Source organism: Chlorocebus sabaeus, chromosome 5 (genome assembly GCF_047675955.1).
Source record: "Chlorocebus sabaeus isolate Y175 chromosome 5, mChlSab1.0.hap1, whole genome shotgun sequence".
Classification (NCBI taxonomy): Eukaryota; Metazoa; Chordata; class Mammalia; order Primates; family Cercopithecidae; genus Chlorocebus; species Chlorocebus sabaeus.
In genome coordinates this window covers 28,642,680-28,714,768 of record NC_132908.1, presented here as the reverse complement: position 1 = coordinate 28,714,768, position 72,089 = coordinate 28,642,680, and the positions used below count along the sequence as shown (strand labels likewise).

The following is a 72,089-nucleotide window of genomic DNA, read 5'->3' as shown; positions in this document are numbered from 1 at the left end:
CCCCTCTCCTGTTCCTGACAGAGCCCTGCGCAGTGCATGAGGCCTGCGGTGACGAGTGCCACATCTGAGACCGCTCAGGAGCCTGGACCCAGGTGATGCAGCTCCTTGTCCTTCCTGAGCGTCTTCACTGACAGTGGCCTGGGAGGTGCGGAGGCATTGGGGCCAGAGATTGGACGGGGGCAGAGGGGCAGGAGCAAGGAGGTCAGAGGCTGACGAAGGGGGCTCAAGGCCAGACCTTTCCACCTGGAGGAGCCTGGGCCTGAGGAACCCAGACCAGGGCCACAGTTAGAGGCAGCTGGCCCTGGGTGCTTGTGTGCCGACCACCAGCCTCGGGTCCCACAGGCAGCAGGAGCAGAAAGGCTTGGAGATGGACCCCACCGACTGCACATTACCCAAGCACATCCTGCTCGGAAACCTGGAACAGCCACTGTGTCTCCTGTAGCCCCAGAACAGTAACTAAAAGGTGGGACTCCAGGGAGGAGCAAGGAAGAGGATCCCCGGGTGGGTGGAGGGCCACACACCAGGAGGCTTGGCCCATTCATGCTTGGCCATTCCTGTAGCCCCTGAAAGTGCTCACCTTGAGCGGCTGGCACCTGTCTCCTGGGAATTGCAAAAGATTCCAAGTCTCCCTCTAGGGAGCTGTGAGCCAGCTCTGGCGAGAGCAGCCCTGGGAGCGGCGCCCATGTGCTTCTGACTCACCTTTCAGGGCAGCATCTCAGGGCCAGGAAAACCCGGAGCAGGTGAGGGCCTTGATGAAGAAGGCGCCTGTGGCAGGGACCTGAGATTGGTGGGCGGCCCCATCTGCCTTTCCCCTGCCTGCCATGGGGTCCAGTACCACCCATTCGAGAGAGGCCACCTCATTCCAGGTGTGCAGCTGGATGGCCCCTGTGACGGAGCACACTGTGGACTGGATGTGTGGAGAGGCGCCTGCACCTCGGGCCTGGGCTGTGAGGAGCACATTCCTGCACAGGGGCCTGTGACCTGGCCCGGTCCTCACTGGGAACCCCCTTCCTTCCTGGGTGCCAGGTGGGGTTCTCTGCACTTCCCTGAGGCTCCCCGCGGTTCTGTTCATTGGGAAGTCTGGGACTGTGTCTGGGGAGAGAGGAGAAGGGACTTCCCAGGGCAGGTTGCAGTGCATAGGCTGAGCCCATGTCTCCGTCCCTGGTCCCTCTGCAGCCCCAGTACTGGAACGAGGAGCTGCAGATGATGAGGGACCTGCCCTACAGGAACCAACCTGAGCAGCTGCTTCAAGAAAAAGCCATGTTCAAGGTTCCGAAGCCCCTGGTGAGTTAGTGACAGCCTCACAGCCTCAGGCCCACCTGTCTCCTGCTGGAACGTTTTCTTCTGTACAGGAGGGAAGTGAGGGAAGCCGGCAGTCCCAGCCCTGTCAGGTGCCCTGAAGGCCCATCAGGTTTGCCCTGCAAGGCCTTCTAGCCTTCTGCTTCCTGGGAGACCATCCCAGCACCTTTCCCTGACTTCTTTGAGACTTTGAGTCCCTGGGAGGAGAAGGTCCTCCCTGCTATCTGGGCTGAGTGGCCAGGGCCATCCAGCTTCCCACCCTCAACTGACTGCCATGGGGCCCTCCCCTGAGCACGTGGTGCCCAGCCATGGCCCTTCTAGGGCAGGGGCTCACTGACATAGCACTTGCAGCTTGCTGGGGCTTAAAAGTCATTAGTGTTGTTACTGAGAGAAATGAGGAAAGAATAATTGTTTAAAAAGAAAATCTCTCCTAAACTTACTGCCTAGAGGTGATCATGGAAGAAGTAACAGCCATAATTTCCTGGGTACTAACTTTACCAGGATAATTCCAAGTGCTTTATAAGCATTATTTCCTACAATCTTTTGGACCCCTTGTAAATGTCAATACTTTTTGTCATCATTGTATAGACAAGAAACTGGGACTGAAGTTACTGCCCAGGTTTGCCTGGCACACAACTGGTGGATCTTGAACCTGCCCCAGCCCTCAGGCTCCTTGTTGACCACTAAACTCTGAGCCTCCTTAAGCATAAGTGTTTCATTTTTTCAAAAAATGATTTTCTTGCCCTTCTGTAAATATAAGGAAACTGAGGCAAGGGTCTCTGGCTCCCAAGGCAGGCCTGGTTGCCTCCCCCATCTTGGTGAGCTGGGCCAGGTGGATTTAGCCTGAGGCTTTTGTGGGCGTGGCCTCTCACCCTCCCAGCCTTGGTCCCTCCCAGGTACACAGCAACTTCAGAGTGGCAGCCACATGGGGCGTTGGTCAGGGAGGCATCGTCATGGCCATCAGCCCCAGTGAGGAGACCAAGCTGCAGATGTTCACGTGGAGCTGCGTCATCTTCAGCCTGGGCTTTGTTGTTAGTGGCCACTACAAGGACTTTGCTGGGGACGTGGCAGCCTCCACAGCATTCACCAGTGACCTGAACGGTTAGCACTGGCACAATGCAGTGGACATGGAGGGTCTGTACACGCTGGACACGGCAGAGGTGGATGACCGCGGCCACTGGGTCAGGTTCCAGTCCTCGTCCCTGGCATCCTGGAGTGGGACCAGGAGCAGAGTGTCATCTGTGGCTCCACTGACTTTGCAAGACAATGGTGTGGCCCCTGTGTTGCCTGGATCTGCTGGAGCACGAGTTGGCTGCTCAAGACCCTGCGCCACTGCACGCTCAACCACTGCGACGCGGAGGCGGAGCTCTTCTCGGTTGAGGGCATGGGCATCACTGGCAACGACAGGTGCTGCTATGTTCTCTACCTGCTGAGCCCACTGCCCCGACCTCAGCTCCCTGCCTGTGCCCCACAAGGAGCTGCCAGAGGAGTGCTCCCATGCCAGCTTCCCCTGCACCCATAGGCATAGGTTCTGTCGCCTGTGCCAGGAGCTGGTGGACGCCTTCGTGGAGCACAGTTGAGGAGCAGCCCTTTGAGGCTGGGGCTACAGCCAGCTGCACCCTGCTGCGGGCATGGGGCACCTGGGTTGTTCTGGGGCTGGATCATTGAAGAAAGAAGCTCTGGACAGTGAAGAAGAGCTTGTTCTGGCCACACTCACTAGAGCCCCTTTCCCATCCCCCACCCACCTGCTATCAGGCTCCCAGATGCAGAATCTGGAGCTTTGTATTGGTTGTAAGCCAGTGAGCAGTGAAACCAGTGACCCAGCTGAGCTGTGCTGTTCTCCTAAGGAGGGTTTGGAAGTTGCTGGGTGGTTTGTGAAGGTCACAGTCCCTGAGTGTTAGTGCTGCTGGTTTTTAGTGCTTAGGAGTTGGCCATGTTACATTTCCCATACCATGAGTAACTCTTTTCCAGAAGCCAGTGGCATTCCTGTCTCTGTTGAGAGTCCTGGTCTGAATGTGGACCCCTTCTCCTCCACCTCCATACTCTGGCTGTCTTCCTCCTGTCTGGGGAGATCTGGCAGCCACCACCTTGTTGCTTGGGTCTGTGAGAGCAAAGCTGAGTTCTGGTCAGCCTTGCCGCAGGAGAAGGATGCCAACACCCAGGTGGGCTGTGGCAGGGCTGGCAGGCTGAGCTGCGCCTGTAGGCTGTGGGCGGCTGATCATTTCCTGCCTCTGCTCTCTCCCGTTTTTGGGTGAGAACCATGAGAAGGAAAGCTCCAAGAACCTCAAGTGCCCGGCCCAGCAGCGCTCTGTGAACGGTTGATACCGGTCGGCTGCAGCGCCAGCATCCTGTCCTCCACATGTGTGCCTGGGTGGAGCCAGGCCCCGACCCGGCCCGGGTAGGATGAGTCTCACTCACAGCTCATCCTCCCCACGGCCCCTCAGTTCACAGCCCCCAGCCTGGCCAGCGTCTTGGAGCAGCTCCAGGTCATCAGTGATGTCCTCTTCATTCTTCTTAGCTGAGGCCCCTCCATGGCTCCCTACTTAGAAGTTGGCCTTTAGTTTTTTAAGATATGTAATAGGCTGACATGGCTCAAAATTGAAAAGTGTAGCCAGTGATGAGAAGTTCTTTGTGAATCCTTCCAGAAATACTCCATGTGATCTTTTTCCCCCTCTTTTCTTTCTTTGGAATTGTGGCATGCCACGGATGAAGGTTATTATTGTTTACTTCATTTAACAATATATCTTGGTGATCTTGCATTTCAGTTCCTAAGGAGTGGCTTTATTCCTTCCCCGGCTGCCTCTGGTTCCAGTGCTAAGTGTGCCTTAGGAGCAGGCCCTAAGGACTCCCTCAGCGCTGTCACAAGCAGTGCTGCCTTCAGGAGCCCCTAACCTCCTGCCTTTTCTCCCCTCAGTGTGGGAAAGGGGTTTGGTCAGCCAGGGGTGTCAGCAACCCTGTCCCATGCCCATTGTCTACACCTAATCTGGTGGCAGGGAGGCCACAGAGTACAGCGACTGGAACCGGGTGTGAGGGTGAGAGGCAGCTGGGCCCTAGGCCAAGTCAAGTGCATGGAATCCTGACTGTCAGCAATCAGGGATCTTTCTGCTTTTGGGAGGGAAGTACTTGTTCCACGCGTCTCACTGAATATGGCACGGAGCTTGATCTGTCCCAAGTGGGAGTTTAACCAGCCTAGAGGGGGCCCGGTGTCCTGGCCCAGTCTGACACCTACCTCTTCTCCCACCTTCTACTCCCCCAGAAGACTAGGAGAATCTGAAAGCAGAGGTGGTGCAGTGCCACTAGCTGTAGGAGTCCAGAAAAACAGGGATAGGGCATTCTGGAAGGTCAACGCAGGCAGATCCCATGAGCTCAAGAGTTGGAGACCAGCCTAGGAAACATGACGAAACCCCATCTACAAAAAAATGCAAAAATTAGCCTGGTGTGGTGGCGCAACCTATAGTCCCAGCTACTCGGCAGGCTGAGGTGGGGGGATTGCTTGAGCCTGAGAGGTCCAGGCTGCAGTGAGCCATGATTGTACCACTGCACTCCAGTCTGGGTGATAGAGTGAGACCCTGCCTCAAAAAACAAACAACAGGAAAAAAAAAAAAAAAACAGAGCTAGGGCTGAGGAGCCTATGGCCACTGAGCCTGAGCCACTGGGGCCAGAGGCACTGAGCTCCCGGCCCTGTGGCTGCCAAGGATCCTTATTCCTCGAGCTTGTAGGGATCAAAAGGGAGAGTCAGACAGTCAGTGGCCCTGTTATCCATGTTGCAGATTCCAGGAGAAGGGGGCATGCTCACAGATTAGAGGAAGTGAGCCCCTCTTCCATGTTCCACCCCCACCATCCTCCTGGGTCTCCAGCCTACATGCCCCTCTAGAAGATGCTTTTGCACTGGTTCAGTGAATATATGATGCAAAGGCCTAATTGAAGACCTGTGAATGGCATGTACGGTCCTCAGTTCCCAGCTGTGGGGCCCCTCAGGCTCCCATATTCCCCTCAGCCTCCCCATCTTACATTAGGGGTGTGGAGTGCGTCCATGGCCACCAGTATTGATCTCTCCCTCCCAGCCTGTACATCGCCCTGAGGCAGTTCTGAGTGGATGACATGCAGATGGGATTCCTCAGCTCATTTGCATGGCTGACGTTATGGCTGCTGCTTTTACTGCCACAATTCCCAGGCCCAACCTGCCTTAATGTCTAAGTTTTAAGCCAAAAAAGATGGGGAGCCAGAGCTTTGTGGCAGGGCTGGGGGTTGGGGTGCACTTTAGTTTTGTGGCAGGATGAAGGCTGCAGTGGTTTTATTAGTCATGATTGGCCTGGCCATAGCTCCAGGCTGAGAGGGACAGGTTTGTCAGTGGTGGTCCCCCAGATGTCCCTGTGCCCAGCCCTGGCCTGTCTGCCCTCAGGCCCAGCAGGAGGTGCTGCCACAGGCTCTGACTGGCCTCCCTACTCCCTGTACCCCAGATGGACAGAACCTTGGGATCTACAGTTGGAATGTATCATTCTCCCCATTTTTACCCGAGCTGCCTGACACAGGGAGGGTGGGGTTGGTAAAGAGCGTGGGGAACCAGGGTTGACATGGATCCTGGGGAAAGGTTACAGACACAGGAGGGCTTGTCACCTCTCTGTGGAGCCCCGCTGCTTATCACACAGCACCTTCTGCGGAGACTAGCTCTGAGGGTGGCAGGGGACCCCACGGGCCATGGCTGCCGCCTCTCTGCCCCTGTCTGTGCCTGCTGTGGGAGCCTGGACTGGGGGAGAACATTGCTGCCCTGTGAGCCTGAGGGAGCCTGTCTGGCTGTGACCACTACGTGGGGCTTTGCAGAGAGCCGCTTATGGATATGGTGTCACCAGACACCTTGTTTCAGAGGGAGTGGGCATGAGCTAGCAAGTGAAGCACCCCCACAGCTTCTCAGGAACTTTTTCTCATTTTTAAACCATCATGTCTTCATTTCACATTGGAATAAAGTGAGGTTTTGAAACCCGCTGCCCCAGTCTCTGGATTGTGAGGGCTGTTGTCAGGTTACTAGGAGAGGATAATGTATAAATTAGGTCAAATTCAAGGTTATGCTTACAATGTCGTCTGAGTGGATGGTAAGAGGGTGGAGTCACAGGCACTCAGCTGGGATTTACCTGGCCCAGTCACTAGACTCATGGGATTGTGGCACAGGTGAACATCCCCTGTCATTGGAGACAGAAGAAAAAAGGCTGGAGTGCAGGGCGGGTGGGGGAGGGGTGCCAGGATGTGGGGTCAGACCCTGGGCATGCTGGACCTGTTAGGTCACTGAGCATCTGGGCACCTGCTCCTGTCCCCTTCAGTTGAAGTGAGGTTGGCAGCACTCCCCAGAAGGCATGCAGTGCTGGGAGAGTGGAGGAGGGTCTGACGTTTGCCATCCTGTGGTAGTTTTTAGAGCTCACTAGACGCTTGTGGAGAGCTAATGACATGAGAAGAAGGCAGCCTGCCTTGATGGGCCGTAGGGATAGAGCCTGCGATGTGAGAAGCGGGTGTGTGGAGGTGGCCTGTCTACAAGAGGGAAGTTTGAGGCTCATTGTAGTGGCACCATCTCAGCTCACTGCAGCTGGTGGCTGATGCCAGGCCATCCCTCTCCAGAGCACGGAGGCCCTCGGCCTCAGGTATAATTGAATGCCTTTTGGGATGCTTGGATAGTCCTTTATCTCTGGAAATTCAGAAAAGAAAAAAAAAATCCAATCCTCATTTCTGTTAGTTTCCTTGAGCCAACTGGAAAAAAAGATGTCCCAGACCTCGAGATTTTAAGTGACACCCAAGGAAAGCCACCAGTGCATTGGCCATTGAAGCCTCCTGTGTGCTCCCCAAAACCCCCAGCAGTTCCCTCTGCAGTCCCACAGTTATGTCCTGAGCAGTGGGGTATGGAGTCGTGAGAGAGGTGCTAAGGGATAGGTTGAGGGTCTTTATTGTTAAAAAGTTGTTTTAAAGGTGTCCAAATGTCCTCCTTCTTAAACTTAATTAGCTAATTAGTTGCCTTATACAAGCAGAACCAGGTAAGGGAAAGCAAGTGCATTTCAAGCCCCAGCTCACCCCTTAAATTAGCTGTAATACCCGCAGCAGGTGGCCCCACCTCAATGAGCCCCTCTCCCATTTAAGAAAAAATAAGAACTAATGTGGGGACGGGGCCTGGAGCTTTACCCAGTCAGGGGCGTCGGAGTGGAAATCGTCCAATCGGGAGCAGCTGGAGAGCAGGGGCTGCTTCCGGGATGGGGGCGGGGGGCCTTTGTTGACTGCAGTGAGAGCTGGGTCTCTTCACCAGCGCTGCCAGTCCTTCCATCTGGGAGGCGAAGGCGGCTTCGCGTTCTGGGAATAGACAGAACCTTTGTTGATCTGTGACCTGCAGGCACTGGGAGATCCGTAGCTAAGACGCCAGGACATCCCTGAAGCTGGGAAATGGTGAATGTGCCGGGTCTGGGGTCCCCAGAGGAGGGAGAGGGGCGTTCGGAAGCGGCGGGAACCCGCTTTGGGGACACCCAGGCCTGCCCGCGGTCAGCCCTCGGGTCTGGGCCCCAAGTCCCTGCGGGCACAACTCGGCCCTCGATCCCCTCCGCCACAAGGTGGTGACCGGGTCGGCCGCCAGGCTCCCGCGCCCTGTCCCGATCCCCCGGGGCCACCTCGGCCCTGACCCGAGCCGTCTCTAGGCAGCTCCGCGCCACATCCCGGAGTCTCCCCAGATTGTGCGGTGAGAACGGGAGTATATCAGGGGAAACCCCGGCTCCGCGTGTGATTCTTATGTGGGAAGAAACTGTGCCCTGTGGGATCCCCAGTCTCCTTTTTCCTCCTACAAATTAAAGGGGCTCACCCTTAAAGCTTAGAAGGGCTTATTTGGGCAAACAGCGATTGGTGAAATGGGAAGCCTGCCGCCGTGGTTTGTGGTTTAGGGTCCTCTGGAGCGGCGATTTCAAAATCCCAGGGCTTAACTTGGAAATGCTGTTGGGGAAAAGAAATAGGGACAATCTGTCTTCCACTATGGCTGTAGAAGACGAATACATTTCCACAGAAAGTGTGCTAGATTAAATTGGTCAATTACAAACATTCATTAAAACGTCAGGGCCTCTCTTTTGCAGTGGAGGATTTGTGACAGTGGATATCTCTGTTCCATATTCTACTGCTATCTGGATGTCCGAGTTTAATGCCAAATTTTATGAGACAGAACTTGGCACCTCCTAGAAGTGTTCACATATACTAAATTATCTGCTGTTATGGAAATAATTAAATGACATGTTTCTTGCCCGAAAGAGGTATTGTGGCCTGACCTGTTGAAGTATAAAGTGTAAGTGCCTTGCCGTTTCCTTCCTTTCTATAAAAACGGTGTTTGAGTGATTTTGCTGTTTTCCTGAAACCTGTTAGGTCACTGAACATCTGACTGGCTGGGCACCTGCCCCTGTCCCTTCAGTTGAAGTAGGATTGGCAGCACTCCCCAGAAGGTGTGCAGTGCCAGGAGAGTGGAGGAGAGTCTGACGTTTGCTATCCTGGGGTAGGTTTTAGAGCTCGCTCCATGCTTGTGGAGAGCTGATGGGATGAGAAGAAGGCATCCCACCTTGATGGACCTAAGGGGCAGAGCCTGCGAAGTGAGAAGCAGGTGTGTGGAATAACCCTGACTGAGCAGTAGAAGACCTCAGCCTTCTTTGAGTCTGCAAAAGGAGGTCATTGAAGGCCCAGATAGTTCTTCCTGGGGAGCGCCCCCTTCAGCTGTCCCTGAGGTTCACAGCAGCCATGGAGGGAGCCCTTTGTACTGGGAGAAGCTGCAGAGTTCTGGAAAGCAGGGGATTCACAGGCAGATGTGGTCGAGGTTAGGCTGGAAGGGAGGTTAAGAGGCTCTTTCTGAGGGTAGAATTGTTAGTGTCCTGGGACTGTTTCTTGACGTTGTCAAATAAGACATCTGGATATAGGTAAGAAGTTCCTTAATTTTAAAGGAATATTGCAAGAGGAGGAAAACACCAACTGTAAGATTTTTGTGGATCTCACAGTTGAGGCAGAAAAGGCCTTTATTTCATAGGAGCAAATGTGATTCAAGGTGGGAGAGGAAGGGCACGACTCTGGGGCAAAATCAGATCCCTGATCAGAGAATGTTTCACCCTGAAGTCAGCCTGTTCTTGGGAGGGGCATGAAGAGGGGTTGAACATTGGCTCAGGCTATGGGTGGGACAAAGCCCAGGGACCTGGAGAAGGGGAGTAACTTCAGCAAGTTTGGTTAACACATATTTTGTTCTGACCACCAAAGACAGAATTCTTTATTTAATTGCTTATTTTGGGGGAAAAATGAAACAGGAGAGTCTGTGGCTTTGTGATGCCTAAAACAGGGAGCATCATCTAAGTCATAACAGGAAGAGGATTCTTTGCAGTAAGCTGCTCTTGGAGAACACAAAGGAAGGGTGATTTCTTTCATCACAGCTGCTTCCCAGGGTTAACTACCTACTTTATCTTTCCCTGACTCCTTTCTCTTGCCCTACACATCTCTTCCATTAGGCTGAGTTGTATCTTTTATAATATGGTCAATGCAATTACAGTCTTTGCTGAGTTCTCTGAGTTTTTGTATAAAATTAATGAACTTGAGTAGCGTATTATGGGAGACCCCAATTTATAGACAATAGCTCAGAAGTGTAGATGGACCCTGGGGAATTGTGACTGGCATCTGTAGAGGGGGCAGTGTTGTGGCACTGAACTCTGAACTTGTGGGGTCTGTGCTGCCTCTGGGTGGTGTCAGAACTGAGTTGTTGGACAACCAGTTGGTGTTGGAGAATTGACTGGTGTTCAGCAAACTCCACATATTTATTGTCGGAAAAAAGGCAGCACAGGGACCTGGGCTGGAGAGAGACTCTGGGTGTCTCCAGGAAGAGAGGCTGTATTCTCCTACACACAAGCTGTCACCCTATACATTGTCCTGTTATTGACATCTCCTCCCAGGGAGAGAAGCGACTGAGGATAGAAAGGGAAGAAGTTCTGAGAACAGACCCCTGCCCCCACTGTGCTGCCACCACATAATTCCCACCCACTCTGAACACACCCACTAGGCACTGACGTGGCCACGCCCCTTTCAGGACAAGACATGACCCTCAGGAATTGTGCCCGTAGCACCTTTGCTCCCAGAGTTTCCTGCCAAAATTCCCATACAAGTGCCTAAAGGACTCCTGGCTCATCCCTGTCCCCAGACCCTGAAACTGCAGCAGCAACCCAGTCCCTCCATCAACCTAGGCTTGTGGACTACCCGATCATAGTCTCATCTGCCTGCATGGACACAGGAATAAGTCAGAACCCTGTCTAGGCCAGTATCTGTAGCACAAACCAGTCCTTCCACCAATTCTGCACTGCCCCCCATGCGAGAGTTCTTAGTAGCACCTTCCCTTCTGCCTTTTACTTCCCCACAGACCCTGACAGGGTCTCACTCTGTCGCCCAGGCTGGAGTGCAGTGGCATGATCATGCAGCGGCATGATCATGCAGCCTCGACCTCCTTGGGTTCAGGTGATCCTCCCACCTCAGCCTCCCGAATCACTGGGACTAGAGGCATGTGCCCCCCACATCTGGCTAATTTTTGTAGAGACAGGGTCTTACTATGTTGCCCAGCTCATCACGAACTCCTGGGCTCAAGTGATCCACCTGCCCCTGCCTCCCAAAGTGCTGGGATTACAAGCCCACAAACCCCTTTTTACATGCACGTAGCGTGTCCCAGGCCAATCCTCAGGTGCCTGAATCCAGCACCTGCTGGAATTCAGATGTCCATGAATTCAAGATTGTGGCCCTAGATCTCACAGTTGTGAGAACAAATACAAATTAGAAATAGCCCTTCTTGAAAATAAGGGAGGACATGTTTCTCCTTCCTTTTCTTGTAGAGAATTAGAGAATATATGTAAATTTTTTTCCTACCTTTTGCAAATATGTTTAAATCATTCTAACAGCTAAACAGACCTTTTGTCTTCTGTCAGTCTTTTTTTTTTTTTTTTCTTTTTCTGAGTCTTGCTGTGTTGCCCAGCCTGGAGTGCTGTGGTGCAATCTCAGCTCACAGCAACCTCCGCCTCCCAGGTTCTAGCGGTTCTCCTACCTCAGCCTCCCAAATAGCTGCAATTATAGGTGCCCACCACTATGCCGGGCTAATTTTTGTATTTTTAGTAGAGATGGGGTTTCACCATGTTGTCCAGGCTGGGGTCAAACTCCTGACCTCAGGTGATCTGCCTGCCGTGGCCTCCCAAAATGCTGGGATTATAGGCAGGAACCACTGTGCCTGGCCGTCAGTCTTTTTGATTCGGGGCATTCTTTCTCTAGGAACTGGGAATCACTGATTTGAAATGTAAATAGCAAAGAAGAGAGAGCCATATCTCACAGTTTCTCTAGGAGAGCAGGCATCTTCCTTCAGGCATCTGGCTCTAAGTTGCAAATCTACGTGTCACGAAGACATGAAGTTTATTTTTCCTTTGACTGTAGCCAATTAAAAAACACAGATGACCTCCCAGTTCCCAGGTGAATTTAGGATGAACTCTATCTGACGAATGGTGCTATCAGGTCTTCTGTTGAGGACTAATTATGGTGACTTTTTCATGAGTGAGTGTTTTCCATTCTCTTAGCAGATTGCCTGTAATGTCCTTCACATTCTGGTCTGATTGTGTCATAAAACAGTTTGCTTTCTTTTCTACCATTGTGGATCATTTTTCTCATGATTCTGTTTTTAATTATATTTCCCAAACACTGAGAAATGTAAGGTTCCACAGGCCTCACTCTAGAGGGGATGTTCCCTCGAAGACTTCCCATCACAACCCACAGTTGTGCAGCAAAGTGCCCATTGCCCCAAAAATCTGCAGGCAGAATGGTCTCTCTGCTTATCTGGAATCTTTAATCCCTGCTAGAACAGTTGGCCAGATTTCTACAAAAGTAAGTTCACAGGGCATCAGTTAGCCATTCCGGCTCTGTCATGCCCCTGGCATCTTCAGACCTGAAACTGATTCAGAAACCATGGGGGCTGGAAACCAACCAGGCACACACACATGCATGGAGTAGGCCTGAGAATCTCAACATTCCCTTCATCCTCTTGCCCAAATGCCCATGAATGTGCAGAAGGCGCATGCCACTTCCCTGCCCCTCCCACACCTAAATCTGCAGCTGTGAATTCTGAACCCAGGTCCTGGGGTTCTCCAGGATGTGTGAGAGCAGCCTTCCTGAAGGGCTGTCTCCTCTAGTTTTCCTCTCCACAGCCACACCCAAGAATGCAGAGCCAGGTTGATTCCATCTGGGGTCTGCACATAAAGGCTGGTCTCCACCTGGGATCCACAAGACAGGGCCAGACTTTGGACTGAGGATGTATAGAAAATCCAGGGGACAGTTTCTGCATTACGAGAGACTGATGTAGACCTTGTAAAGCCCGACTTTTTGTGTGGGGTCCTTCAAGTTTTCCAGATCTTGTCCAGTGAGCTGCTGTAGTTCTGTGAGGGCCTTCTGGTCTAAGCAGAATATGGTGGCAGAATCTGTTAGTGTAAAGCAGCATCTTAGCAGAGGGAGGGCAGGGTCACCACTGTCCAGAGCCATGAATAAAACTACAGCTACCTGTGAGCTGCGTTACTGGAGTAGGGTAATCTTGTTCTTTCTTGTACCCAAGAGTTGGCTGATCAGGTATAGGTAATATTACACCTGGCTCCAGAATCTGTGGCTCCACTGGGGCAGTTCCACTTTGTGTCCTGGCCCCACAGAGTCAGCCTGAGTCTGTCCTGCCCAAATCACTACCGGGGCATCAGCACAGGATCACCAGGGACTCCCTCACCAGCACCTGGGGGTCCTTGAGACATCTGGTGATGTCCTGTGCAGACTGAGGTCAGGCTGACAACAGGGTCTAATTTCTTTCCATCTCAGAGGGAAAGGAATGCATTATCCAGGATTTGTTCCTCCACTCTCAGAAGGAATCTGTTTATTTGGTATCCAAATGGGAGTTGCTCCAGTTTTCTACTACGTGGACGAAGAACGAAGAGGAGTTCTGGAGACTCATACTGATAGGTAAACCAATTGCTTCCATTTCATGTGGCCATTAGATCAACACTTGTAGCAGCCATAGTCCCTACCATCCAGGAACTTTCAGTCTAGAGCAAATGGATAATGGCCAAATTCAGCATCATGTGGTCCTGTGCAAGCACAGAGGTATACAGGGAACTTGGACTTGATTTGGGACACTGCTCTTATGTTGACATTGTGAGTTCTGATGTCACCACCTGAAGGACCACCCATGGACAGAAGAGTTGTTATTTCTATTGATTTTCTCTTGATTCGGTTTTTAATATTTTCCCAGTGTTGGGAAAAAGCCGAGTGTTGGGAGGGAAACTGAGGCAGGGCTTACATAATGTCCTGTGGAATGTGTCTAGACTTGCTGGCTCCTTGCTTCTAGCCCTCTTAGGCTCCTCGATCGATTGTATTCCCATTATCTCAAGTAGCAGAACATGTTCCATATAAATGCTAAACCATCACAACTATAAATCATGTGCCTAATGCAATGTATCCTTTTGACCGCCACATTCTCACCACCTGTTTCTTTGTTGGATTACCAATAAATAGCGTGTGCTGTCAGAGCTCGGGGCCTTTGCAGGTTCTATACAATAGCGATGGCCCCCTGGTGTCCCAATCTTTTCTCTTCCACTGTCTTTTTCTCAATCCTTTGACTCCGCCAGGCTTTGTCACCCCCACAACCTGGTGTTGGGTCTGATCACCCCAACACCCAGAAAGCCCTACATATTTTGATTGCATTGCTTGTTAATAGATTTATAAAATAGTTAAAGATGAAACAAAATTAGAAAAACTCCGGGAGTCAAGTTCTTGTGGTCAGGCTTAGGAAACACAGGACTGAAAATAAATCAGCAACACAGAGATGAGAAGCCTAGGGCCTGCCCCCTGCCCCTAGCCTTGCTCTGCCCCAACCCTGTCCAAATCCACCCTCTTCTGAGCTTGGTTCCGGTCTGGCCCCACCTGGGAGCCTACCTTCACAGAACTGTTTGTTGGAGATCAGACTCCTGAGTGGTTGCTCTTGCTGGTTCTCCAGAGCCAGTGCTCACAATTTCCCCAAACCCAAAAGCAGTTAAATGGGAGCAAAGGACAATATGGGGGCCTGAATTTTTTTCTTCATTGAAACAGTGCTTCTAGAGACATCCCACCTGGCAACCTTTTTTCCATTCCTGCAGGTCCAGTAGTTGCTCCGCAAGTAGTAACAAAGTCAATGTAAAGACTACAGTGAGAAATCCTTATGAACTAAACTTCAGCCTCCTTTTCCGTATCCCTCCCATCTGTCTATAGTTAGCTTTTATAGTGACAGGGAAACAGAAGAAGAGAGAGAAAGGCTGGGCCATCCTCTAAATCTTGCAGGGAATTATGGGATACTCAGGACCCACATCCCAGGGGTTTATGTGGCTTAACTCTCACTATGTGATGTTGCCAGCACAGTGCGTACTGTGAGCACATAGTACAAGCTCAGTAAACACTGCTTTCATGCATGTATCCATGCTGTTTTCCAAATGCTGACTTAGATGTTACTGTCCTCACCAGCCTCTGTAGACTTTAAACGGCTGGCAAAGGATGTGATTTTTCAGGACAGTGGTTGGTAGTCCTCGCTGTGAATGAAAAGTATTTGTGTTGTGATTAGAGTATTGAGTGTAAGGGACTCTGTGTGCTGTGCCCGCTTCCTCTAGCTGTGTGCTAATGATAATGGGTCTTAAGCCGATTCATGGAACTTTTCCAAACCTGCAGAATCACAGTACTTAGCACAGGCCCCAGAATACCAAATGATGTGTATGCATATTGAAGCTTGAGAGGAATGCTTAGCTAAGTGGTTCTCAGCCCAGGCTTCTAAGTAGGGTCACATGGCCAGTTTGAAGAAATATGGCCACCTGTATGTTCCTCCACAGATTTTATTATTATACTCAGATCATGATTTACTTTTTTCTGTCACTGATATCACAGTAATGATTATGGGTCCATCTGTGCGTCAGCACGGATACCAGTTCGTCTCATTACAGCCGATGCTAACTTCATTCCCCTGGTTCGGGTGCTCTCTGCCGGATTCCTTCACTAGTTATTTTTCTCTTTGTTGTTAATGAATATCTAGGAGGGAGGATTTACTGAGTGATGTGTATAAACCATCTCGTTTAATTCAGAGACTCCCATTGCTTTCTAGTTTCCTTTTGCTTGTGGGTTGCTTTGGAGAGTGAAGGCTCTCACGTTTGTTGACTGTAAATACTGGTTTTTGAAACTGGAAGTTCTGAAACAAGCCTCACTTCTGTAGGTTTCTACTTCAATTTATTCATGTCACAAGCATACACTCCTTTATTCTCTGTATTTTCAGAGAAAGATAACAATTTACATATAGTTTATATACCCATTGTCTTAAAATTCTAAAATATAACACAGCACTTAGAATAAATAAAACAAAAAGTTGGGGGAAAAAAGGAGACTCAGAAGCACAAGCTCTTATTTTAATTTATATCATTGTATATATTAGTCTCCATAGTTTGTTTAAAAAACAGAAAAAGGCATTATCCACAAAGAGTTTTATAGTTTTAACACAACTTAAAATATTTCTTAATTTTCTTAAGAAATGTTCTGTCACTTTTCATGTACGTATAGTTACCATTTCTATGTATGTGTGTGTGTGTGACATAAGCATCATTTGATCAGTTTTGTGTTGCTGCCTTCCTGTTTTCATCATCTTCTCAGTTGTGACACCTGCTCTGAACATTCTTTTATGGTTATCTCTGCATATTGGCCTGTATGTCCCTTTAAAATGAATTCTAAGTTAGATACTGGAGTAAAATACAAGCTCTACTGTATACTAGATATTTGGCAAAAAAAAAATTTTCAGGCTTGAGACAGATGGGGAGGGTTGACAAAATATTTTTATTAAAGAGGAAGAATAGTATTATTTCTCACATAGATTATTTTTATGGTTTTATCAATACATGAAAAACTGCTAGGATGGCATCTAGGAAATAGTAGATGTTCAAAAAGGATTCTTCTATTCTTGCTATTATGTTATAACCTGTAAATTTCATAAAACTCTCAATTCGACATCATCCCTGCATTCTTCCCTCAGTGTTCTACCTCTCTGCTATTCAAAAGTGTGGCCTGTGACCTGAGGCATTGGCATCACTGATGAGCTTGTTAAAAATGCAAAAACTCAGCCCCAACCCCAGATCTCCTGAATCAGAATCTGCATTTGAACCAGTTCTGCAGTTTATTGTTGAATACAATACAATTTGAAAAGTATGCCTCTAAGTCACCATGACTTTTCCACCTGACAATTATACACAACTAATTGTAGATGATGTAAATATAGACTCAAAAATGTATATTCCTATGTTGACGCCTTCGTTTTTTGGTTTTTTGGTTTTTTGTTTGTTTTTGTTTTTTGAGACGGAATTTCGCTCTTGTTGCTCAGACTAGAGTGCAATGGCGCAATCTTTTCTCACTGCAACCTCCACCTCCCGGTTCAAGCAATTCTCCTGCCTTAGGTTCCTGAGTAGCTGGGATTACAGGCAAGCACCACCATGTCCGGCTAATTTTTTGTATTTTTAGTACAGATGGGGTTTCCTCATTTTGGACAGGCTGGTCTTGAACTCCTGATGTCAGGTGATCCACCCACCTTGGCATCCCAAAGTTCTGAGATTACAGGCATGAGCCACCGCACCCGGCCTTTATGCCTTCGTTTTATATTTTATATTCTATATAGGCATAGTACCTACACTGGTTTTGTGGATCTTATGTCATTCTCTTTCCACGGAGTTAGAGAATACATTAGAAAATATTATTGTGTTTAAAAGTATCTTATTGAATATTTCAGGTCACTCATATAAGTCAGAGTCAGTTTTCTTAACTTTCTTATTTCATCTTGGTTTGTCAAATGATGAACTCTGCCTATGGCCACATGGTCAATGTGCTATTTATTTTTATTTCAGGGATTGTTGACATTCAGGGATGTGGCCATAGAATTCTCTTGGGAGGAGTGGACACCTGGACTCAGATCAGAAACTTTTATATGGGGATGTGATGTTAGAGAACTACAGAAACCTGGTCTGTCTGGGTGAGGATAACTTGCCTTCAGATTATCTAATATCTAATAACTAAGGGTTTTATTTCTATCCTTTGTAGAATGTCACTTGGGAGCTTATGCTTTATATGAATGAATTCAGGTTCCTGCTTCCAGGAAAAAAAAATTGTGGGTTCATTGCAGAAAAAACTTCCTGATGTTTGATCTTGACATTTGCCTTCTTTCTTGAGGTGATGTAGAAGGTTCACTGTAGTTTAGTGGTGATTCTAGAAATGGAGTGACATAAACGATCATTGCCTACACTTTAAAATCCAGTTCCTTTTCCTTATTTTTGACTCAGTCATACTTGGAAGTGAAGCTCAGGATTCCTGTGTTTAAAATGCTTCCTAAATATTGTAAAGAAGCTGACAGGAAACAGTGTTTGGGGAAGTAATTTTCTAGGATCCTCTATAATGTTCCCTCTTTACTGAGTATCCTACTGAGCTGGCAATTAAAGAACTCCCAGCAAGAGTCATGTGACTTTTTCTAATAAAACAGGTCACGCTGTCTCTAAGCCAGACCTGATCACCTTTTTGGAGCAAAGGAAAGAGCCCTGGAATGTGAAGAGTGAGGAGACAGTAGCCATCCAGCCAGGTAGGTGGGAGCAGATGAAGTAGATGACATGGGTGAGAGGTCCAGCGGTCAAGAAAGAACCAGACCTTGGAGTGTGGATTGGGAAGTTCTCCAAGGGAAATGATTTTTGAGACACTTGGGTTTATTTCTTTCTCTTGCTGTCACAGAGGGACATCTTCTGTCTCATTCCCTTAAATTATCTGATGATTCTCCTTCCCCTTCTGTGATCTGCCATCATATTCAAAGTGACAGCCAAAGTGCTCCCCTTGGCCTGTGAGGGCCTGTGTGATCTGACTGTTCTTCCATTGATTTGGGGGCTCTGGGAAAGTCTGGGCATGTTTCTACCTCTATGTGGAACCCCTTTTAAAGTTCTGGTTTTGCCTCATGTCAGAAATGTATGAGGGGAGTGATGGACAGTGGAATTTTTTTCAGAAGTCCCAGGAATTCTGTGGATAGATGCCACATATTTTCTGGTATGTTAATTTCTAATCCTATGGTGGTTTCCAAGATGATCCTACAAAAATTGAGACTCAGTAATTTCATCAGAGCACAAAGTATCTTCCTAAATGTAAAAAAAAAAAAAAATCTGATTCCGTATTTTCACTTCAACTTTTCATCTTTCCTAGCCTAAACTAAAATATAAGCTCTATGCACAAATTCCACAGATTTAAAATCATTTAATATATTACTTACTACATAGAATTCTTAACTAAATGATTGTCTATGGGGAGTTTAGAACATTGCCCATTATATGGCTAAACTCTCAACTTTTACCTTATATGTTAATACGATTTTATAATTTTGTCTGGATAATTGTGAAGTTTAATGTGGTCTTTATGTTCATTTTCTTTCTTTTCCTTTTCTTTTTTCTTTTCCTTCCTTCTTTCATATGGATTTTTTTCCCACACTTGTAAATTGTATATATTTAAGGCATACATCCTGATAATTTGATTTTACATATGTATACATTGTATAATGATTAATACAATGAAATTAATTAGCATATTAATCATCTCACATAGTTGCCAGGATTTGTGGAGAGAGCATTTAAGATCTACTGTGTTAGCAAATCTCAAGTATACAAGCGTGTTGTAAACTATATTCACAGTGCTGTACATTAGATCCCCAGAATTTATCTTTTCAATGGAAGTATGTACTCTGACCGGTATCTCCCCATTTTTACCACTTCTCAGCTGTTGAGACCCATTGTTCTACACTTTACTTCTATGAGCTCAACTATTTTAGATTCCACAAATAACCGATATTATACAGTATTTGTATTTCTCTGTCTTATTCAGTTACCATAATATCCACCTGGTTTATTCATCCACGTTGTCTGAAATGGCAGGATTACCTTCTTCATTATGCTGAATAATATTCCACTATATAATGTGAATAATCAGCTATGAACATAGGGGTGCAGATATCTCTTTAACATACTGATATTGATTAATTGATTGATTGATTGATTTTTAAGACGGAGTCTCACTTTGTCGCCCAGGCTGGAGTGCAGTGGCGCCATCTTGGCTCACTACAACCTCTGCTTCCCAGGTTCAAGCGATTCTCCCGCCTCAGCCTCCCAAGTAGCTGCGATTACATGCTTGTGCCACCCTGCCTGGCTAATTTTTTTGTATTTTTAGTAGAGACAGGGTTTCGCCATGTTGGCCAGGCTGGTCTTGAATTCCTGTCCTCAAGTGATCCACCTGCCTCAGCCTCCCAAAGTGCTGGGATTACAGGCATGAGCCATTGCGCTCACCAGATTGTATTTCTTTTAGGTATATACTTAGAATTGGGATTGAGGTTCATATGGTACTTCTATTTTTAATTTTTTGAGGAGCCTCCATGCTTTTTCCCATAATGGCTGGATCAATTTACATTTCCACCAATGGTGTACAATGTTCCCTTTTCTCTACACTGTCACTATTTGTGGTCTCTTTTCTCTTTGATAATAGCTATTCTAACAGTATGAGGTGATATCTCATGATTTGATAATCTCATTGTGGTATCTCTCTGTGAATGTGAGGTGATGGCTCATTGAGGTTTGATGTGCATTTCCCTGATGATTAATTATGTTGAGCACCTTTTCTTAAACCTGTTTGCTACTTTTATGTCATCCCTGGAAAAATTTCTAGTCAAGTCCTTTGCATGTTTTTAAATCAGATTTACTTTTATTGGCAGTTGAGTTGTGTGAGATTCTTCAATCTTTTGGATATGAAACTCTTATCAGATATATTTTCTCCCAGTCCTTAGGTCAGTCCTTAGGTTGCCTTTTCATGTTGTTCTTTGTTTCCTTTGCTGTGCAGACACTTTTTAGTTTGATGTAGGCCCACTTGTTTTTGTTTTTTGATTTTGTTGATTGTGCTTTTTTGGTGCGAAATCTAAAAAATCAGTACCAAGGCTGATGTCGAAGAGTTTGTTCCCTGTGTTTCTTCTAAAAGTTACACAATTTCTGGTTTTATATTTAAGTGTTAATTCTTTTTGAGTTCATTTTTGTATATGGTATAAATGTTCAATTTCATCCTTTTGCTCATAAATATCCACCTTTTCCAGCATCATTTATTGAAGAGAACATCCTTTACCCTTTGTGTATCTTGGTGCCCTTGTCAGTGATTGCTAACTGTATACACATGGGGTTATTTTTGCTTTCCTCATTCTGTCCCATTGGTCTATGTGTCTTTGTAGGTCAGTGTAATACTATTAGTATAGCTTTGTAATAGTTTGGAATGAAGAAGTGTGATGCCTTCAGCTTTATTCTTTCTTAAGATTGTGTTGGCTATTTGTGGTCATTTGTGGTTTTATAGAAATTTGGAGGTCAGATGCAGTGGCTCACACCTGTAATCCCAGCACTTTGGGAGACCTGAAGCAGGCGGATCACTTGAGGCCGGGAGTTCAAGACCAGCCTGGCCAACATGGCGAAACCCCGTCTCTACTAAAAATACAAAAATTAGGCAAGTGTGGTGGCGCATACCTGTAATCCCAGCTACTGGAAAGGCTGAGGCAAGAGAATTGCTTGAACCCAGGAGGCCAAGGTTGCAGTGAGCCAAGATCATGCCACTGCACTCCAGCCTGAGCAACCGTGACACTCTGTCTCAAAAAATATATATATAATAAAATAAAATAAATTTTAGAATTTATTTTTATTTCTGTGAAAACTGACATTGGAATTTTAATAGGGATTACTTTGTATCTGTATATCACTTTGTGGAGTGTGGACATTTTATCAGTATTAATTTTTCCAGTCAATGAACAAGGGCTATCTTTCCATTTATTTGTGTCTTTTTCAATTACATTCATCAGTGTCTTATGGATTTTAATAAGCAGATCTTTTACCTCCTTTATTAAATGGAGTCATAATAATTTTACACTTTTTGATGCTATTATAAATTGGATTGTTTGCTTAACTTTTTTTCTCAGATCGTTTATTGTTAGTATATAGAAATGCAACTAATTTTTGTATGTTAATTTTGTGACCTCAGCTTTACTGAATGAGTTTATTAGCTCTAACTCTTTTTGTATACTCTTCAGGATTTTCTATATATAAAATCACCTAATCTGCAAGCAGAGAGAATTATAATTCTTTGTTGCTGATGTGAGTGCTTTTTATTTCTTTTTCTTACCTAATTGCTCTTGTTGCAGGGCAGGTGAGCCCCCAGATTGGGGCTTATCCTGGGAAGGTTCATAGCTTCACTCAGGAAGAATTCAAATGCAGGGTAGTGGTAGAAGAAAACAGCTTTATTGAGCTGGCAGTGTTGCAGCTCTATGACTGCTCCTGTGGAGTGAGGCTCCCCTGTAGGCAGTGTGCTGAGAGGAGCAGTTCTGCAGTCACTTACTTACATACCCACTTTTCATTACATGCAAACTAAGGGGCAGTGTTTTTTCCCTTCAATTGTTTGGAAGAATTTGAGAAGGATGGACATTCATTCATCCTTAAATGTGTAATACAATTTATATATGAAGTCATTTAGTCATGGGATTTTTCTCATTGGATTTTTTTTATTACGCTTCAATCTCCTTTCTTATTATTCATCTGCTTGGTATTTCTGTTTCTTCATGATTTAATCTTGGTGAGTCATTCATTTCTAAGAGCCTATTTCTAAGTTATCCAATTTGTTGTCATATGATTGTTCATAGTAGTCTCTTATTATTCTTTGTATTTTTTTTTTTTAATCTTTTTACATCTTTATACTAATGTTCTCTGGTGGTTTCTCTTTTTTTTCCTTTTTTTTTTTTTTTTAATTTATTTATTATTATTAAACTTCAAGTTGTAGGGTACATGTGCACAACGTGCAGGTTTGCTACATATGTATACTTGTGCCATGTTGGTGTGCTGCACCCATCAACTCGTCATTTACATCAGGTATAACTCCCAATGCAATCCCTCCCCCCTCCCCCCTCCCCATGATAGGCCCTGGTGTGTGATGTTCCCCTTCCCGAGTCCAAGTGATCTCATTGTTCAGTTCCCGCCTATGAGTGAGAACATGCGGTGTTTGGTTTTCTGTTCTTGTGATAGTTTGCTGAGAATGATGGTTTCCAGCTGCATCCATGTCCCTACAAGGGACACAAACTCATCCTTTTTTATGGCTGCATAGTATTCCATGGTGTATATGTGCCACATTTTCTTAATCCAATCTGTCACTGATGGACATTTGGGTTGATTCCAAGTCTTTGCTATTGTGAATAGTGCTGCAATAAACATACGTGTGCATGTGTCTTTATAGCAGCATAATTTATAATCCTTTGGGTATATACCTAGTAATGGGATGGCTGGGTCATACGGTACATCTAGTTCTAGATCCTTGAGGAATCGCCATACTGTTTTCCATAATGGTTGAACTAGTTTACAATCCCACCAACAGTGTAAAAGTGTTCCTATTTCTCCACATCCTCTCCAGCACCTGTTGTTTCCTGACTTTTTAATGATCGCCATTCTAACTGGTGTGAGATGGTATCTCATTGTGGTTTTGATTTGCATTTCTCTGATGGCCAGTGATGATGAGCATTTTTTCATGTGTCTGTTGGCTGTATGAATGTCTTCTTTTGAGAAATGTCTGTTCATATCCTTTGCCCACTTTTTGATGGGGTTGTTTGTTTTTTTCTTGTAAATTTGTTTGAGTTCTTTGTAGGTTCTGGATATTAGCCCTTTGTCAGATGAGTAGATTGCAAAAATTTTCTCCCATTCTGTAGGTTGCCTGTTCACTCTGATGGTAGTTTCTTTTGCTGTGCAGAAGCTCTTTAGTTTAATGAGATCCCATTTGTCAATTTTGGCTTTTGCTGCTGTTGCTTTTGGTGTTTTAGACATGAAGTCTTTGCCCATGCCTATGTCCTGAATGGTACTACCTAGGTTTTGCTATAGGATTTTTATGGTATTAGGTCTAACATTTAAGTCTCTAATCCATCTTGAATTAATTTTCATATAAGGAGTAAGGAAAGGATCCAGTTTCAGCTTTCTACTTATGGCTAGCCAATTTTCCCAGCACCATTTATTAAATAGGGAATCCTTTCCCCATTTCTTGTTTCTCTCAGGTTTGTCAAAGACCAGATGGCTGTAGATGTGTGGTATTATTTCTGAGGACTCTGTTCTGTTCCATTGGTCTATATCTCTGTTTTGGTACCAGTACCATGCTGTTTTGGTTACTGTAGCCTTGTAGTATAGTTTGAAGTCAGGTAGCGTGATGCCTCCAGCTTTGTTCTTTTGACTTAGGATTGTCTTGGAGATGCGGGCTCTTTTTTGGTTCCATATGAACTTTAAAGCAGTTTTTTCCAATTCTGTGAAGAAGCTCATTGGTAGCTTGATGGGGATGGCATTGAATCTATAAATTACCTTGTGCAGTATGGCCATTTTCACGATATTGATTCTTCCTATCCATGAGCATGGTATGTTCTTCCATTTGTTTGTGTCCTCTTTTATTTCACTGAGCAGCTGTGGGTTTGTCATAAATAGCTCTTATTATTTTGAGGTACGTTCCATCAATACCGAATTTATTGAGCGTTTTTAGCATGAAGGGCTGTTGAATTTTGTCAAAAGCCTTTTCTGCATCTATTGAGATAATGATGTGGTTCTTGTCTTTGGTTCTGTTTATATGCTGGATTATGTTTATTGATTTGCGAATGTTGAACCAGCCTTGCATCCCAGGGATGAAGCCCACTTGATCATGGTGGATAAGCTTTTTGATGTGCTGCTGAATCCGGTTTGCCAGTATTTTATTGAGGATTTTTGCATCGATGTTCATCAGGGATATTGGTCTAAAATTCTCTTTTTTTGTTGTGTCTCTGCCAGGCTTTGGTATCAGGATGATGTTGGCCTCATAAAATGAGTTAGGGAGGATTCCCTCTTTTTCTATTGATTGGAATAGTTTCAGAAGGAATGGTACCAGCTCCTCCTTGTACCTCTGGTAGAATTCAGCTGTGAATCCATCTGGTCCTGGACTTTTTTTGGTTGGTAGGCTATTAATTATTGCCTCAATTTCAGAGCCTACTATTGGTCTATTCAGGGATTCAACTTCTTCCTGGTTTAGTCTTGGAAGAGTGTAAGTGTCCAGGAAATTATCCATTTCTTCTAGATTTTCCAGTTTATTTGCGTAGAGGTGTTTATAGCATTCTCTGATGGTAGTTTGTATTTCTGTGGGGTCGGTGGTGATATCCCCTTTATCATTTTTAATTGCGTCGATTTGATTCTTCTCTCTTTTCTTCTTTATTAGTCTTGCTAGTGGTCTGTCAATTTTGTTGATCTTTTCAAAAAACCAACTCCTGGATTCATTGATTTTTTGGAGGGTTTTTTGTGTCTCTATCTCCTTCAGTTCTGCTCTGATCTTAGTTATTTCTTGCCTTCTGCTAGCTTTCGAATGTGTTTGCCCTTGCTTCTCTAGTTCTTTTAATTGTGATGTTAGAGTGTCAATTTTAGATCTTTCCTGCTTTCTCTTGTGGGCATTTAGTGCTATAAATTTCCCTCTACACACTGCTTTAAATGTGTCCCAGAGATTCTGGTATGTTGTATCTTTGTTCTCATTGGTTTCAAAGAACATCTTTATTTCTGCCTTCATTTCGTTATGTACCCAGTAGTCATTCAGGAGCAGGTTGTTCAGTTTCCATGTAGTTGAGCGGTTTTGATTGAGTTTCTTAGTCCTGAGTTCTAGTTTGATTGCACTGTGGTCTGAGAGACAGTTTGTTATAATTTCTGTTCTTGTACATTTGCTGAGGAGTGCTTTACTTCCAATTACGTGGTCAATTTTGGAGTAAGTACGATGTGGTGCTGAGAAGAATGTATATTCTGTTGATTTGGGGTGGAGAGTTCTATAGATGTCTATTAGGTCTGCTTGCTGCAGAGATGAGTTCAATTCCTGGATATCCTTGTTAACTTTCTGTCTCGTTGATCTGTCTAATGTTGACAGTGGAGTGTTGAAGTCTCCCATTATTATTGTATGGGAGTCTAAGTCTCTTTGTAAGTCTCTAAGGACTTGCTTTATGAATCTGGGTGCTCCTGTATTGGGTGCATATATATTTAGGATAGTTAGCTCTTCCTGTTGAATTGATCCCTTTACCATTATGTAATGGCCTTCTTTGTCTCTTTTGATCTTTGATGGTTTAAAGTCTGTTTTATCAGAGACTAGTATTGCAACCCCCGCTTTTTTGTGTTCTCCATTTGCTTGGTAAATCTTCCTCCATCCCTTTATTTTGAGCCTATGTATGTCTCTGCATGTGAGATGGGTCTCCTGAATACAGCAGACTGATGGGTCTTGACTCTTTATCCAGTTTGCCAGTCTGTGTCTTTTAATTGGAGCATTTAGTCCATTTACATTTAAGGTTAAGATTGTTATGTGTGAACTTGATCCTGCCATTATGATATTAACTGGTTATTTTGCTCGTTAGTTGATGCAGTTTCTTCCTAGCCTTGATGGTCTTTACATTTTGGCATGTTTTTGCAATGGCTGGTACCGGTTGTTCCTTTCCATGTTTAGTGCTTCCTTCAGGGTCTCTTGTAAGGCAGGCCTAGTGGTGACAAAATCTCTAAGCATTTGCTCATCTGTAAAGGATTTTATTTCTCCTTCACTTATGAAACTTAGTTTGGCTGGATATAAAATTCTGGGTTTAAAATTCTTTTCTTTAAGAATGTTGAATATTGGCCCCCACTCTCTTCTGGCTTGAAGAGTTTCTGCCGAGAGATCTGCTGTTAGTCTGATGGGCTTCCCTTTGTGGGTAACCCGACCTTTCTCTCTGGCTGCCCTTAAGATTTTTTCCTTCATTTCAACTTTGGTGAATCTGGCAATTATGTGTCTTGGAGTTGCTCTTCTCGAGGAGTATCTTTGTGGCGTTCTCTGTATTTCCTGGATTTCAATGTTGGCCTGCCCTACTAGGTTGGGGAAGTTCTCCTGGATGATATCCTGAAGAGTGTTTTCCAACTTGGTTCCATTTTCCCCGTCACTTTCAGGCACCCCAATCAGACGTAGATTTGGTCTTTTTACATAATCCCATACTTCTTGCAGGCTTTGTTCATTTCTTTTTCTTCTTTTTTCTTTTGGTTTCTCTTCTCGCTTCATTTCATTCATTTGTTCCTCCATCGCTGACATTCTTTCTTCCAGTTGATCGAGTTGGTTACTGAAGCTTGTGCATTTGTCACGTATTTCTCGTGCCATGGTTTTCGTCTCTTTCATTTCGTTTGTGAGCTTCTCTGCATTAATTACTCTAGCCATCAATTCTTCCACTTTTTTTTCAAGATTTTTAGTTTCTTTGCGCTGGGTACGTAATTCCTCCTTTAGCTCTGAGAAATTTGATGGACTGAAGCCTTCTTCTCTCATCTCGTCGAAGTCATTCTCCGTCCAGCTTTGATCCGTTGCTGGCGATGAGCTGCGCTCCTTTGCCGGGGGAGATGCGCTCTTATTTTTTGAATTTCCAGCTTTTCTGCCCTGCTTTTTCCCCATCTTTGTGGTTTTATCTGCCTCTGGTCTTTGATGATGGTGATGTACTGATGGGGTTTTGGTGTAGGTGTCCTTCCTGTTTGATAGCTTTCCTTCTAACAGTCAGGATCCTCAGCTGTAGGTTGTAGCTGTAGGAGATTGCTTGAGGTCCACTCCAGACCCTGTTTGCCTGGGTATCAGCAGCCAAGGCTGCAGAAGATAGAATATTTCTGAACAGCGAGTGTACCTGTCTGATTCTTGCTTTGGAAGCTTCCTCTCAGGGGTGTACTCCACCCTGTGAGGTGTGGGGTGTCAGACTGCCCCTAGTGGGGGATGTCTCCCAGTTAGGCTACTCAGGGGTCAGGGACCCACTTGAGCAGGGAGTCTGTCCCTTCTCAGATCTCAACCTCCGTGTTGGGAGATCCACTGCTCTCTTCAAAGCTGTCAGACAGAGTCGTTTGCGTCTGCAGAGCTGCTGCGTTTGTTATTTTTTACTGTGCCCTGTCCCCAGAGGTGGAGTCTACAGAGACAGGCAGGTTTCCTTGAGCTGCTGTGAGCTCCACCCAGTTCGAGCTTCCCAGCAGCTTTGTTTACCTACTTAAGCCTCAGCAATGGCGGGCGCCCCTCCCCCAGCCTCGCTGCTGCCTTGCCGGTAGATCACAGACTGCTGTGCTAGCAATGAGGGAGGCTCCGTGGGTGTGGGACCCTCCCGGCCAGGTGTGGGATATGATCTCCTGGTGTGCCTGTCTGCTTAAAGCGCAGTATTGGGGTGGGAGTTACCCGATTTTCCAGGTGTTGTGTGTCTCAGTTCCCCTGGCTAGGAAAAGGGATTCCCTTCCCCCTTGCGCTTTCCAGGTGAGGCAATGCCTCGCCCTGCTTCAGCTCTCACTGGTCGGGCTGCAGCAGCTGACCAGCACCGATCATCTGGCACTCCCCAGTGAGATGAACCCAGTACCTCAGTTGAAAATGCAGAAATCACCGGTCTTCTGTGTCGCTCGCGCTGGGAGGTCTCACTCCAATGCCCAGGCCAAAGTGCAGTGGCATGATCATGACTCACTGCAGCCTCAACCTCCCAGGCTCAGGTAATTCTCCCACCTCACAAGTAGCTGGGACTATAGGTGTGTACCACCACACTCAGCTAATTTTTGTATTTTTTGAAGAGAGGGGTTTCACCATGTTGCCCAGGCTAGTCTCCAACTCCTAAGCTCAGGTGATTTACCTGCTATGGCCTCCCAAAGCTCTGGGACTACAAGCACGAGGAAGTGCACGCAGCCCATTTATAATTTTTCAACTCCTCTCTCTTTTTATTCCTTTGCTTAATCTGGCCAAAAGTTTCTCAATTTTGTTTTCTTTAAAAAATTCAACTCAGTTTCTTTGATCTTTTCTATTATCTTCCTATTTAGTCTCTTTTTGTTCTAATTCTTATCATTTCCATAAGTATGCTAACATTGGGATTATTTTGTTCTTGTTCAAGTTTCTTGAGGAATTGAGTTAGACTGCTTTTCTACATCTTTTTCTTCTTAATGTAGGACTTTATTATTATAAACTTCTGTATTAGAACTGTTTTGGTTGCATCCCAAAAGTTTTGGTTTCTTGTGTTTCTAATTTCATTTGTCTCAGGATATGTTTAGATTTTTCTTTTGATTTCTTCTTTAACCCATTGATTTTTCCGGAGTGTGTTGTTTAATATTTACATATTTGTGAGTTTCCAGTTTTCTTTCTGCTATTGATTTTCAGTTTTATATCAGTACAATCAGAAAAAAAAGATATAATTTTAATCTTTATAAATTTGAAAAGACTTACTGTTTTTTACTTTTGGTTTAACATGTGATCTATCCTGGAGAATATTTCATGTATTCTTAGAAGAATGTGTATTCTCATATTGTTGGGTGGGACATATACGTATATTTAGTCTATAGTGTTATAGTGCACTGTTTTCTTAATTTTGTGCTTGAGTGATCTATCCGTTTTAAGTAGGATACTAACATTTTCTTTTATTGTATTTCTGTATATTTCTCTTTCCAGTTCTCTTAATGTTTGCTTTATATATTTAGGTATTCCAGTGTTGGATGCATATATCTATTTAATTGTTCTATCCTCTGGACAAATTAACCTCTCTATTATTATATAGTTAACTCCTTTGTCTCTTGTGACAGATTTTGTCAGTCTGTTTTATCTAATGTAAGTATAACTACCCCTGCCTGCACTCTTTTGTTTATCATTTGTATGGAATAACATTTCCATTTCTTTCACTTTTAGCCTATGTTTGTCCTTAAATCAAAAGTGAGTCTCTTGTAAGCATCTTGTCACTGGATTTTTAAAAATCCATTCAGCCACTCTCTCTCTGTTTTAAATTTGTTTTGTGACTGCTATATCCGAATATCACAGGGTATTTTATAAGGAAATGGGTGATTTATAAGGAATACAAGTTAATTTAGCTTATGATTCTGAAGGCAGGGAAGGCAGAGAGCATGACACTGGCATCTGGTGAAGACCTTTATGCTGCATAATAACATAGCCAAAGGCATGACGGGGAGAGAGCATATAACAAATACATACTTGTGATGACTATCCCACTGCTGTGATAAGGACATAAATACATTCATTACAGGCAGAGCTCTCATGCCCTAATCACTTCTTAAAACTCCCACTTCTTAATTCTGTCACAGTGGCTATTAAATTTTAACCTAAATTTTTGCAAGTGACATTCAGTCTATATCAGTGTCTGTTTATTGGATAATTTAATCTCTTTATATGTAATTATTGATAGGTAACTATTATAATTTTGTTTTCTATTTTATACTTCATTTGTTTCTTTTCTCCTCTTATGCTGTCTTCCCTTTGGTTTTGTTAATTTTTTGTCTTGTTTTTGTTGTTTTTATATACTTTGATTACTTTCTCTTTTTATTGTATGTATCTACTACAATTTTTTTCCCCAGTGGTTATAAGACTTACATAAACATCATATAACAGTCTAATTTAAGTTGATAATAATTCAACCTTTATACATAGAAAACTCTACAGTTTTCCTCTCCTTCACACATTTTAAAACTTCTTATATTGTGTATTCATTAAATTATCAAAACTATACTTCTTAAAAATACTTTTGTTTTATAGTTCTTATACTAGAATTAAAAGTGATAAATGTACCCACCATTACAATATTTGAATATTCTGAATTTCATTATTTACCATTTCCAGTGATATTAGTAGTTTTAATGCTTTCATATTTAGTTAGCATTTCATCATTTCAACTTGAGTAATTCCTTTAGTCCTTTAGCATTTCTAGACAGGTCTAGTGGTGATGAATTCCCTTAACATTTTTTTTTGGCGGGGGGTCTTGAAATGTCTTCATCTCTCTTATTTCTAAAAGATGCTTTGTTGTATATAGCCTTCTTAGTTGTCTGTTTTTTAAATTTTCCTTCTTTCAGCACTTTGAATATATGGTATAACTCCTATTTGGCCTGTAAGGTTTCTGCTGAAAAATCTACTGATAACATCATAAAGTTTCCCTTGTATGTGAATAATCTCTTATCTCATGCTGCTTTCATGATTCTTGCTTTGTCTTTGAATTTTGCCTTTGTCTTTGAATTTAATTATAATATATCCCAAAGGAATGTTCATTAGGTTCTTCTTGCCGCAGTTATTTTGAGCTTTATGAAACTGGTTGTTCATATCCTTTTCCAGATTTGGGGAATTTTAAGACATTATATATTTAAATAATCTTTTTTTCCTCTGTCTTTCTTCTGAAAATCCTAAAATGTATATATTTGTTCACTTTATGATATACAGCCTGTATGCTCCTTCTCACTTTCATTTTTTTTCTAATTGATTACTTTCAAATGACCTGTCTTTGAGTTTGCTGATTTTTTTTTTTTTTCCTGATTGAGTCTCTTGTTAAAACTGTTACATTTTTTCAGTTCTTCCATTGTTCACTTTAGTGCCAAGATTTCTGTTTGGTTCTTTTTAATTCTCTATTAAAAGTCTCATTTTATTCAAATATTGTGCTATAAAACTTTTTAGTTATCTATCTGTGTTCTTTTGCATCTCACTGAAATTCTTTAAGATGATTATTTTGAATTCTTCGTTAGCCAACTTTCAGATCTCCATTTCTTTGGAGATGATTACTACAGTTCTTTAGTTTCCTTTGGTGGTGGTGGTGGTGGTTTGCCTGATTCTTCATAATCTGTGTAGCCTTATGCTTATTTCCCTGAATGTGAAGGAGCAAACATCTCTTCTAGTCATTATAGACTAGTTTTAGGAAATAAATACTTTCTGCTTTTGGATCCTGAGCTGATGAGATTTTGACTAAGATTGCAGTTGAGTGTGTTGGAGACATGTCACATGACTGCTACTGGGTCTGCAGTGGATTATATGGTTGACAGACCTATTAGCAGGACATAGATTGTCATGGATCCTGTCTTTTCTCTTGGAAGACAACTTTCTTCAGGATCTTGAGCATTGTGGCTGGTTCTTAGATAAGGAATTGCAGTTGTTTCTGCAGAGTCAGGGTGCTGATAGAATAGATGTGGACAGGTGTGGCTCCTGCTGAGTCTCTGGAAGTGCTTTCATCCAGTCATTGAATAAGTCACTGATAGACATGACTGACCCCTGATCACAGCTGAATGGGTCTGGAACTGATTCATAGGGCTGCTACAGGATATGGGCCCTGGGCCCACGGCTTGTCTCCTTCTAGGTTTCTCATTGAGCAGAACTGCTCCCAGACCCTGGCTGACAGAAAGTAGAGCTAAACTTACAGGGCTGCTTTAAGATTCACTGTGAGACTAATGTCAGCAAGTCTAGCTCCAGGGGCACAGACGTGTGCTTTCAGGCAAGTCCCAGGTTGAGCAAAACTCCTGCCCTGTGGCTGCATGAAACTGGAGCAAAGTTTCAGTGCCACTTCAGGATTCCCATTCCAGTCAGTGTTGGCAGTTCTACATCCAGAGGCACAGATGGATGTTTTTTCCTGAGGGTCCCTGTGTGGACAGAACTTTTTCCAGATCATGACTGAGAGGTGATGGAGATGGATTTTGCCTATTCACGGGCCACAGACAGGACCAGGATCTTCAGGCCTGTCACCTGAATCTCAGGTGGGAATGAATCCTCCTGGAGTCTTGGAAGATTTTTTGAGTGGCAGGACCAAGGCCAAATGAGCTATAGCTAAATCTACAGTGGGATATGGCAATTTTTTTGTTGTGTGTCCAGAACCATAATCAACAAGCCTACCCTTCGGTTAAGGACTTGTCCTCAAATTGTCCTCCTTGATCTTGGGCTCCAGCTGGGCATCAGAAATTCTGACCTGGATCACAAAGCTCCCATAAAGGCAGTTGTATTTGGCACGGCTGCCACACTATGTTGTGAGAAATATGCATGGGGGCCTCCTATTCTGTCATCTTGCTTATTTTTCTAATCCTATATGTTTCACTTTTGAAAATGTATCATAAAACTCTTGGGGCGGAGCAAGATGGCCGAATAGGAACAGCTCCAGTCTCCAACTCCCAGCGCGAGCGACACAGAAGACCGGCGATTTCTGCATTTTCAACTGAGGTACTGGGTTCATCTCACTGGGGAGTGCCAGACGATCGGTGCTGGTCAGCTGCTGCAGCCCGACCAGTGAGAGCTGAAGCAGGGCGAGGCATTGCCTCACCTGGAAAGCGCAAGGGGGAAGGGAATCCCTTTTCCTAGCCAGGGGAACTGAGACACACAACACCTGGAAAATCGGGTAACTCCCACCCCAATACTGCGCTTTAAGCAGACAGGCACACCAGGAGATCATATCCCACACCTGGCCGGGAGGGTCCCACACCCACGGAGCCTCCCTCATTGCTAGCACAGCAGTCTGTGATCTACCGGCAAGGCAGCAGCGAGGCTGGGGGAGGGGCGCCCGCCATTGCTGAGGCTTAAGTAGGTAAACAAAGCTGCTGGGAAGCTCGAACTGGGTGGAGCTCACAGCAGCTCAAGGAAACCTGCCTGTCTCTGTAGACTCCACCTCTGGGGACAGGGCACAGTAAAAAATAACAAACGCAGCAGCTCTGCAGACGCAAACGACTCTGTCTGACAGCTTTGAAGAGAGCAGTGGATCTCCCAACACGGAGGTTGAGATCTGAGAAGGGACAGACTCCCTGCTCAAGTGGGTCCCTGACCCCTGAGTAGCCTAACTGGGAGACATCCCCCACTAGGGGCAGTCTGACACCCCACACCTCACAGGGTGGAGTACACCCCTGAGAGGAAGCTTCCAAAGCAAGAATCAGACAGGTACACTCGCTGTTCAGAAATATTCTATCTTCTGCAGCCTTGGCTGCTGATACCCAGGCAAACAGGGTCTGGAGTGGACCTCAAGCAATCTCCTACAGCTACAACCTACAGCTGAGGATCCTGACTGTTAGAAGGAAAGCTATCAAACAGGAAGGACACCTACACCAAAACCCCATCAGTACATCACCATCATCAAAGACCAGAGGCAGATAAAACCACAAAGATGGGGAAAAAGCAGGGCAGAAAAGCTGGAAATTCAAAAAATAAGAGCGCATCTCCCCCGGCAAAGGAGCGCAGCTCATCGCCAGCAACGGATCAAAGCTGGACGGAGAATGACTTCGACGAGATGAGAGAAGAAGGCTTCAGTCCATCAAATTTCTCAGAGCTAAAGGAGGAATTACGTACCCAGCGCAAAGAAACTAAAAATCTTGAAAAAAAAGTGGAAGAATTGATGGCTAGAGTAATTAATGCAGAGAAGCTCACAAACGAAATGAAAGAGACGAAAACCATGGCACGAGAAATACGTGACAAATGCACAAGCTTCAGTAACCGTCTCGATCAACTGGAAGAAAGAATGTCAGCGATGGAGGAACAAATGAATGAAATGAAGCGAGAAGAGAAACCAAAAGAAAAAAGAAGAAAAAGAAATGAACAAAGCCTGCAAGAAGTATGGGATTATGTAAAAAGACCAAATCTACGTCTGATTGGGGTGCCTGAAAGTGACGGGGAAAATGGAACCAAGTTGGAAAACACTCTTCAGGATATCATCCAGGAGAACTTCCCCAACCTAGTAGGGCAGGCCAACATTGAAATCCAGGAAATACAGAGAACGCCACAAAGATACTCCTCGAGAAGAGCAACTCCAAGACACATAATTGCCAGATTCACCAAAGTTGAAATGAAGGAAAAAATCTTAAGGGCAGCCAGAGAGAAAGGTCGGGTTACCCACAAAGGGAAGCCCATCAGACTAACAGCAGATCTCTCGGCAGAAACTCTTCAAGCCAGAAGAGAGTGGGGGCCAATATTCAACATTCTTAAAGAAAAGAATTTTAAACCCAGAATTTTATATCCAGCCAAACTAAGTTTCATAAGTGAAGGAGAAATAAAATCCTTTACAGATAAGCAAATGCTTAGAGATTTTGTCACCACTAGGCCTGCCTTACAAGAGACCCTGAAGGAAGCACTAAACATGGAAAGGAACAACCGGTACCAGCCATTGCAAAAACATGCCAAAATGTAAAGACCATCAAGGCTAGGAAGAAACTGCATCAACTAACGAGCAAAATAACCAGTTAATATCATAATGGCAGGATCAAGTTCACACATAACAATCTTAACCTTAAATGTAAATGGACTAAATGCTCCAATTAAAAGACACAGACTGGCAAACTGGATAAAGAGTCAAGACCCATCAGTCTGCTGTATTCAGGAGACCCATCTCACATGCAGAGACATACATAGGCTCAAAATAAAGGGATGGAGGAAGATTTACCAAGCAAATGGAGAACACAAAAAAGCGGGGGTTGCAATACTAGTCTCTGATAAAACAGACTTTAAACCATCAAAGATCAAAAGAGACAAAGAAGGCCATTACATAATGGTAAAGGGATCAATTCAACAGGAAGAGCTAACTATCCTAAATATATATGCACCCAATACAGGAGCACCCAGATTCATAAAGCAAGTCCTTAGAGACTTACAAAGAGACTTAGGCCCCCATACAATAATAATGGGAGACTTCAACACTCCACTGTCAACATTAGACAGATCAACGAGACAGAAAGTTAACAAGGATATCCAGGAATTGAACTCATCTCTGCAGCAAGCAGACCTAATAGACATCTATAGAACTCTCCACCCCAAATCAACAGAATATACATTCTTCTCAGCACCACATCGTACTTACTCCAAAATTGACCACGTAATCGGAAGTAAAGCACTCCTCAGCAAATGTACAAGAACAGAAATTATAACAAACTGTCTCTCAGACCACAGTGCAATCAAATTAGAACTCAGGACTAAGAAACTCAATCAAAACCGCTCAACTACATGGAAACTGAACAACCTGCTCCTGAATGACTACTGGGTACATAACGAAATGAAGGCAGAAATAAAGATGTTCTTTGAAACCAATGAGAACAAAGATACAACATACCAGAATCTCTGGGACACATTTAAAGCAGTGTGTAGAGGGAAATTTATAGCACTAAATGCCCATAAGAGAAAGCAGGAAAGATCTAAAATTCACACTCTAACATCGCAATTAAAAGAACTAGAGAAGCAAGGGCAAACACATTCGAAAGCTAGCAGAAGGCAAGAAATAACTAAGATCAGAGCAGAACTGAAGGAGATAGAGACACAAAAAACCCTCCAAAAAATCAATGAATCCAGGAGTTGGTTTTTTGAAAAGATCAACAAAATTGACAGACCACTAGCAAGAATAATAAAGAAGAAAAGAGAGAAGAATCAAATCGACGCAATTAAAAATGATAAAGGGGATATCACCACCGACCCCACAGAAATACAAACTACCATCAGAGAATACTGTAAACACCTCTACGCAAATAAACTGGAAAATCTAGAAGAAATGGATAATTTCCTGGACACTTACACTCTTCCAAGACTAAACCAGGAAGAAGTTGAATCCCTGAATAGACCAATAGTAGGCTCTGAAATTGAGGCAATAATTAATAGCCTACCAACCAAAAAAAGTCCAGGACCAGATGGATTCACAGCTGAATTCTACCAGAGGTACAAGGAGGAGCTGGTACCATTCCTTCTGAAACTATTCCAATCAATAGAAAAAGAGGGAATCCTCCCTAACTCATTTTATGAGGCCAACATCATCCTGATACCAAAGCCTGGCAGAGACACAACAAAAAAAGAGAATTTTAGACCAATATCCCTGATGAACATCGATGCAAAAATCCTCAATAAAATACTGGCAAACCGGATTCAGCAGCACATCAAAAAGCTTATCCACCATGATCAAGTGGGCTTCATCCCTGGGATGCAAGGCTGGTTCAACATTCGCAAATCAATAAACATAATCCAGCATATAAACAGAACCAAAGACAAGAACCACATGATTATCTCAATAGATGCAGAAAAGGCTTTTGACAAAATTCAACAACCCTTCATGCTAAAAACGCTCAATAAATTCGGTATTGATGGAACTTACCTCAAAATAATAAGAGCTATTTATGACAAACCCACAGCCAATATCATACTGAATGGGCAAAAACTGGAAAAATTCCCTTTGAAAACTGGCACAAGACAGGGATGCCCTCTCTCACCACTCCTATTCAACATAGTGTTGGAAGTTCTGGCTAGGGCAATCAGGCAAGAGAAAGAAATCAAGGGTATTCAGTTAGGAAAAGAAGAAGTCAAATTGTCCCTGTTTGCAGACGACATGATTGTATATTTAGAAAACCCCATTGTCTCAGCCCAAAATCTCCTTAAGCTGATCAGCAACTTCAGCAAAGTCTCAGGATACAAAATTAATGTGCAAAAATCACAAGCATTCTTATACACCAGTGACAGTCAAACAGAGAGCCAAATCAGGAATGAACTTCCATTCACAATTGCTTCAAAGAGAATAAAATACCTAGGAATCCAACTTACAAGGGATGTAAAGGACCTCTTCAAGGAGAACTACAAACCACTGCTCAGTGAAATCAAAGAGGACACAAACAAATGGAAGAACATACCATGCTCATGGATAGGAAGAATCAATATCGTGAAAATGGCCATACTGCCCAAGGTAATTTATAGATTCAATGCCATCCCCATCAAGCTACCAATGAGCTTCTTCACAGAATTGGAAAAAACTGCTTTAAAGTTCATATGGAACCAAAAAAGAGCCCGCATCTCCAAGACAATCCTAAGTCAAAAGAACAAAGCTGGAGGCATCACGCTACCTGACTTCAAACTATACTACAAGGCTACAGTAACCAAAACAGCATGGTACTGGTACCAAAACAGAGATATAGACCAATGGAACAGAACAGAGTCCTCAGAAATAATACCACACATCTACAGCCATCTGATCTTTGACAAACCTGAGAGAAACAAGAAATGGGAAAGGATTCCCTATTTAATAAATGGTGCTGGGAAAACTGGCTAGCCATAAGTAGAAAGCTGAAACTGGATCCTTTCCTTACTCCTTATACGAAAATTAATTCAAGATGGATTAGAGACTTAAATGTTAGACCTAATACCATAAAAATCCTAGAGGAAAACCTAGGTAGTACCATTCAGGACATAGGCATGGGCAAATACTTCATGTCTAAAACACCAAAAGCAACGGCAGCAAAAGCCAAAATTGACAAATGGGATCTCATCAAACTAAAGAGCTTCTGCACAGCAAAAGAAACTACCATCAGAGTGAGCAGGCAACCTACAGAATGGGAGAAAATTTTTGCAATCTACTCATCTGACAAAGGGCTAATATCCAGAACCTACAAAGAACTCAAACAAATTTACAAGAAAAAAACAAACAACCCCATCAAAAAGTGGGCAAAGGATATGAACAGACATTTCTCAAAAGAAGACATTCATACAGCCAACAGACACATGAAAAAATGCTCATCATCACTGGCCATCAGAGAAATGCAAATCAAAACCACAATGAGATACCATCTCACACCAGTTAGAATGGCGATCATTAAAAAGTCAGGAAACAACAGGTGCTGGAGAGGATGTGGAGAAATAGGAACACTTTTACACTGTTGGTGGGATTGTAAACTAGTTCAACCATTATGGAAAACAGTATGGCGATTCCTCAAGGATCTAGAACTAGATGTACCGTATGACCCAGCCATCCCATTACTGGGTATATACCCAAAGGATTATAAATTATGCTGCTATAAGGACACATGCACACGTATGTTTATTGCAGCTCTATTCACAATAGCAAAGACTTGGAATCAACCCAAATGTCCATCAGTGACAGATTGGATTAAGAAAATGTGGCACATATACACCATGGAATACTATGCAGCCATAAAAAAGGATGAGTTTGTGTCTTTTGTAGGGACATGGATGCAGCTGGAAACCATCATTCTTAGCAAACTATCACAAGAACAGAAAACCAAACACCGCATGTTCTCACTCGTAGGTGGGAACTGAACAATGAGATCACTTGGACTCGGGAAGGGGAACATCACACACCGGGGCCTATCATGGGGAGGGGGGAGGGGGGAGGGATTGCATTGGGAGTTATACCTGATGTAAATGACGAGTTGATGGGTGCAGCACACCAACATGGCACAAGTATACATATGTAGCAAACCTGCACGTTGTGCACATGTACCCTACAACTTGAAGTTTAATAATAATAAATAAATTTAAAAATAAATAAATAAAAGAAAATGTATCAAATTTGTGATTTTTTGGATTCAAAAATTCAGAAACAAAATACTCGAATGTACACATTGTATAAGATGTAAATTAGATTACTAGTGGGCACCACATATTTATTAATATGTTTGATTGTAAGTTTACGTTTACTGCAAGCAAAAAAGAATTATTAAGATTGATATCCATTTTATATTTAACTGATGTATAATTTAATTCCAAATACTGACATTATATTTTAGCAATTCTCACTGTATTTTGCAACATTTATGTTGTTCCTTGATTTGGAAATATAAAACTTTTCTTAGCTTCTAAAGACTTTATTATAGCCATTATATTTTGTGTAAGAATAGCACCAATATATTGATAACATGATAAAGAAGTCTTCCTAGTGTCTTTTAAATATTTACTCATTAAAATTTTCTCATTAGAGCTAATTATTAGTGATTATAATGCATTTTCTGTGACATTTTACTGCCATTCATTGAATGGCAATGTTTCAAAATGCCTTTTCTTCATGGGTGCACACAGTTGATAATTGCAAATATCTAAAGGATTATTATTAATAGACTATGTTGTATTCATTATTTTATGCACTAAAATTTCTCTTATTCTTGTTAATCTATATGATTGTGTTTTTTTTCAGATATGTTTCCTTAGATCAGTTAATTGTATTTTTGTTTTTCAACCTTGATATTATGAGTTGGATGATAATTTTCAACTCTGTAAGACTTTAAGACAATATGATGCTTAATTTATGTATGAATTAGCTATATGTCTGTTGCTAATTTAAAAATCTATGTGTTTTTCACCTGTATAAATATTGCCTCTACTTTGTTCATGACTTATCTTGTATATATTGTTTTTCTTAGCTGTTAATGATTGCTTTATTCTGTCTAGATGAGTAGTTAAGGAAATAATCTTTTTTTTTTTTTTTTTTTGAGACGGAGTCTAGCTCTGTTGCCCAGACCGGAGTGCAATGGCGCAATCTCAGCTCACTGCTAGCTCCGCCTCCCGGATTCACGCCATTCTCCTGCCTCGGTATCCCGAGTAGCTGGGACTACAGGCACCCGCCACCACGCTGGGGTAATTTTTTGTATTTTTAGTAGAGACTGGATTTCACCGTGTTAACCAGGATGGTCTCAATCTCCTGACCTCGTGATCCTCCCGACCTCGTGATCCTCCCACCATGGCCTCCCAAAGTACTGGGATTACAGGCGTGAGCCACCGCGCCCGGCTTGAAATAATCTTAAATTCACAATCCGTTGTTTGGATCTATGTAATTATGTGAGAGGAACACTTTTGTTCTTTGAAGCTGATTTTTGAAACATTTGATGACTATCTCTTTTAGGTAGTCAAATTTTTTATGGTGAAAACATAACAATTGTCATCTCAAACATTTTTAAGTGTACAGTTTATTAGTGTTAAGTATAGTCATATTGTTTTACAAGAGGTTTGTAGATCATTTTTATCTTACAGAAGTCAAAGTGAATACCCATTAAACTACAAATTGTCCTTTCCACACTTCTCTCCAGCTCCTGAAGAGCACCATTCTGCTTAATGTTTCTATGAGTTTGGCTACTGTAGATACTTTATGTAGGTGTAATCAAACAGCATCTCTTTCTTTTTAACTATCTTATTTCACCTGGCGTAATGTCCTCAAATTTGTCCGTATTAGAATACTTGTCAAAATGTCTCTGATTTTTAAGGCTCAGTAGTGTTCTGTTGTGTACGTTTGCCACATTTGTTTAATCGGCTCATCCAATAAGGGACATTTTGATTGCTTCCAGGTATTGTCTTTTGGGAGTAATGCTGCAGGGTACATGGATGTGCAAACATCTCTTCCATGTTCTGTTTTGAATATGTTTAGAATATTTTGGATACACGGATATAGTCCCATATGTATGTTCTTGCTTTTTGTTGCCTCATCCTTTGCTATTATATCCAAAAATTCAATGCCAAGATCAGTTTTCATGACCAAGCTTTCCCCTTATGTATTCTTCTAGGAGTTTTACATTTGTAGGTTTTACGTTTAACTTTTAGTTTGCTTTTTCAATTGATACAAAATTGTACATATTTATGGGGTACAATTTTATATATGTGTATGTGTTATATAATGATCATATCAGGATATTTAGTGCATTACCTCGTGTATTTGGTAATTCTTTGTAGTGAGAACATTCAAAAGTCTCTCTTCTAGCTGTTTTAATTTTTATTGTTTGTAAAGACAGGATCTCACTCTGTCACCCAGACTGAAGTGCAGTGGCACAATTGTAGTTCACTGTAACTTCAAACTCTTGGGCTTAAGTGATCCTCTGGCCTCAGCTCCCCAAGTAGCTAGGACTACAGGCATGTGCCACCATGTCCAGCTAATTTTTTAAAAATTTTGCATATAGGGTCTCAGTACATTGTCCAGGCTGGCCTTGAACTCCTGACCTCAAGTGGTCCTCCTGCTTCAGCCTCCCGAAATGCAGAGATTACAAGGATGTAACACTGTGACGGGTCTCTTCTAGCTATTTTGTAATATTCAATACCCTCCTATTAACCATTGTTATCCTGCTGTGTAAGAGAACACCAGAACTTATTTCTCCTATGTAATTGTAGTTTTATACCTGTTAACCAACCTCTTTCTATTTCTGCCCCTTCAGTCTCTGGTAACCACTATTACACTCTCTGCTTATTATCAACTTTTTTTCCTTTTTTTTTTTTTTTTTGGACAGAGTCTAGCTCTGTCACCCAGGCTGGAGTGCAGTGGCATGATCTCAGCTCACGGCAATCTCTGCCTCCTGGGTTCAAGCTATTCTCCTGCCTCAGCCTCCGAGTAGCTGGGACTACAGGCACACACCGCCATGCTCAGCTAGCTTTTTGTATTTTTAGTAGAGACGGGGTTTCACCATGTTGGCCATGCTGGTCTTGAACTCTTGACCTAAAGTGATCCACCCGCTATAGCCTCCCAAAGTGCTGGGATTAGAAGCGTGAGCCACCATACCCAACCCTTTTTTTCTTTTCTTTTTTCTTTTTTTTTTTAGGTTACTCATTTGAGTAAGATCACAAAGGGTTTATCTTTCTGTATATGGCCTCTTCACTTAACATGATATCTCACAGTTCATCCATGTTATTGCAAAGGACAGGATTTTATTCTTTTTTAATGGCTGAATAGTATTTCATTGTGCATGTACACCACATTTTCTTTATCCATTTATCTCTCCATTTGGATTGATTTCATATCTTGGCTGTTATAAAGAGTGCTGCCATAAATATGGGAATGCAGCTATGTTTCTGGCACATTGATTTCCTTTCTTTTGGATATATACCCAATGGTGAAATTGTTAAATCATATGACAGCTGTATTTTTAATTTTTCAGGAACTTCCATACTCTTCTGTAGTGGCCATACTACTTATCCCATCGACAGTATACACGTGTTCCCTTTTCTTCACAACCTCACCAATACTTGTTTTAGTTGTATTTTTTGTCTTTTTGATTATAGTCATTTTAATTAGAGTGTGGTGGTATCTCATTGTGATTTGGATTTGCATTCCCTTGATGATTAATTATGATAAGCGTCTTTTTATGTACCTGTTGGCCATTCGTATGTCTTCTTTTCACTAATGTCTATTAAGGTCTTTGGCACATTTTTAAACTGGATTATATGTTTGTCTTATTTTGATCCGATTTCAAATTTCTTATGTACTTGGTATTAACCTCTTGTCATATATATAGTTTGCGAATATTTTCTTCCATTGTCTATGTTGTCTCTTCACTCTGTTATTTCATCTGATATGCAAAAGTGTTTTAGGTTGATGTAATCTCGTTTGCCTATTTTTGCTTAGGTTGTCTTTGCTTTGACGTCTTTCCAAGTCCAATGTTGTAAAGTATTTGCCCGGTTTTCATCTAATAGTTTCATAGTTTAGGGCATTACATTTAAGTCTATAATCCATTTTGAGTTTGTTTTTGTATATGATAAGGGTTAGGGATCTAGTCTTATTCTTCTGCTTATGGATATTCAATTTTTCCTGCACTATTTATTAAAGAGATTGTCTTTTCCCCAAAGTGTATTCTCGGCATCTTTGTTGAAAATCAGTCAGCTTTAGGTGCATGAATTTATTTATGGACTCATTCGGCATATTCGTCTATGTGTTTGTTTTAATGCCAGTACAATGTTGTTTGGGATACTATAGCTTTGTAGTAAATTTTGAAGTCAGGTGGTGTGATGCCTTCAGCCTTGTTCCTTTTGCTCAGGATTGCTTTGGCAATTCTGGGTATTTTGTGATTCCGTGTACGTTTAGTTTTTGTGGGTTTTTTTTAATATACTTTAAGTTCTAGGGTACATGTGCGCAACGTGCAGGTTTGTTACATATGTATATATGTGCCATGTTGGTGTGCTGCACCCATTAACTCGTCATTTACATTAGGTATATCTCCTAATGCTATCCCTCCCGCCTCCCCCCTCCCCCCTCCCTACAATAGGCCCCAGTGTGTGATGTTCCCCTTCCTGTGTCCAAGTGATCTCATTGTTCAGTTCCCACCTATGAGTGAGAACATGCGGTATTTGGTTTTCTATTCTTGTGATAGTTTGCTGAGAACGATGGTTTCCAGCTGCATCCATGTCCCTACAAAGGACACAAACTCATCCTTTTTTATGGCTGCATAGTATTCCATGGTGTATATGTGCCCCATTTTCTTAATCCAGTCTGTCATTGATGGACATTTGGGTTGATTCCAGGTCTTTGCTATTGTGAATAGTGCCGCAATAAACATACGTGTGCATGTGTCTTTATAGCAGCATGACTTATAATACTTTGAGTATATCCCCAGTAATGGGATGGCTGGGTCAAATGGTATTTCTAGTTCTAGATCCTTGAGGAATCGCCACACTGTTTTCCACAATGGTTGAACTAGTTTACAGTCCCACTGACAGTGTAAAAGTGTTCCTATTTCTCCACATCCTCTCCAGCACCTGTTGTTTCCTGATTTTTTAATGATGGCCATTCTGACTGGTGTGAGATGGTATCTCATTGCGATTTTGATTTACATTTCTCTGATGGCGAGTGATGATGAGCATTTTTTCAAGTGTCTGTTGGCTGTATGAATGTCTTCTTTTGAGAAGTGTCTGTTCATATCCTTTGCCCACTTTTTGATGGGGTTGTTTGTTTTATTCTTGTAAATTTGATTGAGTTCCTTATAGGTTCTGGATATTAGCCCTTTGTCAAATGAGTAGATTGCAAAAATTTTCTCCCATTCTGTAGGTTGCCTGTTCACTCTGATGGTAGTTTCTTTTGCTGTGCAGAAGCTCTTTAGTTTAATTAGATCCCATTTGTCAATTTTGGCTTTTGCTGCCGTTGCTTTTGGTGTTTTAGACATGAAGTCTTTGCCCATGCCTATGTCCTGAATGGTATTACCTAGGTTTTCTTCTAGGGTTTTTATGGTTTTAGCTCTAACATTTAAGTCTCTAATCCATCTTGAATTAATTTTCGTATAAGGAGTAAGGAAAGGATCCACTTTCAGCTTTCTACTTATGGCTAGCCAATTTTCCCAACACCATTTATTAAATAGGGAATCCTTTCCCCATTTCTTGTTTTTGTCAGGTTTGTCAAAGATCAGATGGCTGTAGATGTGTGGTATTATTTCTGAGGGCTCTGTTCTGTTCCATTGGTCTATATCTCTGTTTTGGTACCAGTGCCATGCTGTTTTGGTTACTGTAGCCTTGTAGTATAGCTTGAAGTCAGGTAGCATGATGCCTCCAACTTTGTTCTTTTGGCTTAGGATTGTCTTGGCAATGCGGGCTCTTTTTTGGTTCCATATGAACTTTAAAGCAGTTTTCTCCAATTCTGTGAAGAAAGTCATTGGTAGCTTAACGGGGATGGCATTGAATCTATAAATTGCCTTGGGCAGTATGACCATTTTCACAACATTGATTCTTCCTATCCATGAGCATGGTATGTTCTTCCTTTGTTTGTGTCCTCTTTTATTTCACTGAGCAGTGGTTTGTAGTTCTCCTTGAAGTTGGATTCCTAGGTATTTTATTCTCTTTGAAGCAATTGTGAGTGGGAGTTCATTGATGATTTGGCTCTCTGTTTGTCTGTTATTGATGTTTAAGAATGCTTGTGATTTTTGCACATTGATTTTGTATCCTGAGACTTTGCTGAAGTTTCTTATCAGCTTAAGGAGATTTAGGGCTGAGATGATGGGGTTTTCGAAATATACAATCACGTCATCTGCAAACAGGGACAATTTGACTTCCTCTTTTCCTAACTGAATACCTTTGATTTCTTTCTCTTGCCTGATTGCCCTAGCCAGAACTTCCAACAGTATGTTGAATAGGAGTGGTGAGAGAGGGCATCCCTGTCTTGTGCCAGTTTTCAAAGGGAATGCTTCCAGTTTTTGCCCATTCAGTATGATATTGGCTGTGGGTTTGTCATTAATAGCTCTTATTATTTTGAGATACGTTCCATCAATACCGAATATATTGAGAGTTTTTAGCATGAAGGGCTGTTGAATTTTGTCAAAGGCCTTTTCTGCATCTATTGAGATAATCATGTGGTTGTTGTCTTTGGTTCTGTTTATATGCTGGATTTCGTTTATTGATTTGCGTATGTTGAACCAGCCTTGCATCCCAAGGATGAAGCCCACTTGATCATGGTGGATAAACTTTTTGATGTGCTGCTGGATTCAGTTTGCCAGTATTTTACTGAGGATTTTTGCATCGATGTTCATCAGGGATATTGGTCTAAAATTCTCTTTTTTTTGTTGTATCTCTGCCAGGCTTTGGTATCAGGGTGATGTTGGCCTCGTAAAATGAGTTAGGGAGGATTCCCTCTTTTTCTATTGGTTGGAATAGTTTCAGAAGGAATGGTACCAACTCCTCCTTGTACCTCTGGTAGAATTCGGCTGTGAATCCATCTGGTCCTGGACTTTTTTTGTTTGGTAGGCTCTTAATTATTGCCTCAATTTCAGAGCCTGCTATTGGTCTATTCAGGGATTCAACTTCTTCCTGGTTTAGTCTTGGGAGAGTGTAAGTGTCCAGGAAATTATTCATTTCTTCTAGGTTTTCTAGTTTATTTGCATAGTGGTGTTTATAGTATTCTCTGATGGTAGTTTGTATTTCTGTGGGATCGGTGGTGATATCCCCTTTATCATTTTTTTTATTGCATCTATTTGATTCTTCTCTCTTTTCTTCTTTATTAGTCTTGCTAGCAGTCTATCAATTTTGTTGATCTTTTCAAAAATCCAGCTCCTGGATTCATTCATTTTTTGGAGGGTTTTTTGTGTCTCCATCTCCTTCAGTCCTGCTCTGATCTTAGTTATTTCTTGCCTTCTGCTAGCTTTTGAATGTGTTTGCTCTTGCTTCTCTCGTTCTTTTAATTGTGATGTTAGGGTGTCAATTTTAGATCTTTCCTACTTTCTCTTGTGGGCATTTAGTGCTATAAATTTCCCTCTACACACTGCTTTAAATGTGTCCCAGAGATTCTGGTATGTTGTATCTTTGTTCTCATTGGTTTCCAAGAACATCTTTATTTCTGCCTTCATTTTGTTATGTACCCAGTAGTCATTCAGGAGCAGGTTGTTCAGTTTCCATGTAGTTGAGCGGTTTTGATTGAGTTTCTTAGTCCTGAGTTCTAGTTTGATTGCACTGTGGTCTGAGAGACAGTTTGTTATAATTTCTGTTCTTTTACATTTGCTGAGGAGTGCTTTACTTCCATTTGTGGAGGTTTTTTTCTATTTTTTGTGAAGAATGTCATTGGTATTCTAATAGAAATTGCATTAAATCTATAGGTCACTTTGGGTAGCATGCCCATTTAAATAATATTCTTCCAATATGTAAACACAATATATTTTCATTTATTCACGTGTATTTCATTTTTTCATCCATGTTTTATGATTATCAGTGTAGATATCTTTCACCTTTTTATTTACATTTATTGCTGGGTATCTTGTTTGTAGTTATTTGTATACACAGAAAAAGTATTTGACAAAATTTAACTTTGTTTATAGTGAAAACTCTAAGCAGATTATGTATAGAAGGTATGTATCTCAACACAGTAAATATGACAAACTAGTGTTAATATACCAAAGAGGGAAAAGAAGAAAGCTTTTTCTCTGAGATCTGTAACATGATAAGGATATCCAGTTTCACCACTCCTATTCAACATAGTACTAGAAGTCCTAGCCAGAGTAATTAGTCAAGAGAAAGAAATAAAAGGCATTCAGATTGGAATGGAAAAATGAAATCGTCCTTGTTTACAGACAAAATGACCTTGTATATTAAAAATACATAAACGTGTCACCAAAAACCTGTCAGAACTAATAAACAAGTTCTGTAAAGTTGCAGGATACAAAATCAACATACAAATATCAATAGCTTCTCTGTGTGCTGATAGAAAACCATCTGAAAAAGAAAATAAAACATGCAAGTTATAGTAGCTACAAAACGTAAGTCAGTCCATTTTGAGTTCATGTTTGTAAGGTCCAACTTTATTTTTTCCCTGTGGATTTCCAGTATTCCCAACCCTGTTTGTTGAGAAGACTGTCCTTTTCTCATTGTGAATTCTTGAAACCCTTGTTGAAAATAAATTTACTATATACATGAGTGTTTATTTCTGGACTTTCCAGTCTCTTTCATCTTTTATTTATCTTTATGTCAGTAGCACACTGTTTTCAGTACAATAGCTTTGTAGTATGTTTTGAAATCAGAAAGTATGATGCCCCTTTGTTTTTCTTTCCCAAGATTGTTTATCCATCTGTGGAAGATTGTTTATCCATCTGTGGTCTTTTGAGATTCCACAGACATTTTGGACTATTTTAATACTTGTACAAAAAGTTACATTAATATTTTGATGGAGAGCACATTGAATCTGTAGATCACTCTGGGTAGTATTGGCATCTTAACAATATTGTCTTCAAATTTTTGAACACAAGTGTGTTTGAGAATTTATTTAATTTCCACATATTCGTGGACATGCCATTTTTCTTTCTGTTCTTCTAGTTTTATTCTGTTTGTAGTAAGAAGTGATGCTTTGTGTGATTGTCATCTGCTTAAATTTGGTAAGACTGTTTTGCACCTTAACAGGTTGTCTATCTGTGATAATGTGTCATGTATGGTTACAGATATTATGTATTCTGCTGTCAAATGGTCAGTTCTGTATATGACTGTTAGGTCTAATCTTCTATAGTATTGTTCAAGTCCTCTGTTTCCTTATTGATCTTCTGTCTCTCTTATTCTTTCCATTACTGAAAGTGGAGTATGGAAGTCCCCTACTACTATTGTACTGCTGGCTACTTCAATTCTGTAAAAGTTCGCCAGTTGCTGCATGTATTTGGGAGGTGTGATGTTAGGTGCATATAAGTTAATATTTATTATAGCTTCCTGCACAATGAACCCTTTTATAATTATATAATGCTCTTCCTTGTCTCTTGTGACATGTTTTGATGTAACATGTATTTTAACTAATATGACAGTATTTTACTTTTGGCATTTTTTTTTCCATTCTTTCATATTCAGCTTATGTACATTCTTAGATCTAAAGTTGGCCTTCAGTAGAAAGCATGGAGTTGGATCTTTTTTCTTGAATTTATTCGGCCAAATTATGTCTTTTGAATTTATTCATTTATATAGAAAGTAATTACTGAAAGGGAATGACTCACTATTGCATTTTGTTCACTTTTTTGTTTTAGGTCTTGTATCTATTTTGGTCCTGTTTTCCTCTCTTGCTATCTTCCTTAGTGTTTTGTTGATTTTTGTAGTGACATGTTTTAATCCTTTCCCACTTCTATCTGTGTATCTATTGTAGGTATTTGCTTTGTGGTTACCATAGATATTGTGTAAAACATGTTAAAGTTATAACAGTCTACCTCTAGCTGCTAACCTTAATTGCATACAAAAATCCTGCCTCTCTAGGAACCCTCCATTGTATTTTAGTGACATCACAAATTACATCGCTTTATATTGTGAATCCATTAGCACAGATTTCTGGTTATTTTTAAGTGTTTGACTTTTCAAATCTATAACAAAATTAAAAGTATTCTATGCACCATCATTATAATACATAATATTTTACTTGTATATATAATTACTGTTACCAGAAAGCTTTATATTTTTATATAATCTTGTGTTACTATTTACCATCATTTTATTTTTCAATATGAAGAACTGCCTGTCTTTAGCACTTCTTTTAGAACAGATCTAGTGGGTATGAATTCATTTGGCTTTTGTTGATTTTCAGTATTCTTTATTTCCAAATTTTTAAAGGATAGTTTTGGAAGATAACATTTTCTTGATTGGTAGTTGTCATTATTCAGCACTTCAAATATATCATTCTTCAACTTTCTGATCTGTGAGAATTTTTGGTGAGACATCTGCTGGTCATCCTATAGGAGTGGGCCTTGTATATACCAAGTCACTGGGGTTTTTTGTTGTTTTTTGTTTTTGTTTTTGTTTTGGCTTCTAAATTCTCTTTGTAACTTTTGAATCTCTGATTATAATGTGTCTTGTTGTGGGTCTCTTTGTGTTGTTACTAGTTAGAGTTGGTAGAGTTTCATTAAATTTTAGGCCATTTTTTCCCTCAAATTTGGAAAATTCTCAGCCATCATTTCTTCAAATAAATTTTCTACTCTTTTCTCTCTCTTTGCATTCTAGAATGCCTGTTATGAGTATATTGGCCTACTTCATAGTACCCCATTAGTCCCTTAGACGCTGTATTGTTTTCTGTTTTTCTTTTTACTGTCTTGACTATATACTTTCAAATAACCTATTACCAAGCTTGTTGGGTTTTTTCTCCTACATCAAGTCTGCTATTAAACCCTCTAGTGAATCATTAAATTAAGTTATTTTTCAGCTCCACACTTTGTGTTTTTACAGTTTTAATCTCTCTTCATCAGTTCATTTTCTTCATGCATTTTTGTCATCTTTTGTTTATTTTTCTGTATTCTCCTTTAACTGGTTGAACATCTTTAAAATAGATATTTTACAAGGCACAGTGGCGTGTGCATGTAATCCCAGCTAGTTTGGAGGCTAAGGCAGGAGGATTGCTTGAGGTCAGCCTGGGCAATATTGCAAGAACCCACGTCTAAGATTTTTTTTTTATTAGTTTCTGTGGCATGTGACTGTAGTCCCAGTGACTCCGGAGGCTGTGTCAGGAGGATTACTTTACCCCAGGAATTTGAGGCTAGGCTACATTGAGCTATGATTGTACCAGTGTACTCCAGTCTGAGTGACAGAGTAAGACTCCATTTTTTTCTTTTCCATTTTTTTTTTTTTTTTTTTTTGATGTACTTTAGACTTCTATTTTACATTCAATGTGTATATGTGCTGATTTATTACATGGGTATATTGCATGACACTGGTTTGGGGTATGAATAATCCCGTCACCCAGATAATGAGCATAGTGCCCAGTAGGAAGTTTTTCAGCCCTTGCCTCCCTCCTTTACTCCCCCTCTAAGTCCCCATTGTCTCTTTTTCCCATCTTTATGTCCATATGTACCCAATGTTTAGTTCCCAGTTACAAGAACATGGTCTTTGATTTTCTGTTCCTGTGTTAATTTACTTAGGACAATAGCTGCATCCATGTTGCTGCAAAGGACATGATTTTATTCTTTTTTATGGCTACATAGTATTCTATGGTATATATGTACCACATTTTCTTTAACCAGTCCACCATTGATGGGCACCTAGGCTGATTCCATGTTTTTGCTATTGCGAATAGTGCTGCAATGAACATATGAGTGCATGTGACTTTTTGGTAGAACAATTCCTTTTCCTTTAGGTATATGCTAACTAATAGGATTACTAGGTCAAATGGTAGTTCCAAGTTGTTTCAGAAATCTCCGAACTGTCTTCCACAGTCACTGAGCTAATTTACATTTCAATCAGCAATGTATAAGTATTCTCTTTTCTGTACAGCCCTTGCCAACATCTGTTTTTTGACTTTTCAATAATCACTGAGTGGTGTAAATAGTATCTCAGTGTGGTTTGATTTGCATTTTTCTGATGAGTAGTGATGTGTAACATTTTTTCGTATACTTGTTGGCTGCTTGTATGTCTTCTTTTTGAGAAGTGTCTGCTCTTACCCTTTGCCTACTTTTTAATGGTTTTTTTTCTTGTTAATTTAAATTTCATATGGATTCTAGAATTAGGCCTTTGTCAGGTGCGTAGTTTGTGAGTATCTTCTCCAGTTCTGTAGGTTGTTGATTCTGTTCACAGTTTCTTTTGCTGTGCAGAAACTCTTTAATTAGGTCCCATTTGTCCATTTTTGTTTTAGTTACAATTGCTGTTGAAAACTTAGCCATAAATTCTTTGCCAAAGTCAATGTCTAGAATGGTATTTGCCAGGTTTTCTTCTAGTATGTTTATTTTTGAGAATCTGAATTTAAATCTTTAATCATGTTGAGTTAATTTTTTTATACGGTGAAAGGTAGGAGTCTATGTTCATTCTTCTGCATATGGTTAGTCAGTTATCCCAGAACCATTTATTAAATAGGGAGTCCTTTCACTATTGCTTGTTTTTGTTGACTTTGTGGAACATCCGATGATTGTAAGTGTGTGCCTCTATTTATTTCTGGGTACTCTATTCTGTTCCATTGGTCTATGTGTTGTTGTTTTTTTTTTTAATTTTGTTTTTCTTTGTTTCCTCTAAAAAAAAAAAAAAAAGATGTGGGGGGTGTTGCAAAATGTGCAGGTTTGTTACATGCAGAAAACAGAAAAAAGGTTTGCAAAACGTGCAGGTTTGTTACATAAGTGTATGTGTACCATGGTGATTTGCTGCACCTATTGACCCTTCTTCTATGTTCCCTCCCCTCACCCCTAAAACCCCCAACAGGCACTGGTGTGTGATGTTCCCCTCCCTGTGTTCATGTGTTCTCATTGTTCAACTCCCAATTATGAGTGAGAACATATGGTGTTTAGTTTTCTGTTCCTGTGTTAGTTTGCTGAGGATGATGGCTTCCAGTTTCATCCATGTCCTTGCAAAGGACATTATCTCATTCCTTTTTACGGCTGCATAGTATTCCATGGTATATATGTACCACATTTTCTTTATCCAGTCTATCATGGGTGGGTATTTGGGTTGGTTTCATGTCTTTGCTATTGTAAATAATGCTGCAATAAACTTGCGTGTGCATGTGTCTTTATATTAGAAAGATTTATATTCCTTTGGGTATATACCCAGTAATGGGATTGCTGGGTCAAATGGTATTTCTGGTTCCCGATCCTTGAGGAATCACCACACTGTCTTCCACAATGGTTGAATTAGTTTACATTCCCACCAACAGTGTAAAAACATTCTACTTCTTCACAGCCTCACCAGCATCTGTTGTTTCTTGACTTTTTAATGATAGCCATTCTGACTGGTGTGAGATGGTGTCTCATTATGGTTTTGATTTGCATTTCTCTGATGATCAGTGATGTTGACCTCTTTTCATGTTTGTTGGCTTTGTAAATGTCTTCTTTTAAGAAGTGTCTGCTTGTATCCTTTGCCCACTTTTTGATGGGGTTTTTTTTTTTTTTCTTGTAAATTTGTTTAAGTCTCTTGTAAATTCTGGATATTAGACCTTTGTCTGATGGGTAGATTGTAAAATTTTTCTCCCCTTTTGTAGGTTGCCTATTCACTCCAATAATAGTTTATTTTGCTGTGAAGCAGCCCTTTAGTTTAATTAGATCCCAATTGTCAATTTTGGTTTTTGTTGCAATTGCTTTTGGTGTTATAGTCATGAAGTCTTTGCCCATGCCAATATCCTCAATAGTATTGTCTAGATTTTCTTCTTAGGGTTTTTATGGTTTGGGGTTTTACATTTAATTCTTTAATCCATCTTGAGTTAATTTTTGTTTAAGGTGTAAGGAAGGGGTCCAGTTTCTGTTTTCTGCATATGGCTAGCCAGTTTTCCCAGCACCATTTATTGAATAGGGAATCCTTTCCCCATTGCTTGTTGTCAGGTTTGTCGAAAATCAGATGGTTGTAGATGTGTGGTGTTATTCCTGAGGTCTCTGTTCTGTTCCATTGGTCTATATATCTGTTTTGGTACCAGTACCATGCTGTTTTGGTTACTTTAGCCTTTTAGTATAGTTTGAAGTCAGGTAGTGTGATGCCTCCAGCTTTGTTCTTTTCACTTAGGATTGTCTTGGCTATATGGGGTCTTCTTTGATGCCATATGAAATTTAAGGTAGTTTTTTCCAATTCTGTAAAGAATGCCAATGGTCATTTGATGGGAATAGCATTTAATCTATAAATTACTTTGAGCAGTATGGCCATTTTCACAATGTTCATTCTTCCTATCCATGAGGAGGGAATGTTTTTCCATTTGCTTGTGTCCCCTCTTATTTCCTTGAGCAGTGGTTTGTAGATCACCTTGAAGAGGTCTTTCACATCCCTTGTTAGCTGTATTCCTAGGTATCTTATTCTCTTTGTAGCAATTGTAAATGGGAGTTCATTCATGATTTGACTCTCTGCTTGTCTATTGTTGGTGTAAAGGAATGCTTGTGATTTTTGCACATTGATTTTGTTTCCTGAGACTTTGCTGAAGTTGTTTATCAGTTTAAGGAGTTTGGGGCTGAGATGACTGGGTTTTCTAAATATAAAATTATGTCATCTGCAAACAGAGATAATTTTACTTCCTCTCTTCCTATTTGAATACCCTTTCTTTCTTTCTCTTGCCTGATTGCCCTGGCCAGAACTTCTAATACTATGTTGAGTAGGAGTGGTGAGAGAGGGCATCTTTGTCTTGTACTGGTTTTCAAAGGGAATACTTCCAGCCTTTGCCCATTTAATATGATGTTGGCTATGGGTTTGTCATAAATAGCTCTTTTTATTTTGAGGTATGTTCCATCAATACCTAGTTTATTGAGAGTTTTTGACACAAAGAGATGTTGAATTTTATCAAAGGCCTTTTCTGCATCTATTGAGATAATCACGTGGTTTTTGTCTTTTGTTCTGTTTATGTGATGGATTATGTTTATTGATTTGCATATGTTGAAACAGCCTCGCATCCCAGGGATGAAGCCAACTTGATTGCATTGGATAAGTTTTTTGATGTGCTGCTGGATTCGGTTTGCCAGTATTTCATTGAGGGTTTTCGCATCAATGTTCATCAGGGATATTAGTCTGAAGTTTTCTTTTCTTTGTTGTCTCTCTTCCTGGTTTTGGTATCAGGATGATGCTGGCTTCATAAAATGAGTTAGGGAGGAGTCCCTCCTTTTCAGTTGTTTGGAATAATTTCAGAAGGAATGCTACCAGCTCCTCATGGTACTTCTGATAGAATTCAGCTGTGACTCCATCTAGTCCTGGGCTTTTTTTAGCTGGTAGGCTATTAATTACTGCCTCAGTTTCAGAACTTGTTATTGGTCTATTCAGGGATTCTACTTCTTCCTGGTTTAGTCTTGGGAGGGTGTATGTGTCCAGGAATTTATCCATTTCTTCTGGATTTTCTAGTTTATTTGTGTAGAGGTGTTTATAGTATTCTCTGGTGGTAGTTTGTATTTCTGTGGGATCAGTGATGATATCCCCTTTATCATTTTTTATTGTGTCTATTTGATTCTTCTCTCTTTTCTTCTTTATTAGTCTAGCTAGTGGTCAGTCTATTTTGTTAACTTTTTCAAAAAACCAGTTCCTGGATTCATTTATCTTTTGGAGAGTTTTTCATGTCTCTATCTCCTTCAAGTCTGTTCTGGTCTTTGTTATTTCTTGTCTTCTGCTAACCTATGCATTAGTTTGCTCTTGCCTCTCTAGCTCTTTTAATTGTAATGTTAGGGTATTGACTTGAGATCTTTCTAACTTTCTGATGTGGGCATTTAGTACTGTAAATTTCCCTTTTAACACTGCTTTACCTGCATCCCAGAGATTCTGGTACACTGTCTCTTTGTTTTCATTGGTTTCAAAGAACTTTTTGATTTCTGCCTTTATTTCATTATTTACCCAGGAGTCATTCAGGAGCAGGTTCTCAGGTTCTTTAATTTCCATGTAATTGAGTGGTTTTGAGTGAGTTTTTAAATCCTGAGTTCGAATTTGATTTCACTGTGGTCTGAGAGACTGTTATGATTTCAGTTCTTTCTCATTTGCTGAGGAGTGTTATATTTCCAATTATGTGTTCAATTTTAGAATAAGTGCCATGTGGCACTGAGAATAATGTATATTCTGTTGATTTGGGGTGGAGAGTTCTGTAGATGTCTCTTAGGTCCACTTGATCCAGAGCTGAGTTCAAGTCCTGAATATCCTTGTTAATTTTCTGTCTTGTTGATCTGTCTAATATTGATGGTAGAGTATTATCGTCTCCCACTATTATTGTGTGGGAGTCTAAGTCTCTTTGTAAGCCTCTAAGAACTTATTTTGTGAATCTGGGTGCTCCTGTATTGGATACATATATATTTAGAATAGTTCACTCTTCTTGTCGAATTGTTCCCTTTACCTTCTTTGCCTTTTTTGATATTTGTTGGTGTAAAGTCTATTTTGTCAGAAACTGGGATTGCAACCTCTGCTTTTTTTTTTCTTCCATTTGCTTGGTAAATTTTCCTCCATCCCTTTATTTTGAGTCTATATGTGTCTTTACACGTGAGATGGGTCTCCTGAATACAGCATACCAATGGGTCTTGACTCTTTATCCAATTTGCCATTCTGTGTCTTTTAATTGACACATTTAGCCCATTTACATTTAAGGTTAATATTGTTATGTGTGAATTTGACCCTGCCATCATGATGCTGTTTGGCTGTTTTGCACACTAGTTGATGCAATTTCTTCATAGTGTCATTGGTCTTTACATTTTGGTGTGTTTTTGCAGTGGCTGGTACCAGTTTTTCCTTTCCATATTTAGAGCATCTTTCAGTAGCTCTTGCAAGGCGGGTCTGGTGGTAATGAAATCCCTCAGCATTTGCTTGTCTGGAAAGGACTTTATTTCTCCTTTACTTTAAAAGCTTAGTTTGGCTGCATATGAAATTCTGGGTTGAAAATTCTTTTCTTTAAGAATGTTGACTATTGGCCCCCAATCTCTTCTGGCTTATAGAGTTTCTGCTGAGAGGTCTGCTGTTAGTCTGATAGATTTCCCTTTGTAGGTGACCTGGCCTTTCTCTCTGGCTACCCTTAACATTGTTTCCTTCATTTCGACCTTGGAGAATCTGATGATTATGTGTCTTGGGGTTGATGTTCTCATGGAGCATCTTAGCAGTAGACCCTGCATTTCCTAAATTTGCATATTGGCTTGTCTTCTAGGTTGGGGAAGTTCTCCTGGATAATATCCTGAAGTATGTTTTCCAGCTTGTTTGCATTCTCCCCATCTGCTTCAGATACTCCAATCCGTCATAGATTCAGTCTTTTTGTGAAGTCACATATTTCTTGGAGGCTTTGTTCATTCCTTTTTATTCTTTTTTCTCTAGTCTTGTCTGCATGCCTTATTTCAGCAAGGTGGTCTTTCAACACTGATATCCCTTCTTCTGTTTGGTTGGTTTGGCTGTTGATACTTGTATGCTTCATGAAGTTCTCATGCTTTGTTTTTTAGCTCCATCAGGTCATTTATGCGCCTCTCTAAACTGTTTATTCTAGTAGAAACTCCTCTATCCTTTTATTGAGATTCTTAGCTTTTTGCATTGGGTTAGAACATGCTCCTTTAGCTCAGCCTAGTTTTTTATTACCCATCTTCTGAAGCCTACTTCTGTCAATTCTTCTGTCTCATCCTCCATCCAGCTCTGCATCCTTGATAGAGATGTTGCAATCATTTGAAGAAGAGGCACTGTGGCTTTTTGGGTTTTTTTGCTGTTGTTGATTCTTTCTCATCTTCATGAGTTTGTCTGGTTTCAATCTTTAAGGCTGCTGATGCTTGGATGGGGATTTTGTGGGGGCTTTTTGTTGTTGTCGATGCTGTTGTTGTTGCTTTCTGTTTGTTTTTCTTTCAATGGTCATGTCCCACTTCTTTAGGGCTGCTGTGGTTTGCTGGGGGTTCACTTCAGGCCCTATTTGTCACATGCATCCTTGTGAAGAGACCACCAAACAGGCTTTTTGTGAGTAATAATGCTTTTTAATCACCAGGGTGCAGGCAGACTGAGTCCAAAAAAGGAGTCAGCAAAGGGAGATAGGGGTGGGGCAGTTTTATAGGATTTGAGTAGGTAGTGGAAAATTACAGTTAAAGGGGGTTATTCTCTTGCAGGCAGGGGCAGGGGTTACAAGGTGCTCAGTGGGGAAGTTCTGAGACTCATTGCCTAGAAGAAGGAATGTCACAAGGTTGATTGATCAGTTAAGGTGGGGTAGGAACAAATCACAATGGTGGAATGTCATCAATTAAGGCAGGAACTGCCTATTTTCACTTCTTTTGTGGTTCTTCAGTTGCTTCAGGCCATCTGGATGTATATGTACAGGTCTTGAGCTCAGAGGCCTGAGACTGTTCATCTGGTTTACTCCTGTGCCTGGAGATGTCACTCAGGGAGGCTGGAGAACAGCAAAGATGCATGCCTGCTCCTTCTTTTGGAATCTCTGAACTCAAGGGGCACTAACCTGATGCCAGTAGGATTGCTCCTGTATAGGGTGTCCGACAACCCCTGTTGGAGGGTCTCACCCGGTTGGGTGGCACATGGAACAGAACTTGTGTAATGAAGCACTTTGTCCCTTGGTGGAGGGGTGTACTTCGCTGGGGGGGAAACCCACTTGTCTGGGCTGCCTGGATCCCTCAGAACTACCAGTAGGAAAGGCTAAGTCTACTTGTCCGCAGAGACTGCCATCACCCCTCTCCCTAGGGGCTCAGGCCCAGGGAGATCTGGGTTCTTTCCCTGAGCCTCTAGCTGGACTTATTGGAGTTCCTGCAGGGAAGCCTGGCACAATCAGGAAGGATGGGTCAGGGTCAGGCCTGAAGAGGCACTCTGGCTGCAGTCTGCCACAGCCGGTGTGTTGGGCTGTGGGGAACATATCTTGGGACCAAGCCAACCAGCCTCTCTGACTCCAGAAGGGGAAAAGTGCAGCCTGGAGCTATAGAGATGGATGCCGCCCTTCCCCCACCCATTGAGCTTAGCGTATTAGGCAGTTGTGAGTCCCAGTGCTGGCTGCTGCCCCTCTACCAAGGGGCTCAAATGGCTTAGACAGCAGGCAGCCGCCGCTGTGGTGCTGGTTGCTCCTCCCACCAGGTGCTTGGCAGGCTTAAGCAGATTCCAGCTGAGAGGCTGTTGAGAATCTGCACAGCCCCAGGGTTGGGATGCTAAGCCCCAGTGGTGTGAGTTCACAAGTGGGATCTTGCGATCCATGGGTGGCATAGTTCCATGGAAAAAGCATGCTTTTCCCAGCTGGGTAGCATCCTCACTCACCACCTGCTTTGGCTGGCAGGAGGGAGCTCTCCTGCCCCGTGTGGCCCTCAGATGGGCTGCCACACCACACTGTTTTTACTTCCTCTCTGTGAATCATGCCAGCCTCCTAGTCAATTCTGATGGGAGAACCTGGATACCTTGGTTGCCAGTGAAGGATTCACACAGTTATTATGGTTCTTTTCGATGGGAGCCTCCAAACCCTGCTGTTTCTAGTCAGCCATCTTGGTGCTGCTTCTGTGTGTCTGTTTTTGTGCCAGTACTCTGCTGTTTGGGTGACTGTAGGCTTATAGTTTAGTTTGAAGTTGGATAGTGTGAAGCCTTTGGCTTTGTTCTTTTTGTTTAGGATTGCTTTGGCTATTTGGACTCTTAGTTCCATATGAATTTTAGAATAGTATTTTTCTAATTTTGTGAAAAATGACGTTGGTGGTTCGATAGAATAGTATTGAATCTCTAGATTGCTTTGGGTAGTATGGCCATTTTAATTATGTTGATTCTTCTATGGGCATGGAATATTTTTCCAATTGTTCATGTTGTCTATAATTTTTTCAACAGTGTTTTATAGTTCCCCTTGTAGAGATCTTTAACCTCGTTGGTTAGATCTATTTCTAGGTATTTGGTATTTTCTTTGTGTGTGTGGCTATTGTAAATGGAATTGTGTTCTTGTTTTGGCTCTCAGCTTGAATGTTATTGGTGTATAGAAATGCTACTGATTTTTGTACTTTGATTTTGCATCTTGAAACTACTGGAGTTCCTTATCAGTTTTAGGAGCCTTTTGGCACAGTCTTTCCAGATGTAGAATCGTATCAGCAGAGATGATGTCACTTTCCTCTTTTCCTCTTTGGATGCCTTTTATTTCATTCTCTTGACTGATTTTTCTGGCTAGTACTTACTATGTTGAATAGAAGTGGTAAGAGTGGGCATTCTTGTCTTGTTCTTGTTTTTAAAGGGAATACCTCCAGCTTTTGCCTGGTCAGTATGTTGGCTGTGGGTTTCTCATAGATGGCTCTCATTATTTTGAGGTATGTTTCTTCAGTGCTTAGTTTATTGAGGGTTTTATTTATCATAAGAGATGTTAAGTTTTATCAAAAGCTTATCTTACATCTATTGAAATGGTGATTTTTTTTTTCTTTTTTCTTTTTTCTTTTTTTTTTTTTCGGAGACAGAGTCCCGCTCTATCCTCAAAGCTGGAGTGCTCACTGCAACCTCTACCTCCCAGCTTCAAGTGATTCTCACGGCTCAGCCTCCCAAGTACCTATGACTACAGGCATGCACCAACACACCCAGCTAATTTTTGTATTTTTAGTAGAGACAGGGTTTCGCCATGTTGGCCAAGCTGTTCCTGAACTCCTGGCCTCAGGTGATCTGCCCGCCTCAGCCTTCCAAAGTGCTGGGATTACAAGCATGAGCCACTGTGCCCGGCTTTTAAATTTTAATTCTATGTGGTGAATCACATTTATGATTTCTATATGCTGGAACAACCTTGCATTCCAGGAATAAAGCCTAGCTAATTGTGGTAAATAAACTTTGGCTGTGCTGCTCGATTTGGTTTGCTAGTATTTTGTTGAGGACTTTTCTATGTTCATCAAATATATTGTCCTGCTGTTTTGTTTGTTCATTGTGTCTTTGCCAGATTTTGGTAACAGAGTGATGTTGGCCTCATAGAATGAGAGGGGAGGAGTCCCTCATTCTCATTTTTTGAAATAGTTTGAGTAGAATTGATACCAGCTCTTCCCTGTACTTGTGGTATATTTCAGTTGTGAATCCATCTTGTCCAGGACTCTTTTTTGGTTGGTAGATTTTTTATTACTGATTCAATATCAGAACTTGATACTGGTTTGTTCAGGGTTTCAGTTTCTTCCCTATTCACTCTTTGGAGATTGTGTGTTTCTAGGAATTTATTCATTTCCTCTAGATGTTCTACTTTATGTGCATAGAAGTCTTCATAAGTCTCAGAATCTTTTGTATACCTGTGGGGTCGATTGCAATGTTCCCTTTGTTGTTTCTCATTGTGCTTATCTGGATCTTCTGTTTTTCTTTGTTAACCTCGCTAGTGGTCTATCAATCTTGTTTACCCTTTCAAAGAACCAACTTTTGGTTTTGCTGATGCTTTGTATGGAATTTGGGGTCTCAATTTAATTCAGTTATCTGATTTTAGTTATTTCTTTTCTTCTGCTAGCTTTGTGCTCAGTTTATTTTTCTTTTTCTAGTTTCTTTACATATGATGTTACCTCAGTAATTTGAGATCTAACTTTTAAAGTAGGCATTTCATGTTATAAACTTCTTTTAATGCAGCTTTAGCTGTGTCCCAAAGATTTTAGTATGTGTTTTCTCTGTTTTCACTTATTTCAAAGAACTTTTTGATTTCTTCCTTGATTTTATTGTTTACTCAAAAGTTGTTGAGAAGCCAGTTGTTTAATTTCTGTGCATTTCTGTAGTTTTAAGAGATCTGCTTGTTGTTTCCTGTTTTTATTCTATTTTAGTCCAAGAGTATGGTTGGTATGATTTTGATTTTTTTAAAATTTATTGAGTCTTGCTTTCTGGCTGAGCATATAGGTTCAATCATCAAGTGTGTCCTGTGTGCATATGAAGGATTTATGTGTTCTATGGTTGATGGGTTGAGTGTTCTGTAGATGCCTATTAGGTCCAGTTGGTCATGTGGAATTGATGTCCAAAATTTCTTTGTTTATTTTCTGCCTCAATGATATAATGATGTCCATGGGGTGTTGAAGTACACCACTGTTATTATGTGGCTAATTCTTTTCTCAGGACTAGAATCACTTGTTTTATGAATCTTGGTGCTCCAAAGTTTGGTGCATAGGTATTTAGCATATTTAAGTATTCTTATTGAATTGAACCCTTTATCGTTATGTAATATATCCTTGTCCTTTTGTATGGTTGTTGGCTTAACGTCCTCATTTATTAAAGAAGACAGGGAATGCCAGGCGTAATTGCTGGTTTTATCCCAGCACTTTGAGAGTCTGAGGCTGTAGGATTCCTTGAGGTCAAGAATTCTTGACCAGCCTCGGTGACCTAGAAAGACCCTGTCTGTACAAAGAATTTTAAAAGTATTCAGATGTGATGGTACATTCCTGTAGTCATAGCCACTTGGGAAAGTGAGGGAGGGTGACTTCTTTAGGCCAGGAATTCAAGGTTCCACTGAGCTGTGATTGTACTCTGGCCTGATGACAGTGTAAGAACTTGTCCATAAGGCAAAGATAGATATTTTAAATTAATTTAAAATTAGTTTGTTGGGAATAGGTCCCCAAATCTGGCCATAAACAGGCCCCAGAACTGGCCATAAACAAAATCTCTGCAGCACTGTGACATGTTCTTGAGGGCCATGATACCCACGTTGAAGGTTGTAGATTTACCGGAATGAGGGCAAGGAACACCTGGCCCACCCAGGAGGGAAAACCACTTACGGTATTCCTAAGCCACAAACAATAGCATGAGCAATCTGTGCCTTAAGGACATGTTCCTGCTACAGATAACTAGCCAGAGCCCATCCCTTTGTTTCCTGTAAGGAATACTTTTAGTTAATCTATAATCTATAGAAACAATGCTTATCACTGGCTTGCTGTCAATAAATATGTGGGTCAAACTCTGTTTGGAGCTTCAGCTCTGAAGGCTGTGAGTCCCCTGATTTCCCACTCCACACTCGGTATTTCTGTGTGTGTGTCTTTAATTCCTCTAGCACTGCTGGGTTAGGGTCTCCACAATCGAGCTGGTGTCAGCATTAGTTAATAGATTTCTACTTCTCTAACTTCACTTGGATATTAATATGTTAATTAATAGATTTCTACTTCTTTAGATTCACTTTCATTTTGGTCCTTTGATTTAGCCATGTTTTTTGGTTACTTTAATGTTTTGTGGTTTTCCTGATATTTTGATCAAGTAAGAAACAGCTACCTATTCTATTTTTTATGGAATGCATTTTTACAGATGAAAACTGATACCCATCAGGCACTCTAGTCACTCTGGGAAATTCTTCAAACTGTTGTCAGGATGTCTTCTCTGGACTACTGTGTGTATTTTCCTATTAAAAAGATTTGCCTTTTTTTCTCTTAAGAGCCTTTAATCTCCCCCTTTGGTGAGTGTCATAGTCACTACTTTCTTTCTGTTGTGGAAATAAGCATTCATCTTTGTTCTCAGTTGACCCGACATGTCATTTCAACTCTATCACCATTTTCTTCAGCACCACATATTAAAGGAAGCAATGAACAACCTTTAGCCCCAGAATAACCCAGAACTTTGGACATATGTTTTATCCTTTTTTTTTCTTAGCTGAGGGCAAAACAGAATGTGAAAAATTTCTGTGTAACTGCGCTGTGCTGTGGTGCACAAATACAACAAATTTTCTTCCTTCTAAATGCAACCATTCTTGGTTCTGTGTTCACCTAGGCACTGAAAACTCAACTGGCTTTAGTCACGCTACTATATTTAAGTTCATATATCAGTTGAGAAAACAAAGGGACCTCAAGTTTTTGATTCAACTATCATGGTGTCCTCAATGTGGTATAATTTTGTATATTACATTATAAAGTATTTTCACCTGAATTTAGTAATTGGAATTTTTAAAACTTTTGGTATCTTTCAGATATGTTTTCTCATGATACTCAATATTGGATAGATACGGGAGCTGTGGCCCTCAGAATTTACACTTAAGGAAAGAGTGGGAAAGTGAGGGTAAGTATGGCAGTCACAACGGATGTTGTGATGGACATACAAAATGTAGCACAACTACCTGTAACAAAAACATCACTGCTGTAAGAGTCAAAAACAAAAAACTCCATCTGTGTCAGTTGCTTTTTCTAATCCATGTGTTTCTGCAACTAAATGTCAACATCAATTTTTGAAATATACCTTTTCTTTGAAAGAAAATTTGGAAAATCTGAATAGTGACTTAATCCACATTTCAAATAATCTTATAAACCAGTTAAAACATAGAATTGGAGTAAATGTTCAGTCAAATATTTCTGAAAAGAAAAGATTTAAAAATGAAGAGGTGATTTCTAAATATGATCAATTTGATGGGTCCTTTGTTAAAAGTTTGTTTCACCAACAAATAACACCTCATTCTGCTTGCGATCGACATAGAAAGGTCTTCATTCATTCATCATTGATTAATCAAGTCAGGAAATAGATAATTTGGGAAAACATCACACATATGATAAAATTTTGACAGCCTTTAGGCAGGTCTCTACCAGTATATTTGTATTGAAGAGAAAAATCAGTGCAATAAATCTGATACAACATTAAGCCAAGGCATAAACCCCAGAAGACATCAGAAAACTCATTTTCTACAGAACCATTACAAATGTAAAAAATGTGAGAAAGTCTTTCATGAATGCACCAACCATATCCATCAGAGTATCCATATTCAAGAGAAGTCTGCCAAATGTAACAAGTGTGTAGAAACTTTTATGCAGTCATCAAAACATACTCAGCCTCAGAAAATCCATGTTGGAGAAAAGTCACACAGATATAATAATGGTGAGAAAATCCTTAGTAAATTGTCAAGTCTAAGAAAACATAAGATAATCCATAATGAAGAGAAACCTTACAAATGTAAAGAATGTGACAAAGCCTTTAACCATTGTTCACACCTTACTCAACATCAAATAATTCACACTGGAGAGAAACTATAAAAATGTAAAGAATGTGGCAAAGCCTTCAATTCTAGTTCACATTTTACTATGCATCAGAGAATTCACACTGGAGAAAAACTTTACAAATGTAAAGCATGTACCAAATATTTTACTTATTCTTCAAATCTTGTGCATCAGAGAATTCACACTGGAGAGAAACCTTACAAATGTAAAGAATGTGGTAAATCATTTAAAGTGTCTTCAGCCCTTACTCAGCACAAGAGAATTCATATGGGAAAGAAGCCCTACAAATGTAAGGAATGCAGCAAAACCTTTAACTGTAGGTCGTACCTAACTAAACATCAGAGAATTCATACCAGAGAAAAACTTACACATGTAAATCATGTAGCAAATCTTTTTCTCGTCCCTCAAGTCTTATTATCCACCAGAGAATTCATACTGGATAAAAACCCTATAAATGCAAAGAATGTGGCAAAGCCTTTAATTGTAGTTCATGCCTTACTTGACATCGAAGCATTCATACTGGAGAGAAACCCTACAAATGTAAGGAATGCAGCAAAGCCTTTAACTGTAGGTCATACCTAATTAACATCACAGAATTCATACCAGAGAAAAACTTGACAAACATAAATCTTTTTCCCATTCCTCAAGTCTTTTTGTCCACCAGAGAATTCATACTGGGGAAAAACCCAATAAATGCAAAGAATGTGGCAAAGCCTTTAATTATAGTTCACGCCTTACTCAACATCAAATAATTCATACTAGAGAGAAATCCCACATATGTAAAGAATGTGGCAAGTTATTTAATCAATGCTCAACCCTTTCTCGACATAAGATAATTCATACCAGAGAATATCTATAGTTGTGGTAAATGTGGAAAGAGTTTTATCCAAAATTTAGAACTTAAAAATCACCATAAAGTTTATAGGGAAACAGGCTTTGCAGACTGAATAAATGGGAGGAAGTATTTAATCAAAACTCAAGTCTGAATATGTCAGGACTTACACAAAAAAGGACTAAAGCACAGATCCCAGACTTTACATTAAATAATAATATTTATTATGGAGGATTACTCTAAAGCCCAAGCAGTTATTTATTTTGTTATATGTTTCAAATGAGCAAAAACATTGATGTTTGGACAAGTAATTATTCAGTGAGCACTTTATTTGTATTGAAAACATTTGAGATTTGTATAAAGCAAACAATAATTCAATTCTCAAATTAGTTGTTATACCTTAATGCCTAGTGTTTACATAAAAACATATAGTCTATTTTTTCTACATCAGAGCTATGAGAGGTTGTTCTATAGTAGATGAACATCATTAATATCAATTTATTTTCATGGAAGTTTAATGGCAAATGTAGAATACATGAAGAAAATCTAAAAGACGCTCTTTGTGTTTGAATCATAAAACAGTAATGCATGTAAGTATATAGTACATATTTAGGGCATTATTAGTCTATACTAAAAGAAGAATATTCTGAGTTTATTACATCAATTGTTCCTTAAGTAGAAAAAAACTGGTCAGTTATTTGAAATACCAGCATACCTTTATACTACAATGAAATAGTAACTTTGAATATTATTTGATGTGTTAAAAAAAAAAAAACTCACAGATATCAGAGAAAAGTGAAAACTCATATCTGAAAGATCCTAAATATATTTCATATCAATTTTCCGAAGGACTTCAACTTCAAAAAATATTGATAACATTCTCATAGTTACTATATTATATTCTGTCCTGCTTTTTGTAGCTGCTGGTGTACTATAACAGTTATAATAAAGATTATATGGTAGTATACTTAAAAGCCATACTTTTACAATCCTGAATCATTGCTTATAAAATTTTGTTCAGTGTTTTTCTTTGCACATGCCCTTTTTCAGTGTGAACACTTAGAGACTTTTCTTGGCTTTAACTTATATTGAATGGAATATACAGATGTATCAACATAGAAAGAAAAAGGTGTAAGAGAACTCTACAGGCAGAAATGCATGTGTTTACCTATCTTCAAATGGAGACGAAAATCATGGATCACAACAGGAAATCTGAGAACTGTTGATTTACCACCAAACTAGAAACCTCACAAATTCTCAAAGCAAAATTAGTTTCTCTATTGTACACTGAATTTTTCTCTCACAAATCTAATGTCTTCTGAGTTCAGACTCTATCTCTTACAAATCCTTTTTTCTTTCATATACTTCCTGTAAGAATTTATATGATTTTCTTATTTGAAAGCTTATAAAATATTGTTATATGTTATCATAGATTTTAAGAATGTTTTCATAAAACTTAATGGTGCTGGCCAGGCGCAGTGGCTCACACCAGTAATCCCAGCGTTTTGAGAGACTGAGGCAGGTGGATAACCTAAGGTTGGGAGTTCGAGACCAACCTAACCAATGTGGTAAAACCCCATCTCTACTAAAAATACAAAAATTAGCTGGGCGTGGTGGTTCACATCTGTAATCCCAGCTACTCAGGAAGCTGAGGCAGGAGAATTGCTTGAACTTGGGAGGCAGAAGTTGCAGTGAGCCAAGATCATGCCACTGCACTCCAGCCTGAGTGACAGAGTGAGACTCCATGTCAAAAAACAATTAATGGTACTTAGAAATTAATCTGAAGACATGAGTAACTCTATAGTGATATATTTAGTTACAATACAAAATTCTGACCATTTAGTTGAAGTAAAAGTAGTGCCAAAGATAAATTAAAAATCTTGAAAACAACCAGAACAAAGCAACAAATTACCTAAAAGGAGAAATAATTTAAGTGCAGTATAATATGTCATAAAAAGTAATACTTGCAAATGACAATGGAATTAATATTTTTACGTTCAGGTAGGAAAACCTAGTATCAACACAAGATTCTGTATTCAGCAGAATTTTTTTTTCTACTTTAAGTTCTAGGGTACATGTGCACAATGTGCAAGTTTGTTACATATGTATACATGTACCATGTTGGTGTGTTGCACCCATTAACTCATCATTTACATTAGTTATATCTCCTAATGCTATCCCTCCTCCCTGACCCCACAACAGGCCGTGGTGTGTGATGTTCCCCTTCTTCTGTCCAAGTGTTCTCATTGTTCAATTCCCACCTATGAGTAAGAACATGCGGTGTTTGGTTTTTTGTCCTTGTGATAGTTTGCTCAGAATGATGGTTTCCAGCTTCATCCATGTCCCTACAAAGGACATGAACTCATCCTTTTTATGGCTGCATAGTATTCCATGTTATATATGTGCCACATTTTCTTAATCCAGTCTATCATTGATGGACATTTGGGTTGGTTCCCAAATGTTGCTATTGTGAATAGTGCCACAATAAACATATGTTTGCATGTGTCTTTATAGCAGTATGATTTATAATCCTCTGGTATATACCCAGTAGTGGGATGGCTGGGTCAAATGGTATTTCTAGTTCTAGATCCTTGAGGAATCGCCACACTGTCTTACACAATAGTTGAACTAGATTACAGTCCCACCAACAGTGTAAAAGTGTTCCTATTTCTCTACATCCTCTCCAGCACCTGTTGTTTCCTGACTTTTTAATGATTGCCATTCTAACTGGTGTGAGATGGTATCTCATTGCGATTTTGATTTGCATTTCTCTGATGGCGAGTGATGATGAGCATTTTTTCAAGTATCTGTTGGCTGTATGAATGTCTTCTTTTGAGAAGTGTCTGTTCATATCCTTTGCCCACTTTTTGATGGGGTTGTTTTTTTCTTGTAAATTTGTTTGAGTTATTTGTAGATTCTGGGTATTAGCCCTTCATCAGATGAGTAGATTGCAAAAATTTTCTCCCATTCTCTAGGTTGCCTGTTCACTCTGATAGCAGTTTCTTTTGCTGTGCAGAAGCTCTTTAGTTTAATTAGATCCCATTTGTCAATTTTGGCTTTTCTTGCCATTGCTTTTGATGTTTTAGACATGAAGTCTTTGCCCATGCCTATATCCTGAATGGTATTGCCTAGGTTTTCTTCTAAGGTTTTTATGGTTTTAGGTCTAACATTTAAGTCTCTAATCCATCTTGAATTAATTTTTGTATAAGTTGTAAGGAAAGGATCCAGTTTCAGCTTTCTATATATGGCTAGCCAGTTTTCCCAACACCATTTATTAAATAGGGAATCCTATCCCCATTTCTTGTTTTTGTCAGGTTTGTCAAAGATGTGTGTAGGCTGTAGATGTGTGGTATTATTTCTGAGGACTCTGTTCTGTTCCATTGGTCTATATCTCTGTTTTGGTACCAGTACCATGCTGTTTGGTTACTGTAGCTTTGTAGTATAGTTTGAAGTCAGGTAGCGTGATGCCTCCAGCTTTGTTCTTTTGGCTTAGGATTGTTTTGGCAATGCGGAGTCTTTTTTGGTTCCATATGAACTTTAAAGTAGTTTTTTCCAATTCTGTGAAAAAGTCATTCGTCACTTTAGGGGGATGGCATTGAATTTATAAATTACCTTGGGCAGTATGGCCATTTTCACGATATTGATTCTTCCTATCCATGAGCATGGAATGTTCTTCCATTTGTTTGTGTCCTCTTTTATTTCATTGAGCCGTGGTTTGTAGTTCTCCTTGAAGAGGTCCTTCACATCCCTTGTAAGTTGGATTCCTAGGTATTTTATTCTCTTTGAAGCAATTGTGAATGGGAGGTCACTCATGATTTGGCTCTCTGTTTGTCTGTTATTGGTATATAAGAGTGCTTGTGATTTTTGCACATTGATTTTGTATCCTGAGACTTTGTGAAGTTGCTTATCACCTTAAGGAGATTTGGGGCTGAGACAATGGAGTTTTCTAAATACACAATCATGTCATCTGCAAACAGGGACAATTTGACTTCCTCTTTTCCTAACTGAATACCCTTGATTTCTTTCTCCTGCCTGATTGCCCTGGCCAGAGCTTCCAACACTGTGTTGAATAGGAGTGGTGAGAGAGGGCATCCCTGTCTTGTGCCATTTTTCAAAGGGAATGCTTCCAGTTTTTGCCTATTCAGTATGATGTTGGCTGTGGGTTTATCATAAATACCTCTTATTATTTTGAGATACGTTCCATCAATACTGAATTTATTGAGAGTTTTTAGCATGAAGGGCTGTTGAATTTTGTCAAAGGCCTTTTCTGCATCTATTGATGCAGAAATAATCATGTTGTTTTTGTCTTTGGTTCTGTTTATATGCTGGATTACGTTGATTGATTTTCGTATGTTGAACCAGCCTTGCATCCCAGGGATGAAGCCCACTTGATCATGATAGATAAGCTTTTTGATGTGCTGCTGGATTCAGTTTGCCAGTATTTTATTGAGAATTTTTGCATCAATATTCACCAGGGATCTTGGTCTAAAATTCTCTTTTTTTGTTGTGTCTCTGCCAGGCTTTGGTATCAGGATGATGCTGGCCTCATAAAATGAGTTAGAGAGGATTCCCTCTTTTTCTATTCATTTGAATAGTTTCAGAAGGAATGGTACCAACTCCTCCTTGTACCTCTGGTAGAATTCGGCTGTGAATCCATCTGGTCCTGGACTTGTTTTTGTTGGTGGGCTATTAAATATTGCCTCAATTTCAGAGCCCGTTATTGATCTATTCAGGGAATCAACTTCTTCCTGGTTTAGTCTTGGGAGGGTGTATGTGTCCAGGAATTTATCCATTTCCTCTAGATTTTCTAGTTTATTTGCATAGAAGTGTTTATAGTATTCTCTGATGGTAGTTTGTGTTTCTTGGGGTCGGTGGTGATATCCCCTTTATTTTTTTGCGCTATTTTATTTTATTTTATTGCGCTATTTGATTCTTTTCTCTTTTCTTCTTTATTAGTCTTGCTGGCGGTCTATCAATTTTGTTGATCGTTTCAAAAAACCAGCTCCTGGATTCATTCATTTTTTGAAGGCTTTTTGTGTCTGTATCTCCTTCAGTTCTGCTCTGATCTTAGTTATTTCTTGCCTTCTGCTAGCTTTTGAATATATTTGCTCTTGCTTCTCTTGTTCTTTCAATTGTGATGTTAGGGTGTCAATTTTAGATCTTTCCTACTTTCTCTTGTGGGCATTTAGTGCTATAAATTTCCCTCTACACACTGCTTTAAATGTGTCCCAGAGATTCTGGTATGTTGTGTCTTTGTTCTCATTGGTTTCCAAGAACATCTTTACTTCTGCCTTCATTTCGTTATGTTCCCAGTAGTCATTCAGGAGCAGGTTGTTCAGTTTCCATGTAGTTGAGCAGTTTTGATTGAGTTTCTTAGTCCTGAGTTCTAGTTTGATTGCACTGTGGTCTGAGAGACAGTTTGTTATAATTTCTGTTCTTTTACATTTGCTGAGGAGTGCTTTACTTCCAATTATGTGGTCAATTTTGGAATAAGTGTGCTGTGGTGCTGAGAAGAATGTGTATTCTGTTGATTTGGGGTGGAGAGTTCTGTAGATGTCTATTAGGTCCACTTGGTGCAGAGTTGAGTTCAATTACTGGATATCCTTGTTTACTTTCTGTCTCATTGATCTGTCTGATATTGACAGTGGGGTGTTAAAGTCTCCCATTATTATTGTATGGGAGTCTAAGTCTCTTTGTAAGTCTCTAAGGATATGCTTTATGAATCTGGGTGCTCCTGTATTGGGTGCATATATATTTAGGATAGTTAGCTCTTCCTGATGAATTGATCCCTTTATCATTATGTAATGGCTGGGAGCTGTATACTAGAGCTGTTCCTATTCGGCCATCTTGGAACCACCCTCAATTCTTTAAAAAATGAAGCCAAGCCACAGTGAAATATCACACACCTATGAGAATGGTAAAAAAAAAAAAAAATTTTTTTTGATGTGAGTACTAAGTGCTGATTAGGATTTGGAGCTACTCAAATTAGGAATGCAGGATGACATAGTAACTTTGGAAAATAGTTTAACCATTTTTTATAAGTTAGTCATATATTTATTGTGTGAACCAGAGGTCCCAACCCTAGGCATTTATTATACAAAACTGAAAGCTAGTGATTAAAACCTGTTTGTGGATATTTGTTGCCACTATATTCATATTTGCAAAAAGCTAGAAATAAATGTATGTCCCTCAGTAAGTGAATGGATAATAAACTCTGATATGTCTATACAAAAAAAAAATTTGTTGTTAACAGAAAGGAACAAACTGTCGATCTTCACTACTACATGTATGAACCTTAAATACATTTATCTAAATTGAGGCTGTCAGATCAACAAGGCTGTGTATTATATGATTCTACTTTATGACATTGCATAAAAGATTAGAGGGATGGAAAATTATTAGTGGTTGCCAAAGAAAGGGAGGAGGACAGGCATTGATTACAAAGGGGCAGCAAGAAAAAATTTGCAGGATGACTAAACAGTTTACTGTGGTACTGTGGAAATAGATATGTGACTACACAATTGTCAAAACCCAATAAACTGTACACGACAAAGAGTACATTTTACTCAATGCAAATTTTAAAAAATTAACCAGGATGTTGGGGAAATTCAGACGTAATGCAGACAGTGACAAATGAGTCTCATTGTATTACAAATTATCTGTCATCTGGTCGGGCGTGGTGGCTCACACTTGTAATCCCAGAACTTTGGGAGGCTGAGGCGGCAGGATCATTTGAGGTCAGGAGTTTGAGACCAGCCTGGCCAACATGGTGATACCTCATCTCTACTGAAAATACAAAAATTAGCTGGGTGTGGTGGCATGCAGCTGTAATCCCAGCTACTTAGGTGGCTGAGGCAGGAAAATTGCTTGAACCCAGGAGATGAAGGTTGCAGTGAGCCAAGTTTGTGCCACTGCACTCCAGCCTGGGTGACAGAGTGAGACTCTATCTAAAAACAAATTATCTGTCATCTACCTATAGACATAATTCTACTGAAAAGGATGGGGATAAAAGGTCTGGATCTAAGTCACTTTGAAAAAACAGTATTTTGATTGAATGCTGTAAGACTACACAAACGCTGTATTCTACTGAGTAGTATTTTATTTTCCCACAAGGATATGAATTAGCAATTCTGAAACTATTTTACATGTTATTATATAAAATATGGAGACAGTTTCTCAATGTAGTTCACAAAATTTAAAGTGTGAATGCTAGAATGAATCTTGTGGTCCTAGTCCAAAGTTGGAAATGTCAGGATGAACCCATGACTAATATATCTAGATGGATGGATGGATAGGTGGATGGATGGATTAATAGATATAAAGACAGACAGACAGACAGATAGATAGATAGATAGATAGATAGATAGATAGATAGATAGATAGATAGATAGATAGATAAGATAGATGAAGCGTGTCTAAGATATCTGGAAGGATGGATGAATGGAAGGATAGATAGATAGATAGATAGATAGATAGATAGATAGATAGATAGATAGATAGATGATTTGGAGATAGATAACATTCCCCACTCTTGAGGGCCAAGAAGCAGTGACATCTAGTATCAGTGAACACACCTAGGTATACAATCTAGGTTTCTAAACACCATTCATTAAAAGGAACCAAGGCTACATGTAAAAATTGATAATTCTAGGGCTGAAGTTGGAAAACACAAGTTGAGCTATAGTATCTTGTAAAGCCACAAAGAAGAAAGTGCTTAATAAAATTTATGGGGACTTTTCAAAGGGAGCCAACCTGAAAGACCTCCCAATGGTCCAAGCTCCAACAATAAGAGCAATAAGTAATGATAGCTTTGTATTATGGCCTAGATAATAAAGCAATATTCACACATCTCTACTAAAAGAGATTAAATATAATAAGGAAAGAAGGAAATCTTACAGTATTCAAAATACAAATCAATGTAGTTGGATAATGCAAAA

At 40.8% G+C, this 72,089-nt stretch overlaps 1 pseudogene; it reads left to right on the top strand.

The window, feature by feature from the left end:
* Positions 1 to 12,560: 12,560 nt before the first annotated feature.
* LOC103231483 (uncharacterized) lies at positions 12,561 to 64,179 on the top strand (annotated as a pseudogene).
* The last annotated feature ends 7,910 nt before the right edge of the window (positions 64,180 to 72,089 follow it).